General features: G+C 41.3%; 1 protein-coding gene across 1 annotated transcript; it reads right to left on the reverse strand.

The window, feature by feature from the left end:
• Nucleotides 1-5,049: 5,049 nt before the first annotated feature.
• On the reverse strand, nt 5,050-40,415 carry rad50 (RAD50 homolog, double strand break repair protein). Its single transcript, XM_072445718.1, has 28 exons — nt 40,363-40,415; nt 38,803-38,943; nt 38,578-38,661; nt 35,612-35,763; nt 35,326-35,511; nt 33,810-34,014; nt 32,920-33,048; nt 30,856-31,021; nt 30,165-30,223; nt 29,946-30,080; nt 29,081-29,287; nt 27,827-28,009; nt 22,040-22,197; nt 20,418-20,593; nt 19,273-19,510; nt 18,160-18,349; nt 17,770-17,896; nt 16,752-16,945; nt 16,549-16,659; nt 16,341-16,433; nt 16,094-16,207; nt 15,885-16,012; nt 15,710-15,811; nt 13,304-13,426; nt 10,441-10,526; nt 7,728-7,870; nt 6,984-7,117; nt 5,050-5,256 (listed from the first exon to the last, which is right to left on the reverse strand). Exons 2-28 carry the CDS (start codon nt 38,929-38,931, stop codon nt 5,070-5,072), a joined length of 3,939 nt encoding a protein of 1,312 aa, XP_072301819.1. The 5' UTR covers nt 38,932-38,943; nt 40,363-40,415; the 3' UTR covers nt 5,050-5,069.
• Between the last annotated feature and the right edge of the window lie 31,674 nt (nt 40,416-72,089).

Here is a 72,089-nt window from a genome sequence, read left to right on the forward strand (position 1 = left end):
AGCTCGAGGCAAAAAAACAAACCGACACGTACATTTCAACGGTTTTATAATGTACAATGCGGCTACGAGAACGCGCCAAACGTTTAGGTTAAGAGAGGGATGGAAAAGGCAAGTGTCAAGCCTTAAATTGAGTCTTCCACTGTTGTAGTCTTTGTATTATCTGGCACTTTAGTTCATCAGACACAAATCGATACTAAAATGATCAAAACTAGATACTCATCTGGGCAAATGTCAATACACAAACAATAATCACATTAACAGGACAAAATGTGACCTTTCTTGAACAGTTTGAGCTTCATCAGAACTTGAACAGAACCACAAGAGAAAAAAAGAAAGTCTATTATCTTGACCTAAAATAGAGCATTTTTCAATCATCAAAAATGCCAAGAATTGAATATATTCTTTACTATCAAGTTTGAAATGTTAGTATTGCAACTACACTATAGTTAAGATATATTATTTGCAAATACATTGCAGTTTTTTGGGTCACATATAATAACATACATTTTTAATAAAGTGAATGTGAAAGGTTTAAGAATGATTCAGCCTTAGTAACACAAACAAAGCCTGAATTATAACAAACTATTTGTTCATTATTAATTAAGTCTTTGTTGATGCTTTATTGAGGATACTTAAGGTATTGCTTTTCACATTTAGAATAGATAAAGGATGATGATGAGAACAAAAGGTAAAAAAAACAGGACTATTCCGTCTCATACTCACACAACCTTTTGCTTTTTGTGCCAAGTAATTGAGCAAACTTTCATCCAATATCAAACTGGAAGCTGCATATTTAATTCATGCAGGAGACACCGGCGTGAGGCGCGTGCACCGCATCGAGAAAACCGTAAGAGTTCTATAAAAAGCACCGGTGAAAAGTCGAGTGACTCATGATTTAGTCATGAGGCTCTCACGGTTCAGTTGCGCGCGTTCACACCGCTGCTCCGCGTGCCCCGCCGCCGCCCCGCGCCGCACCCGCCGCCGCCGCTCTCACATCGCATCACGTCACCGCATGACAGCTACATTGTCCGGGGCTGGCGGGAAAAGAGTGGTGAAACGTGTAACCGGGGGAGACGGTGGACTGCGCCGCGCCTAAAGCCGCACCAGTGGCTCTTTTCATGGGACGTCCCGTTAATGCACTTTGTGAGAACAGGGCCATGGCCGCTCGCCCTGGACTGAATGATTTACACGGGATTAATATTTAAAAGTCCGATTGAACTTCTAAACGCTTCCATTTGGATTTAGATGGAGATACTGTACAATGCTGCACTGACCGACTTAAAGAAACGGAAAAACAGATGTGGTGATCGTTTGGCTTTGAGTTTCAGCATGATGAGAAATGTGTACGGTTGCCATAGTGATTAACAACTTCAATAAAATATAGCCTTTTGAATTGGAAAAATGACTCAAAGCGTTGCATGTAACAGGAAGCTGAATCCATTAATATGTGTGTGTTAAAATATCAACGATCTCTTCACTAAAAACGCCACAGGTTAAAGGTGCACGGTGTCACTTTTCTGCCACTTGCTCGTCTCCCTGGAGATGACAGAATTAGGCCAATCTAATGCCATAGGGTGAAAGTTATAGGCAAAGCGATCACATCCCCATGGAGACAAGCAGGCGGTGGACGTACCCACAAACCATTAGTACAAGAAACCTTCAGTGATTACTTTTAATTATTTAACCGACCATTTTAATATTGTTGAGAATCCCTTTTTGTTTTGAAGATAAATGGGAAAAACAAACCAAATAAAAGCATAATTATTGATGCAAAAATATTTATTATCTTCTGCCAAGAATAAAATATAAAATAAATAAAATATGGAATAATTAAAGTAAATAATTGGAATAAATAACAGGCGGGTAAATTAAACAATGCACAAAAGTAAACATTTCTGCTGCTGCTGCTGGTGGTTCTTAACAGCTCGTCGAGGTGCTATTTAGGGTGCGGCACTGGATACACGTCTTGAGATCGGACAGAAACCGGTCCATCGGGAGCCACACTGTAGTATTTAGAGGAGTCTTGTTGATCTCGGAGCAGGTCAGCTAAACAAACGATACAAAACAAGAGTTAATTTGGTCATTGTCTGCCACGAATGTGCTTAAACTGCGAAGGGAAGAGTGCGTTTCTTACTTTTGGCTTGATGAAGTTTTTCAGGTTTCCCACGAGCTCCTGCTTCAGTTTGTGTTGTGTGATGTTGTGTTTGTTAAGAATGTCATACACCACACAAAAGAACTTCACCTGGAGTCGAAAAGGAGCACGCGGTCAGTTTCAATAGTTAAATACACTTTCTTTACTTTATTCACGAGGAGGAGGAACGTGAACAGAAATGGCACTCCATTTTGACTCTACTGAATATGGTTAGGTTCATAGCAAAAGTTAATAGATTTACTTTGCTTTCGTTATACTAAGGAATATACTCCACGCAATTTCAATACAGTGATCATTGGTGTAACTAATTATACTCATTATAATCACATTTCTGCCAAAAATATAGGCCATTTAAGCTATTGTTTTCATTTCATGTCATCTTTATGAAATGCTGACACATGAAATATAGAAAGAGTAACAATTATCAAAAACTAAACGAACCCTGTGGTCTTATACTACTGTAGTTCTGATTAAGCTTAAAAACATTCTAAAAGTGTTCTGGGAAGGTCACATTTCGTCCTGTTAATGTGACTTCTTTAATTGTGTTGTACTTGATACTTGTAAATGCAAATGAGTATCTAGTTTCGGCTACATTTGCATCTGATTTTGACATCTCTACGTGAGCTTTAGTTTAATGAGAGTCCAAAGTTCCTGGAATATCAAGCAGCCACTACAGTAATAGCAATTGTTGTGCACAAAGAACACTTGACTGACACTGTACTTGATTAAAAATACAAGCTTCCTCAGGCATTGATTGTAACATTCACTTTTATTCTCCAGGTTTTAACTTTTTAAAATATTTTATTCCTTTAATTTTAGTTATTATTATACATTTTTATATCTATTTTGTTTACCATTTTTATGAATTAGAACGTATTTATCTATTTTATTGCTTTGATTTATTTGTATTGCTAAGCCTAGATCAAATTGAATGTGTCTTTTTTCCTGACTTTTAAAGCTAAAATTTGTTGACTACAAGTCGCACCTTTTTTCATAGTTTTGGTCAGGGTGCCACTTACTCTTGTATTTATACTTATATACTTATACTCCGGAGCGACTTATGTGATATTATTTGTTATTTTTACACTTGCAACCGCATTTCATACTCCAGTGCGTCATATGTTTTTTCTTCTCTATTATGCATTTTTTGGCTACTTATACTCCGGTGCGACTTATAGTCCGGAAAATACGGTAATATTGCTGTTTTTTGCATCACTTTGGCAACCATCACTTTAATACAGTTCACCATACAAACAATGTGGTCCAAATCCACTTGCATTTGGCTTTAAATAAAGTAAACCCACAACTTATATACTCCTCGTAATCGTACTATATAGCCGACTTTAAAATAGCATAACGAAATAAACAATTCACCAACTAAATAAATAAAGTACTCACCCCACATCGACCAGGTCCTTGAGAGAAATTCTGGGCACTATCCAGATACACATTGGTCTGGCAACACAACACAAGACACATAAAAAGACCATTCCAAAAACAAAATCTAGTGCCGCAAACAGAATCGTTGATTGAACTTACCTTATTGGGCGTTTGGGTGTAATTCAACATCAATTTATCAACGCTTTCACTCAGCTTGGCGAGGGCCATGAGGCGAAGCGCTGCGGCGGAGGGTGCGAGGTGAAGCGCGTCGAGGACCTTGCCATGAGGCGCGGCCACGGCCACGGCGGCCCAACAGGCGACCGCCACGCAAACCGTCAAACACGCAGACTTGTTCATTTTCGAGCTGATCGTTCGAACTGTTGCTGAGAGACTTGTACCGAATCGACAGAAAGGCAAGACTTTTATAGCAGAATCTCACCCCCAGGTTTTTTCCCGCTCTTCAAACGAGACTGATCATTGCGACTGATAAAATGTGGTCGCGAAAAAACCAAGACTGACAAATGCCTCTGTGACTCAAGATGCCTAGAAGTAACATGCGTGATAAAAAGGGATGGAAAAAAAAGAGATAACCGGGAGAACAAGCCATTTATTTATTGGATTATTAAACGTATGAAAGCGACGTAAATGACAAAAACTGTGAAAACATTTGAACATTTGAACTTCAAATATGGCTGAATTATCTTGCATTTTCCTTTTGGCGCTGCACGGTTCATTCAGTCTTTAAGCAACACATATAAAGTTATTTTTCTGAGTCAAGGCACAGTGGAGGCATTGCCAAAAACATTCAAACGTTGAAGTGAGATTGGAATGACAAAAGTACATAAAACTTAACAATTTCTCTTTTCGTAACGGGAATTTGAGGAAGGTTTGGTGGATTCTTGTAAAGTGAAGACGTTACAAGGACCAGGCCAGTCCAGAACGGAAAACTAGCAGTATTTCTTGCATTTCTCTGTAAGTTAAACTAGTTCTTGCAAATCTCTGCGAATAACATCTCCTCTATAGCACAGAAATGGCACTGGTAGAGGGTAGAAATAGCGTGGCGACCGGGATACAGGGAATAAAAGTAGTTTATCGCCTTCTTAGTGCTGTCAATCAATGAACACATTTATCGGATGCATTGCACTTTTGAAACGCGGTCAACCCCGATTAACATTTGGCCTACATTATCGTTTTAGAGTTTTATTTTCACCACGGATTGCATGTTCAAGCTGATGCGCGCTCGCAAACATCAGCTGGATCTGCGCTCGACTGTGAGAACTGATGCCTGATTCTACACGTGAAATTAACCGCAAAAAATCGGTTATTATTTCCTTATAACCAAAGGAAATAATAACGTGTTTCCTTGTATTTTACAGTCGTCGTACCGGGTCAGAGTTAAACTTGCTTCAATCAAATGTACCAGTTTGAAAGTGGCGTCCTGCTTCTATGAGTAATTACACAGCATGTATATTAATTACAACGTAACGACCTTTCTTCCTCGTTCCCATGTGCGATCACGGCGCTGCACAGGTTTTTTTCAGTGCAGATACGACGACAGGGAGGAGATGCTGCACTTGGTGATCTCGGAGTTCTGATCCTGGTTCTTGCGGATGCGGTAAAAGTGTTCGATGTAGCTGGAGCGTCCCAGGAGCTCCACGAAGTCCTCGTCGTGAGTGATGATCAGCAGCTGGAAGTTTCGCTGGCGAGAGCGGCTCTTGATGATTCTGCGGGGACACAAAGGCAACACGGTTCAAACGAGAACTGAGGCGGTGAAACTTTCCACGTTTGGTCTAATGCCTCACTTTGCTCATTTCTTGTAAGTTAGTTGATAGAAATGCGCTAAAAAGTCCTTTATATGTTTGTCACTAGAGTATAAAACGACCTGAGATTTTCCTATAAAAAACCCGGACAGAATTTAAAAAGGGACGTTATGGAAGATGTTGATTTGAAATTCATCTAATGAATCATTTAATTTCCATCTGTGTCTCCGGATCCCCAGAGGAAGTAAACGTATTCCAATCAAATATAGCTTTTACCAACAGCAGTTGTAAAGATAATTTATTCTTAGTTAGGCCACAGTTATTTTATCACTTGGTTTACGGATCCGCCGCACTTAGATTTTTGATTTCTAACGCATAAATAAAATCAATTATCTTTTTTTTTTTTAATAAAGTACCGCCGTCAACGCAAAATAGCTTTAAATGAAATATAAATAGCGGTATTCAGTCAAAAGATAAGAGCGCATGAAGCAATTTTTCGTCAAAATCCTGCGGGAGTGAGAGACGGAGCGGGTCCGTCCCTGCGCGCGCCCGGGAGAGCATGAGAAGGCGCGCGCGCGCGTTTCCGTGCCTTTATATCGCAAATGCACATTTTAAACCCGTTTACCACATCTTTCTCCAGCGCGTTTTGCCGTGACTAAGGCTGCACACTTAGAAGCATCAATTCTACCGATGTAAAACACACTAAATCTACTGTTACACGCTCCTGCGCCGTGTCTCCCCCCCTCCTCCCGTGGTGCCTTTTGGGAAAACCCGGAAGAAAAAATATTTTGAAATTGAAATTATATTTATATTTCGCCCGTCTGTTCAATATATTATAATAAATTAAATAAAAATAAAGAAGCTAAAAATCTAAAAAGGCCTCTCTCTGTTCTGAATCCTCACTGCCTAAATCTGTCTGAGGAGAAACACACTTGACCCTTGACTCTGACCCTTGACACAATTTTATTTATAAGTCATGGTAAATCCTGAAAGTGGCCACCATTTGACGTTTTGGAAATGGTCCATCTTTCTGCTGTGCATACAAGCTTTGGTATTTATTTGCCTCAATTCTGGATGATTCTATTACAAAACAGCTTGTGTTAATTACCATTTTGTTCAAATTCATATCAAAATAAACTTGTTAAAATGATCATGGAAAAAAACTCCACTCCAGAAATGTGCCGCTCTGAACGTTCCTCTCATTCCTCATGTACACAGGGAGAGGTCAGTATCCAGGTTTATTCGAACACATAAAGGTCAAATTCTCCTTGAAAACCTTTTAGCTTTAGCTTTGCATTTTGTATTCTTTTATCCCACAAGTTAAAAAAGGAAAACAGAAGGAGATAAAGAGTTTGACTGAAGTGTTTGTATGTCGTCGTCAGCAAACTTCGCCTGAAACACTGTTAAACCTCTGCTCAACTCTCATGTTGTCTTAACCTGACCTGAATCTTTCAATATACCATATTTCAACACTATAAGGCGCACTTAAAAGCCTTAATTTTCCTCAAAAAAACGACCTTGTGCCCCTTATAATCCAGTGCGCTTTATATATGAAAAATGATCGAAAATAGACCATCAATTGACAGTGCGCCTTATAATCCAGTGCACCTAATAGTGTGGAAACTACGGTAGTGACATTAAAAACAATGTGCAGGAAAAACAGTATATAAAAGTGTAAAAGGTGTACAGACTCTACGAGCGCGTGGGCCAGGGACTCGATGTTTTCCCGGTCCAGGTTCGTGGTGGGTTCGTCCAGAGCCAGAATGCCACAGTTCAGACAGAAGGTCTCGGCCAGAGCCAAACGGATGATCAGCGACGCCAGAACCTGCAGGATTTAAGTCAAGGAAAAGCACAGTTTGCCTTTGTCTTAAAATATAAATAAACTGCATCAAAACTTCCATCTTATAGCGCGTTTCCAGCCTTACGCACAAACTAATACTTATACACATACTAAGGACCAAGATGATTCAGGTCACTATATAATCATGACAATGTTAGAAACAAAATTATGTCTTTTTAACTCAATCTATGGTCCAAAAAAAAATACATCTAAATATAAAGAACATTTTCAATCTGGCTGTTTTTTGTCACGTTAACTTCCGACGACAAATCAATGTGGAAAATGTGTCTGACTTGAGTGATTTGAGTCATTCAGGAAGTTTGATTTGGTGAAGCTGCAGTTCACACACTTAGTGGATAGACTTAGTGGAAGAATAGTGTTCGACGATGGGAAAGAAAGAAAATGAAAGATTTCACCGTTTCATCATGGACTCGGTAATTGTGAATAATCATAATCATTTTAAACGTTAAAATTTGATATTGTGACCGCCCAAGAGAAAATCAAAGAAACTCGAGCTGAAACTGCACATCAGTGATAGACCCAAAACAAAACCTGGCTTGCATCTCCATGACGACTGGGAGGTCAGTGACTGTACCTTCTGACCAGCGCTGCAGCGCCCCCTCATGTCCAGAGCCGTGTCTCCTTTCACCATCACCACTCGGTAATTGTAAACCCTGCGCTTGACTCCAGCAGAGGCGTTCTCATCCACGTCAGACCGAATCTCCACGTACTCGATGTCTACGTGAGCACAAAAGAAGCATTTACAGTCTATATACTACACAAAAGAAACATTTACAGTCTATATACTACACAAAAGAAACATTTACAGTCTATATACTACACAAAAGAAACATTTACAGTCTATATACTACACAAAAGAAGCATTTACAGTCTATATACTACACAAAAGAAGCATTTACAGTCTATATACTACACAAAAGAAACATTTACAGTCTATATACTACACAAAAGAAACATTTACAGTCTATATACTATACAAAAGAAGGATTTACAGTCTATATACTACACAAAAGAATTTACAGTCTATATACTACACAAAAGAATTTACAGTCTATATACTACACAAAAGAAACATTTACAGTCTATATACTACACAAAAGAAGCATTTACAGTCTATATACTACACAAAAGAAACATTTACAGTCTATATACTACACAAAAGAAACATTTACAGTCTATATACTATACAAAAGAAGGATTTACAGTCTATATACTGCACAAAAGAATTTACAGTCTATATACTACACAAAAGAAACATTTACAGTCTATATACTACACAAAAGAAGCATTTACAGTCTATATACTACACAAAAGAATTTACAGTCTATATACTACACAAAAGAAACATTTACAGTCTATATACTACACAAAAGAAGCATTTACAGTCTATATACTACACAAAAGAAGCATTTACAGTCTATATACTACACAAAAGAAACATTTACAGTCTATATACTACACAAAAGAAACATTTACAGTCTATATACTATACAAAAGAAGGATTTACAGTCTATATACTACACAAAAGAATTTACAGTCTATATACTACACAAAAGAATTTACAGTCTATATACTACACAAAAGAAACATTTACAGTCTATATACTACACAAAAGAAGCATTTACAGTCTATATACTACACAAAAGAAACATTTACAGTCTATATACTACACAAAAGAAACATTTACAGTCTATATACTATACAAAAGAAGGATTTACAGTCTATATACTGCACAAAAGAATTTACAGTCTATATACTACACAAAAGAAACATTTACAGTCTATATACTACACAAAAGAAGCATTTACAGTCTATATACTACACAAAAGAATTTACAGTCTATATACTACACAAAAGAAACATTTACAGTCTATATACTACACAAAAGAAGCATTTACAGTCTATATACTACACAAAAGAAGCATTTACAGTCTATATACTACACAAAAGAAACATTTACAGTCTATATCCTACACAAAAGAAACATTTACAGTCTATATACTACACAAAAGAAACATTTACAGTCTATATACTATACAAAAGAAGGATTTACAGTCTATATACTACACAAAAGAATTTACAGTCTATATACTACACAAAAGAAACATTTACAGTCTATATACTACACAAAAGAAGCATTTACAGTCTATATACTACACAAAAGAAGCATTTACAGTCTATATACTACACAAAAGAAACATTTACAGTCTATATACTACACAAAAGAAACATTTACAGTCTATATACTACACAAAAGAAACATTTACAGTCTATATACTATACAAAAGAAGGATTTACAGTCTATATACTACACAAAAGAATTTACAGTCTATATACTACACAAAAGAAACATTTACAGTCTATATACTACACAAAAGAAGCATTTACAGTCTATATACTACACAAAAGAAGCATTTACAGTCTATATACTACACAAAAGAAACATTTACAGTCTATATACTACACAAAAGAAACATTTACAGTCTATATACTATACAAAAGAAGGATTTACAGTCTATATACTACACAAAAGAATTTACAGTCTATATACTACACAAAAGAATTTACAGTCTATATACTACACAAAAGAAGGATTTACAGTCTATATACTACACAAAAGAAGCATTTACAGTCTATATAGTACATAAAAGAAACCTTTACATTTTATATACTATACAAAAGAAACTTTCAGTTTGCCGTATTTTTCGAACTATAAAGTCTCCCTTTTTTCATAGTTTTAGCGATTTATACTCCATAGCAACTTATACGTGTTATTATTTGATTATTTTCACACTGACAACCACAAGAAGGCGCTCTAGGCTCTAAGCGACGCAGAAGAAGAATCTGCACTTCCTCTTCCTCTGGAGTTTGTGGAGTTGTTTAGAAGTGACTCAGAGGAAGAAGAATTCAGTGGATTTAGTGATTTGGGGTAAAACTGATGCTTTGGTAAACTTGTTAGCATGTTCTTTATGCTATAGTTATCTGAATAACTGTTCATATGTTACGTTAACATACCAGAGTTACCACAGTTCTGTCTGTGCCTCATGTAGCTGAAGGTGTTAGCGTTAGCATACGTACACCTATTCACCATGTTCTCTCATCTGTTATTATTTTAAACTGCATTTCAAGATGAAATGTCTGTTCTTGGTCTTGGAGTTTATAAAATAAATTGTGACTTGTATATGTTTTTTTCTTCTTTATTATGCATTTTTTGGCTGGTGCCACTTATAGTCCATAAAATACGGTATATACTTTCATTTGATAATACATAACAGACAAAGGTGCACCTTGGCCCCTGTACGTGCTGCGCCACAGGTCCCGGATGATCTTATTGATCTCGTCCATCTTCATGCTGTGAAACTTCATAATTGTTCTGAGAAATGACCAAAGAAAGAAGTTAAATACCAATATTTATAACCGTAAAACACCCGCACGGCCAAACAATCTGGATCACGGAGCTTTAACTTTTGCAAATGCTCAAATCAGTCATTAGCAGAAGCATTAACATCCTTCATGCAGAACTTATAATCATTCGTTTTTTAGTAGTTGCACATGACCTCTAATAATGTAACAAAATATAAGAGTTGAAAATCACACCCCAAAAACATCTGTTTATTAAAAAGTCACAACTAGGATTTTAGACTGATGTGAAACCGTACCATGTATTGATGACTTTGGAATCTTAATTTGGTGAATAATTAAAACAAATGTGCTGACTAATCTGTGTCTGCGCTTGCTGATCCTTCAGATTAAGTGGCGTTCATGGTGTCGTCTGGCAATACCAAGAAACGGTCCAGTTATCACGGAGGAAATTAGACAGAAACAGAGTGTGGTTAAGATAAGAGCATCACCAAAGGCTTCGCCGGAGCTGTTCGAGGTTCACATACTGCACTGCGAGATCAACGGCCAATAAACACTGAAAGAAATTATTAAAAGAAACTATTTCATCAAAAATCATGAAAAATATTGTGAATAAGTGAATATTCTGTTTTGCCATACATATTGCCCAACTCCATATGTCATACATGCTATATATACACCATCAATGCACTTTTCTAGATACTCAAGTGCATTATAATGTTATTGGTGTGCAGTTTTTCTTAAGACATGAGGCAAAATATCACTCATTAACGATGATCATTTATTATTCTGACTTTTGTATTGGTTATATTAAAAGGAAAAGAAAAGAGAGTAAGACTGTTGGAGGTGTCAACAGCAAAGCACCTACAGTGAAAGACCTCCTGAGAATAAACCACGACGCTTCCTGCTGCAAACATGACACTCTAAAGTTTGACACAATAACCTAAATATGACGGCTGCACGCGTGACACGATTGAGAAACAACAGAGATGAGTTTGTGCAGGAAGAATGAGGGTGAAATGGTGAGGCAGAAACAGAGTTGGCAAGACTATTTAGACCGAGGGTTCTGGAGGGTCTCTGGAGGTCTCTCTGGAGTTCTCTGGAGGTCACTGGGGGGTCTCTGGAGGTCACTGGGGGGTCTCTGGAGGGTCTCTGGAGGGCACTGGGGGGTCACTGGAGGGCTCTGGGGGGTCACTGGAGGGCTCAGGAGGGCACTGGAGGGTCTCTGGAGGGCACTGGGGGGTCTCTGGAGGGCTCTGGGGGGTCTCTGGAGGGCTCTGAGGGGTCTCTGGAGGGCTCTGGGGGGTCTCTGGAGGGCACTGGAGGGCTCTGGGGGGTCTCTGGAGGGCACTGAGGGCTCTGGGGGGTCTCTGGAGGGCACTGGGGGGTCTCTGGAGGGCACTGGGGGGTCTCTGGAGGGCACTGGGGGGTCTCTGGAGGGCACTGGGGGGTCTCTGGAGGGCACTGGGGGCACTGGGGGGTCTCTGGAGGGCACTGGGGGGTCTCTGGAGGGCACTGGGGGGTCTCTGGCGGGCACTGGAGGGCTCTGGGGGGGGTCTCTGGAGGGCTCTTCCTTTTCACAAACATTCAGTTCATCTCAGCAGAGGGATTAGATACGTTTATTTTATCAGGGGCAAGGAATGTAAATGAATACCATTTATGTTAAGATATAATTTCAAGCATACAATAATACACTTTTTGAACGGCGACGTATTTGAGATAGAAATTGTGTAGGAGACAGAAGAACGTTCGAATCGAGCCGTTTCCTTTAGTAAATTTAAACCCAGAAGTATTTGCTTTCTAGTGTTGTGACGTGAAGCCGCCGACAGTGACGCCATTTACCACTCTGCCACCACAAAAGAAAGATCTCTCCTTCAACAGGAACTCAACCAGCGCTCAATCACGCACTGGCATCTCACCCAATTACTGTGTATTTTGTCACTAACAAAAAGACGCAACTTGCAATAATAGGAAGCAGAATCTATGACTGTACAAACAATAAGTTTAAATATCTGACACGAGGGCTGTCAGGCTGAAACTCTACTTTACTTACGTATAAATGTGAGACAAAAAATGCATTAACACTTTTTCCTTGTAGGATGTTTTCACACATAATTACCAAATTGGCACATTTTTGGGGCAAATAAATCTGAAAAATGTCCTTAGTTTTGTTGACATACAGAATTAAGAGACAAAAAAATGTGCGGAACAGATTTTAGATATTTTATTTAGTATTTGTTGCAACTAATTCAGCTGAAATTGGTGTAAAACATAATAAATAAATCACATGGAGTTTAAACGTAAATAAATCAGGCTCTGAATTAAATATCAACAAATCTTTAAGTTCAGCATGCACAGGTGCCACTTCAAGACTCGATCTTCATGTCTATGTGGCAGAAAACAGCTTCACAATGTCCCTCAAATCTACGGACGCATAAGGACCAAATTAAATGTGAACATCTTTTAGGTCCAGTAGTGACAGGAGCAGTTCACCCGTTTTGACGTTTGAACTTGTGACCTTCTGGTAGGCGGAAGCGCGCTAAATTCCTGCCCCTCCACGAACCCCTAATAATGATTTGGACGTGCGTAATGCAGAGACCATGACGCGCGCACATGAAGTCCACGTCACCTCTCTGTGGTTCAGCTCCAGAGCCTTTCATCTTTCTCATTTTGTGTCACCAAAGAAGAGCATGATGGTATCTTTGGTATCTTTCCATCAGTATTTGACTAATAAAGCAGAAGGCATTATTTGGACGGATTATTGATGTCAATTGGGGGGAAGATACTCACTGATCCAGGGCCTTGTAGTACAGGTCCAGGTCTTTGATGACGAGCTCGGTGGTTCTCATCACGATCATCTTGTTTTTGTAGCACTCTTCAGCTTTGTCGTACTGGTCCTCGCGCAGCTCTTTCCTAAGACACAAAGTTTATATGTAGATTACGCACATTTTTAAATGATCAATCCCCCGTTCTGGAACATTATTCTCATGCTCTCCTTGCGCAATTCCCGTAAAATGACTCTTAAAACATGAAAAACAGAAGTCTTTTTTCATAGTTTTGGCCGGGGTGCGACTTATATTTATACTTATACTCGGAGCGACTTATGTGATATTATTTGTTATTTTCACACTTGCAACTGCATTTCATACTCCAGTGCAGCTTATATATGTTTTTTCTTCTCTATTATGCATTTTTTTGGCTGATGCGACTTATACTCCGGAAAATACGGTAGTTCGTTTTAATGAGTTTGCAGTAATTCCTACTTATTCCTCACCTTCATAAAACATTCTTAGCATCATAATTATTGCCATCATGCCATTACCTCGTCACTCAAAACATTACACGCATACATCGTCTCAACATGTGTATCATTTCTGCTTGCTGGGAAAACTGCTGAACAAATCTACGGGTCATAATTCGCAATACTTAAGAAAATACTAAAGTTAAGTGCAAGACTTAAATAAGAAACGTAAATATTAATGCGTTACCATTTCTACCGCCCAAATCTCAGTGTTTAAATCTACACCAATAGGTCGTTTCCTCTAAAGCTTTGAGCAAAGATAGGTGGTCTTTTCTTTCAATCATTCCCATTGCTACATTGAGAAGCTTCTGACGTTATTCATTAAAGTTATTCATTTGTGAGAGTTGGATCTGCAGTCAAAGCGCAGAAAAATAACCACATTGTACTTAACCCATAGGTTCTAGAGTTATGAAAAATTAGAGCCATTGCTGCAGCAATAACGATTCTAAATGAAATATTGAATTATTTTTTAAACTGTATTTTTTAACAAGATTGTTTTTCCCCGTCGACTTTATTAGACAGGAGTGAAATGGGGAGGAGAGAAGGGAGGACATGTAGTAAACTGTCAGCCGGCTGCACTTGGAGCCAGCACAGTCCTCAAAACTCTGTCTATTAACAGTAAAAAAGCAAGTGGCTGAATCTTTGTAGATGAATTGCAAACAGAGAATCAATAGTAGGATTTGAGTGAAAACTAAAGTGATATAGACCAGTGGTTCTAAAACTTTTCACACCAAGTTCCACCTACGACAATATGTGACCTTTGGATTACCACCAGATCTAAACCGGGACTATATCAGGTCCAGTGACGTGCTTTCAGAGTCAGATATACAAATGAACCCGAAAGAACACCTTAAACATAATTTAACTGACAACAGATAATGAGTTAGGCCAGACCTGGGCATTTGTGGCCCCAGGGGCAAGATGTGGCTAGAAAGATTTTAGTTTCTATTTTTTAACGGTCTGTAACATCTGTCTGCACTTGTATCCTTAATGAAGATGACATGAAATGAATGAAATAATAGATTCAATAGCCTATGTTTGAAAGAAAAGTAATATTTATATTCCGGGCCGGCCCACAAACATGTGACACATATTATAGAAGGTCAAAATGAATTCCAATTGAGCCTATTTTAAGCCAAAATAAATACAAGTTTCTGGTCTTACCGTTACATTTTGGAAACCCAGATTTTAAATAAGAAATAAATTAGTTAAAAAACGAAGACGATTCAACAGTCCACGGGAGTATTGTTTGCCTCACCGAGTGAACTTTTACTGCGGTTTTATAATGAATCTGAGGCTAAAACACATTTCAGAAATACATTTCATACGTTATCCATAATATGGAAGTACAGAGCACATCATCAGAGTGTTTTATTTTGTATGTACCGAGGGGACAGTAAGACACATTATCAGCATCGCAACAGCAGTTTGTGAGGCATAGTGTGCTCCGAGAGGCAGAGCGAGGTGCAGGACATGCGGAAATTCTGACAAATTGAATATTATTGTTCCATTTTGGATCAAAAAGGGAAAGGGGCTTAAAATATATACCAGATGACAAATATTAACACTTATTATATCTTATAAGAATATTTTTTTTCTCTCCCAAGATTGACAGGTGAGGTCTACCCTGACTGTACGTCACTGATCAGGTCTAAGTTAGAGCTAAACCAGGTCTAAACCATTGATAAGGTAGAATTCTAAATAAAGATTAACCAAAAAGAGGACACAACATTAATACATTTGTCTCTACTCAATCTGAAGAGGGCTCTGCGTACTACAGTTTGAGAAACACTGATACAGGTTAGAAAAAACAGAAAATGTCTGAAACTACAATTATTGCTGTACAATTCTATGGAGGTTGAGAAGATGTGAATTTTATGTATTTGGATATTAACCTGTAGTGAAGTATTTCCTCCTCAAATCCTTTCTGACGCCCCAGAGCGATACTGCGGTCCTTCTTCATGTCCTCCAGCTTTCGCTCTAGATCACGGCGCTCTCTAAAAACAGAAACACAGACTTTATATTCGTACGCTCCGAATAAAAACGCGAGGCTCCGTGAGTGTCTCTTACTGTCGGAGCTGCAGAACCTGCATGCTGCCCATGTCTTTGAGCAGAGTCTCTCGTTTGGCCTCGACCTCCTTCAGCTCCTCGACCCGTTTCCTCAGGGTGAGATTGTCCTGCAGCCAGCGCTCCTGCACCTGATCACGTCCAGGAACAGCCTCAGGTAATACCTCCTAAATCTAAACGATACGCTCTCAAACGGGTCAATGCACGGTTACCTTTTGGGTGTCTATGTCCTGGCGGATGTTGCCGATGTCTTTGTTGATCTTCTCCTTCTGTTTGTCGGCTTCATGAAGCTGTTGGCTGGTTTCTCGAAGCTCTGATTCTTTTTGCTGCAATCAACGATTTTCAGATAAAATACATGCTTGTAACAAAAGATCTCTACACAACAAAAAACACATTTTTGATCAAACTTGAATCATGAACATGAATTTCCAACATAAATGTGTTTAAATGAGAGCAAACCTCTTTGTATTCATCTTTTCTCTCTTCGGTATATTTTCCAATCTCCCGCTCCAACGAGCTGACCACCTTCATTCTCTCTTTAATGGCGTTCAGCTAAAGGCAAGAAGAAGTCCAACCATTTTATCAAAAGTAATTGTCTAAAATGTACAAAGGTAATATCTGTACAAATGTAATATCTGTAAACAACACATAAGTGTATTTCTTCCACCTTCTCTTGGCCCTCCTCTTGTTTCTGCCTCTTTCGCTCCAAAATCTCCTGTTTTTCCTGCTGCAGTTTGTCCAGTGCAGTCGACAGAGGAGACAGCTGCTCTTTGGCATCCTGTGGGTCAGAGGTTAGAGGTCACAGATTTCATACATACAAATGCATATGTATTTATATTTGGAATGGTTTTGACGTCCAGATATTCTCACCGTGATGTCTCTGCTGAGAGCCTTGATGTCGGAGGAGAACTCGCCACACTGCTCCTCCAGCTGCTGCTGCCGCTGCATGTCGCTACTGAGCTGGAGCTTCTCGGCTCTGGTCTCGTTCACAGAACTCTTCAGTCTCTGGATCTCCTCCTGCTGGTCCTGGATCAGTTTACGCTTCAGTTCCATTTTACTGGAGGCTGCAGGAATAAAGGGTTAAACTTAAAGTAAAAGGACTGTGGACGAAGACAAACGCACACCGAGACGCTCTGCTTCTGCTATGACCACTGACAGATCTGTGGTCTGTGACCAACACAATGACCACTGACAGCTCTGTGGTCTGTGACCAACACAGCTCTGTGGTCATTATCCAACATAATGACCACTGACAGCTCAATGACCACTGACAGGTCTGTGACTAACATAATGACCACAGACAGCTCTGTGGTCTGTGACTAACATAATGATCACTGACAGATCTGTGGTCTGTGACTAACATAATGATCACTGACAGATCTGTGGTCTGTGACTAACATAATGATCACTGACAGATCTGCGGTCTGTGACCAACATAATAACCACATACAGCTCTGCGGTCTGTGACCAACATAATGACCACAGACAGCTCTGCGGTCTGTGACTAACATAAAGAACCTCAGACAGCTCTGCGGTCTGTGACTAACATAATGATCACTGACAGATCTGTGGTCTGTGACTAACATAATGATCACTGACAGCTCTGCGGTCTGTGACTAACATAATGACCACTGACAGATCTGCGGTCTGTGACCAACATAATGACCACTGACAGATCTGCGGTCTGTGACCAACATAATATAAATGGTTGTCTCTGACCTAACTCAGAATACTGACACTCCTGATACTTTGTTGTGCGACAAGTCTCATTTTGTCACTGATCTGCAAATAAAAGGCCAGTGTAAAGTATAAAGTGTAAAAGCCTCATGTGTTGGACCAGTGTGTGACGTTCTGCTGAGCGATGGCCTTTAATGTAAAATGGTCTTACTGGTGTCCAGTTTGTGCTGCGTCTCCTGTTTCTCTTGACTGACTTGCTGAATGGTCCTGGTCAGATCCACTCCCAGCAGTTTAGCTGCCTGTTGAGCAATTTTCCTCTCCACTTCTTTAAGATCCATCTGGGATAAAACACCACACACACAAAACACTCTTTAATATACAAATATCCAACACCTTGAATTTAATTTTATTCGCAGAATAAACTTTATATTTTACTGTGCATACCTTTGACTTGCACTAGAGAAACTTATAAATACTAACAAACATATGTTTCACTCTTATCTACTGTAGGATTATCATAGTTGTGTCCTATAGTAGTCTTCAATATGATCATACTAGCTGCAAGTTCTTCAAGGAGCTTGTTCAGAGCAGGGGTCAGTACCAGGTATCGGTCCATGAGAGAGATGTCCTGCAGACAGGCCTTGGCCGTCTCCTCCTCGGACATGAGCGTTCCGAGCAGCGTCTCCTGAGTCTCCACTTCGCCCTTCAGCCTCTCGATGTCGCGGTTCACCGTCTGCAGCCGGTTCCTCAGCTCCGGCAGCTCCTTCTCCTGCAGACGAGCTATGGACTCTCTGGAGGAGTCGAGAAGGGAATCGAAAACATGACATTTCTCCATTAAGAACATGGTTTTAATAACTTTCTATAATAATATCAATAACATCATACATTCAGATGGAGATCTACTGGTTTTGAAAGAAATATACAAACTAATGATCCAAATAAGTTGAACCTCATCATTATTTGTTTAGGAATTGCCTCCACAAACTTGCCATTTTAATCTAAATTTTTAACAACAAGCACATCTAGGCCCAGTAGTTACAGAGATATGACTCATAAACAAGGTCAACAAATCTACAGTCTGAGTCAAACAGAAATCTATCTCCAGCTTGAAACTGTCGATGTCAAACGCTGTGAACGCAAGGTCGAGCAGAAAATACTTATGGAGATTTAGCACCATCTACTGGACAAGCCTTACAGCATGTAAAAGTTAAAACATTAGCCTTGTTTTAGGTTATTGCAATATTCCCAAAACTGAAGTACTTATAACCGCTATAGTTAAAAAGGTATTGAACATAGCAGGAGAAGAAGTTGAAAAACATTAAAGATGAAAAGATTAAACATACTATGCATTTTCCAGGTATTTCTACTCTAACTTAAGTGGATAAGTTTACATTTTGTTCACAGTGAGCCGCAACAATGCTCAAAAATGGCTTTAGAAACTTATACTTTAGAAAGCTAATGAAGGAAAGCACTATTATGACGAGCTCATACAAGTTTATTCTACATAAAATGTCCTCACCTTTAAGCTTATCATTAATTTCAAATAGCATTATCGTCCACTAACTTGAACTTGAATATAATCACCATAAAATGTCCAAGCATAGTCATTTCAGATTAGTTTGACGTTCAATCACAAATACAATACTTGTTTTGAAATCCACACTGTTGTACATTGTAAAAACTTAAATTCTCCATTGTCTGTTGTGTCATGTACCTGACTGGTCGCAGCGACATCATCTCCTCCTTCTTCTTCTCCTTCCTCTTCAGATCCTGCTCCGTGTTCTTCAGTTTGTCGGGCACCAGCCGGAGCTTGGACTGCATGTCGCTGATCACCTCCTGCAGGTCGGACTCGGAGGGAAACGTGCGCTGGCACACGGGGCAGCACGGCTCTCGCTCCTCGCTCAGCTGACTGATGAACTGCGTGTACACAGCGGTCGCTCCGGCCAACATGGCTGCACAAGGGGGGGAACACGCGAGGGACGATAAACGGTGTTAAAAGTATGAAACTACGGCTGCACGAGGAATACGCCAGGGACGATAAACCGTGTTAAAAGTATGAAACTACGGCTGCATGAGGAACACGCGAGGGACGATAAACGGTGTTAAAAGTATGAAACTACGGCTGCACGAGGAATACGCCAGGGACGATAAACCGTGTTAAAAGTATGAAACTACGGCTGCATGAGGAACATGCCAGGGACGATAAACGGTGTTAAAAGTATGAAACTACGGCTCAACCAAGAGGGAACACGCGAGAACGATAAACGGTGTAAAAAAAGCACGAAACTACAGCGAAGAGTTATTTTAGCAGTCAACTAGTCAGCAATTACTTTTTTCACTAAACTGACGAGTCAAACAATTATTTCTATTTAGATTTACATACATTTTTAACCAAAACAATGCTGAAATTTGGGAGCTGAAGTCTTCTAGATGGATTAATCGCAAATGAAGCGTAAAATTGAAAAAAAAAAAAAGATTAAATATCGCCGCAAAAGGTATTTTTTCATGTTTTAGAGTTTGAAAAGTCCAGATAAAGATTACAATGATCAAATCACAATTACAATGATGTATAAAAGCCGACTAGTCACAAATAGTCACTTAATTGCTGTAGCCCTACATTGAATTGATGATGAGGTAAAGGTTTGTTAGAACGTTACACAGAAAGTTAACAGATTTGGTAAGGGTTAGGGTTAAACTCACCAAAACTAATAATAAAAGTAATTATTTTGTACCTGTGCATTATGGCAAACAGATATATTTCTATTCCACATGCACCTTATACAAAACTTTAAAACGGTTATGTGGGAGTTCCCCGGATCCCTGGCGGATGTAGGTTTAGTTTAATACATCTTCTCGCACCTCTTTGTTTTGAGACCTTCTCCAAATCGTCCTGCACTTTGCTCAGGTCCGACTCCAGGTCCTGGCTCCCGCAGACGTTGAAAAACTTCTCCTCATCGCCGCTCAACTGCTGCTCCTTTTTACGCAGCTCGGCTCCGACGTGGCTCTTGTTCTGCTCATTCGAGGCCAAGTCCTTACTGCAAATAACCACGCAGCGTTAAGCTCCAGTACACAATATCTCCCTGTTTTATAGGAGGAGGTGGTGCGTGTGACATGGTTTGAGTTATGTTTTTTTAATTATGTGAAGACGCTAAGGAGAACCACTTGGCCTTTCTCCATTGTTCCACCATCAGCGGACAGGGCGGGAAGTTGTGTTGAATTCTTTAAAAGAAATTGTTCGATTTATGTCATTAAAACACTACATTTAATTTAAAAATGCAGAGGCAATTTATTTTCCTGAGAGTAAGAACATTATTAAACAAAAAGAAAGTCAAATAAAAAGTACCGTATTTTCCGGACTATAAGGCTACCCCAAATAAATTGTCTGTTTGCTGTAACCCGAGTCAACATTTTTCAAGTGGCTCGGTCCGTATGCAAATTCTTATTTTTTTTTACTTTGAAGGCAAAAAAAAAAGATCCAAAGTTTGTCATTTTTTGAGTTGGAGTGACCACCAGGGGTCAGGCATCAACAGTCAATGACGGAAAACGTCTCTATCAACCCAATCGGGAGACTAAATCTCACGATTTTATGATATTTCAATCGACCTTTTGTACGCAGTTATCCTTTATTTTGGTAGCAAAGGCGAGCGGGGGAAACATGCGGGGGACACGGGCGCCGCCATGTTTGTTGTGATGATGCTACTGGGCGTGTTTCAATCCCAGAATGCATTTGCGTAAGTCAAATTTCACACCCTGACAGAGGGTGACATTACTATATGGACATGTCAGTGGCGCCGACACGGGCAAACTAACTTGCTAAAAGCGATATGACGTCTCCTACACGCATTCTGTTTTGTTACAGACGCATGTGGAGGACTGAAAATGAAGACGCGCATGCAGAGCGTTATCAGTTCTTTGAGATGGTGTCAGGAGATGATGTCAGGTTTACGAGCGTGATAAAAAATATTCAACACTGCGTTTCAGAAAAGACCGGTCGATGAGTCGGCGAAATAATTGAAAAATAAAAGATTTTGACGTTTTTTCAACAAAATGCTGATATTTTTTTTTCAGTCGGCTAGTTTCATAGCGGGTCAGTCGGGTTACAGACATATTATTTTGCCTAGCCTAAGTTGCACCTTTTTTCATAGTTTTGGCCGGGGTCCGACTTATACTAATATTTATATACTGGTGCGACTTATACTCCAGTGCAACTTCAAAGTCCAGAAAATATGGTATTGTGTAGTAGCTTTAGCCCTCGTTTACTGTACGGTTGCTATAGGTGACCGTTATGGAATTACCAGGGAGTCAAAATAAACATCAGCTCAAACGTCCATGTCTGCGAGGAGTGAGAACACTTTATAATGTGAGACAAACTGTGCATTTGTTTAAGCTATTGCACTTCAAACATGTTTATCGTAGTGTAAAGAGGCTAAACTAATGCGCTGCAACAGAAGATGAGGTAAAGAGCAAACTGGCTGACTGACTTGAGCTTAGCCAGCCGGTCCCTGGTGGCGTTGATGTCTTTGGACTTGCTGTAGATCCAGTCCTCCAGCTCCCGCTTGTTGGGGAAATGACCGAGCAGCGACACCAAATCCTCACTGTGACGAGACTTGATCTTTCGGACCTGCTCATCTTTCTCCGTCTGACCAAACAAGGAGGCAACGAAGGCAGTCAAATTAAAAAGGTGGTGTTGGTGTTAGCTAAGACAACCGGAACGTTTTAATTCTAAATATGGAAGAAGGTCGTTGATCTTCATCCCTTTTACAATCAAAGGAAATTACTCACACTAAACCGAATAAATAGTGAATGCAAATAAGTTGTTTTGCGCTCCTGAATGGTTTTCCATCATCTTATAGTTGTCTATGCAAAAACATAAAAAAAAATAGATTTGTTCTGCCCCTGGAAATTGGAAACAGACTGAAATAAATGTTTTTGTTGTTGGTGGATGTTTTATTATTATTATTATTAGGCCCGAGCGCCACAAGCTGGCGAGAGGCCTATTAATCTCGTAAGGCCGTGCGAAGCACGGCTGCGAAAGTGCGCACGTAGTGCGCACGAAATCGAGCGCGATACGCTCGCCCACTTCCAAACACTCACTAACGCACTCCTTCACTCACGCACGCCCCGTGCATACTAATTAATAGTAGGAAAATGGAACATTACCGTTGTAAACGGGCGAAGCCCGTGCAAAAGTGCGCACTAAACGAGCACTTTACATATAAAGCACTCATTTGCCCTAAGTAGCTCACGAATACGTTCCCCATCTCTTGCATGTTCCGTGCATATAAGCATGTAATGCAAAAATTGAACATTATTACTGTATAGAGGGCCAAAAACACAAAGTGGGCGGAGCCCACTCAAAATTAACGAAAGTACCCGTCAGTGACCAGGGACCCACACCATGAGGTAGGAAAGCGCGAGCGCTTTCCGAAAATGTATAGTTTATGATATTTGAAAAATGGGAAACATTGTTTTCGCATCGGAATATTATTATTAGGCCCGAGCCCCAGCAGGGCGGAGGGCCTATTGCTCCCGCAACGCTGCCTTCGGCAGCGTTGCAACTGTTATACCCCGTTATACCCCAACTGTTATACCCCGTCGCCCCTGGCAAGTACAGTGAACTAGCCCATGCCGAAGGCATGGATCATGCATACTTACTCCTGCTATGACAGAAATAGAAATTGACAACAGCAGCGCAAAGCGCTGCATTCCTCCAAAAACCCTCCTGGCATCGTCCCGTACGCGAGAAACTATGCCGCAGGCATGGGCCATGCTTGTATCTGCTCAAATCAATGGAAGTCTATGGGGAGTGGGCGGGGCATCCCGACGGAATAGGGAGTGACGAGCGCGTAAGCGCTCGTAATGATGATTCCACCCCATGGCGGCATGGGGAAGGCTTAGAGCTTTCAAACGATGTATAATTTGTTGTTATAGTGGAAACGGCTATATTGTTTTTGCTAAAAATATTATTATTTTTATTATTTTTCTTGTTCTTCTGCTTTTTGAGCTCTAATTTGACCCCCTGAACATGCTCAAAAACTCAAACTTTACCCAAAATTCAAAATCGGCGAAAAATTTTGTTTTTTCTGGGCCATTTTTTTTTTTCGTTAAAAAATGGCGCGACAGCGCCACCGACAAAAGTCAAAATACATTGCGCCTATGGGAGACGCCCCGAGGTCAACTTTGTCGTAGAGCTACGAAATTCGGAACACGCATTCCTCTTGTGAGGACAAAAAACAAATATTATTGTGGCCACGCCCCCAGAATTACCCTATGCCCGCCATCTTCCTTTGAAAATGAAAACACGCTGTGTTAGCCATTTTGTTCACGTCAAACTTTGACGAACTCCTCCTAGGGCGTTTTGCCCACCAACTTCAAAATCGGCGGACGTCCTCTGGACAAGTGGGGCATCTAAAGTTATCCAATTTTTGGAGATACCTTTTACGGTCTGTGTGCGGCGCAGCCGCAAAGTTGGACAACTTATTTTGGGATATTGCAGATCTAAAAATTGTTCCCATTTGATCAAAACAAGTCCGATTAGGACCAAATTTGAATCAGTTGTTCAACTTTCTAGTTTGGACCAGTTTATGATGACAAAATTTAAATGGGCGCGATAGCGCCCCCTACAGAGTGACCTTTAAATTAACATTGAAGGTCAAAAATTAGTTTTACCAAAATTTTCTAAACTTTACCCAAAATTCTATTTTGGCGTCGCGATCAAAAAAGCCAATCAGACAAATGCCTTAATTTTTACGGCGTAGTCGTAGCGATGACATAAACCTCCCATGCTATCCCTATGGGAAAACCGCTAAATCTCTCGAATATCCACATTTTTATGTTTTACACTTTAACGAAGTCCTCCTTGTGCGTTTTGCCCACCGACCTCAAAATCGGTGTACGTCCTCTAGACAAGTGGGGCATCTAAAGTTATCCAAATTTTAAGGATAGCTTTTACGGTCTCTGTGCGACGGAGCCGCAAACGTTTCCCAGAATTCTGACTATTTGGCCTTCAGAGTGGCCTATAAACAATAGAGTTTTTCCAAATGACATGATATTTTGAACAAAATTCTAATTTGCCATCCTGATCACAAAAGTATGAGAGCCAAAGTCATATTTTGTACAGCGTAACCGTAGCGATGACAGAAACATCCCATGTTATCCTTATGGGAAAATCATAGAATTGCTCAAATCACCACATTTTTACGCTTCACACTTTAACGAACTCCTCCTAGGGCGATTGTCCGATCAAGTTCATATTTGGAGAATATCATCTACACAAGCGGGGCATCAAAACATATCCATATTTTGATTCTAAGTGCTACGGTCTCTGTGTGGCGGACCCGCAAATATATGTCAGAAATGGGAAAACAGCGAAATCTCTGAAATGTTCACATTTACGCTTCACACTTTAATGAACTCCTCTGTGGGCAATAGCTCGATCAAGCTCATATTTGGGGAAAATCATCTACACAAGCGCGGCATCAAAAGTTATCCATATTTTTATTCCAAGTGCTACGGTCTCTGTGCGGCGGCGCAGCAAATTTGACTGACACTTGTGTTCATTTGCACTGGATTGGCCATGTCCAATGTGTCGCCGTCTGTCAAGTTCTTTTTTTATTCAACACACAATAAGGGCGCCATCTTTATCAAGTCGAAAGCGCAGAGTCGGAAGGCCGGCGGCCCGCGAGGGCCGTTGGATGCCGCTTGCGGCTTTAATTAGGCCCGAGCGCCACAAGCTGGCGAGAGGCCTATTAATCTCGTAAGGCCGTGCGAAGCACGGCTGCGAAAGTGCGCACGAAATCGAGCGCGAAGCGCTCGCCCACTTCCAGACACTCACTAACGCACTCCTTCACTCATGCACGCCCCGTGCATACTAATTAGTAGTAGGAAAATGGAACATTACCGTTGTAAACGGGCGAAGCCCGTGCAAAAGTGCGCACTAAACGAGCACTTTACATTGAGATGACGACCGCGAAGTAGCTCACGAATACGTTCCCCATCTCTTGCATGTTCCGTGCATATAAGCATGTAATGCAAAAATTGAACACTATTACTGTATAGAGGGCCAAAAACACAAAGTGGGCGGAGCCCACTCAAAATTAACGAAAGTACCCGTCAGTGACCAGGGACCCACACCATGAGGTAGGAAAGCGCGAGCGCTTTTCGAAAATTATATTTGAAAAATGGGAAACATTGTTTTTGCATCGGAATTCTTCTCCTCCTCCTCCTCCTCCTCCTCCTCCTCCTCCTCCTCCTCCTCCTCCTCCTCCTCCTCCTCCTCCTCCTCCTCCTCCTCCTCCTCCGGACCAACCCCCCTATTTTTCACCCAGTGAACATTGACGAAAAGTCACAAAAATTTGCACACCTCTAAAAATCGTGCCTCTCTACATTCTGGCTATTTCCCTTTTCTAAAATAAAAAATTGGCGCGTCAGCGCCCCCAAATGTACCAAAAATGCATTGAGAGATGGGAAATGACCCAAAAAGAAATCTGATCGTAGAATCATGAAATTTGGCGCAGAGGTAGATGGTGACAAGAGAAGTAAAAAATATTATTACGGCAACGCCGTCCGCCCAACCAAATGTCGGCCATATTGCTTTAAAAATGGCTAAACATGATTTTGGAGTTTTTCCAAACGTCGTACTTTTACGAACTCCTCCCAGGGCGTTGGCCCTAAAAAGCTGAAATTTGGTGAAAATGCTACTGAGGAGTGGGACATCAAAAGTTATCCAAATTACATTGATACCTCTCACGGTCTCTGTGCGGCGAAGCCGCAAACTGTAGCTAGAATTTCAGAAATCTCCCATATTTAAAATTTCTACCGTTTGCGCAGATAAAGTCCGAATTGCGTCAAATTAGAATCAGTTGTTAAACTCTTTGCCCTAAACCCACTTGAAGTGAAATAAATTCATTTGGCGCCACAGCGCCCCCTACAGATTTTATATGGAGGTTAAATGTTTAGTTTTGCGAAATTATATGAAATTTGACACACAACTCAATTTTAGCATCCCCATCAAAAAAGTCAATGAGAGCCATGTCATAATTGTTATGGCGTTGCCGTAACGATGACCGAAACCTTCCATGTTATTCCAATGGGGAAATCGCCAGAACATGTTTACACTTTATACTTTCACAAACTCCTCTTAGGGCGTTAGCCCTATTAACCTGAAATTTGGTGAGACTCATCTTCAGGGGTGGACCATCAAAAGTGATCCACATTTTTATTCAAAGAGTCACGGTGTCTGTGCGGCAAAGCCGCACATTGTCCCAAGAATTCAAAATAAAATTGCTTTTTGATGGTAAAACAAAGGGGAGAAGATGTGACAGCGTCACAGATTCAGCAGTAGGCGCAATAAAAGGACAATTGGGGCGCGTTAGCGCCCCCTCCTCTTGCGGCGTGGCGAGGGCCGATCATTGCCGCTATATTATTATTATTATTATTATTATTCTTATTATTCTTATTATTATTATTATTATCTTAAAGCCTATTTTTATCCTATAGCAGATTTAAATTGTTTTATTTTTAACTTATACATATTGTTTTTATCATTGTTCATTGTTTTATGTTGCACCAAATCACCAAAACAAGTTCCTATTGTAAATTATGTTCATTGACAAAAACCTTTTCTGATTATTGCACTAAAACCTGTGTCGTTTCCGTGAGTGGGCTTGCATCGCCACAAACCTGACTCGTGTGTGCCCTTGAGGAGACGCCTCCTGCTTGTTTCCATGGAAAAGTTGTTCCTTTGGCTAAAATATTTCACAGTACAACACAAAATGTTTCCATCTTCATGAAGTTTTTACTATAAGTGTTTTTACTTTCCGTTTCCATGGAATCGTGCAGGTGACGTGGAAGAAATCAGCGCATCAGGAATGTGCTAAAATGTGCATTAAATGTGCTGGTTGAGGTTTAAGTCTAGCACACAACGTGAATTGACCATACAATTATAAAATAACTACAACAGGGTAGAAATATAAATTTTTTGTCCTTGTTTGGAAGATTAAACTCGACATTTCAGGCCATTTTTACGAAAATTAAAAAAAAAAAAAAAAAACACTCAATTATTACTATTTTGTATTATTCTTTGTCCTTATTATTATTATTATTCTCATTATAATAATATATTTTTTACAATATATCTCCCACTTCTAGTCTGTTGTGATTAAATGTGAGTGGCTGCCAACTATGATAAAGGGAAGAAGGTTAAGATTGCTGATACAAACGCCATGCTTCTGCCCTCTAGTGTCCGTAGAGCGTATGACACACGTTACCTTGTCCTTGTTGAGCATTTCCATCTGCGTGCGGGCCGTGGTGTGCGTGTTCAGCGTCTCCATCTCCTGATCCAGGCGCCTCTGAGTCTGATCCAGCGTCGCCTTTTCCCTCTGCAGATCCAGAACCTCCGCCTTCAACTTGTCCACGTTGGAGTTCTGCAGCACGCCCTGTAACTCGCGCTCCTACGCACAAAAACACTGTTCAATTCACTTCATTCTCGTTTCAACACAACTTAAAATCCCGATAAGTATTGCCGATTTACATTACGGATAAATAATAAATTATTCTGGCTGGTGTTCTGCTCCATAAAATCATGAAAAAAACTCTAAATTGTGTTTAGTTTCATAAATGTGGAAACTGAATCATTTCAAAATCAAATAATCTATTACTCCCCTGAAATTACATTTTTCAACTAACGCTAAATATCAACTGACATACCTTTACAGACACGTATGATGTGATAAAACGGATCTAATTTTAAAAATGCAATATATTTTTAATTTGAATATGTAAAATGCTAATTTGTTTACATTGTACAGGATAATCTTATTGCTTTTTTAATCTACAGCAGAGTTAGTGGGAGGAATTAAACTGTACTTAACTCTAACTAAACCTTGTTTAATCAGCGGTCCTATAACGTAAAGACATCCCCATGGTCTTTATGTTATGTCAATGTTGTTGGTGGTCAGTTTTCACCCGTGTAACTCACCGCTTTGGTCAGTTTTCACCCGTGTAACTCACCGCTTTGGTTAGTATTTGCCCGTGTAACTCACCGCTTTGGTCAGTATTCACCCGTGTAACTCACCGCTTTGGTCAGTATTCACCCGTGTAACTCACCGCTTTGGTCAGTATTCGCCCGTGTAACTCACCGCTTTGGTCAGTATTCGCCCGTGTAACTCACCGCTTTGGTCAGTATTCACCCGTGTAACTCACCGCTTTGGTCAGTATTCACCCGTGTAACTCACCGCTTTGGTCAGTATTCGCCCGTGTAACTCACCGCTTTGGTCAGTATTCACCCGTGTAACTCACCGATTTGGTCAGTATTCGCCCGTGTAACTCACCGCTTTGGTCAGTATTCGCCCGTGTAACTCACCGCTTTGGTCAGTATTCGCCCGTGTAACTCACCGCTTTGGTCAGTATTCGCCCGTGTAACTCACCGCTTTGGTCAGTATTCGCCCGTGTAACTCACCGCTTTGGTCAGTATTCGCCCGTGTAACTCACCGCTTTGGTCAGTATTCCCCTGTGTAACTCACCGCTTTGGTCAGTTCGCTCTCCAGCTCCTGCAGGCGTCCGGACGAGCCCTCGAGGCGCTGCAGGTCGGCTTTGATGTTCTTGAGCTCCTGTTGCTTCTTGGTCTGCAGGTCCTGCTTCAGCTCCACGGTTCCCTCCAGGCGCGTCTTCTTGTCGCGCATGTCGTCCATGGAGCGCTGCTTCTGGAGCTCCTTCTCCTGCAGATCGGCCTGAATGGACATTCAACAAACACGTAATAGAATGGATACTTTTAGCGATTAGTTTGTCGTCTTGTCGTTTTGAGCTTTGCTGTTCCAGACTGTAGATAAAATGGTGAAAAAGTTTGTTAAATTGAGATAAAAAAAATAATAAAATTGAACAGAGCCTTAATATTTTAAATTTAATTTAAAATTAATTATTAATTAACTTAATATCTTAGCACCTCTGATATTTTTATTCTTGACATATGGATATTAGATTAAATAATAATAATGGGAAAAGTATTATAATTATAGCATGCTGCCCATTCTATTTATTAAATTGAAAGGATCCAATTAAAATCATACTTAATATAGAACATTTTACATACATACAGTCTTATCCAATTTATGTGATTACATAAATTTATCAAACTAAAACACAAATAAGATAAGAAAAAAAAAAAATGGGACATGCACAGATAAACAGATTAGGCACAGAAGTATAATTAAAAAAAAACAGATAACTTATTATATATATAAAAACTTTTATAAAAACAACTGATATATATATATATAAATCAACAACTCTTACAAAAAAAAAAAAAAACTCGGTAAAAAACTTCTTATTTACAGCTGTTATATGGACAGAAAATATTGCACCAAACAAACTACATTTAGTGGCTCTCACCAGGATCTGACTAAGCGTCTGTTTCTCCTGCTCCAGTCTTTGAGAAACCTGACGGTGAAAACTCTCCAGCTGAAGTTTGGTGAATGGAGTTCGGTCGTATCCCTCCAGCTCCAGGAAAGATGAGACCGAGCGCACCTGCACCAACAAACCACAGGTCGGACGTCACTGACCGGCTCTGTGCGACGTTACATCTGTCCGTGTAACCGTCCCGTTTCTCACCTGAGAGTCACGGCTTTTTATGTTCTGAGAATGACGATCGGCCTCGAGCTGGAGACGACCTGGAAAATAACGATCAAGTTTTGTGTTTTTATTGTTGAAAATTGGCTAAATGACATTAGATTTGCAGGTAAATACATAGCAGTGGGTGGAGATAGGGGGTAGGGGAACATTTTCTGATCACTCGAGCCACAAATGCAGGACAATACAGGATTTCTCAGCCATGATTCAGTCACAGTACAACTCAGGAAGATACAGTTTGTCCCCTTTAACCTAAATCTATAAATCAGTCCCTCCCAATAACAATTACATGATTTTATTTGTACAATATCTTTGGATTTAATCAGTCTGAAAGTTTGAAAGAAAAATGATTAATTCCAACTGTATTCAATTTTATTTGTTTGATATGTACTTTTAATATTTATGTAAGACTTTTGAGTCTTTGACATGGATTTTCTCTATTTATTTATTTTTTATATTTTTTACCCATAAACCTTTTAGAAAATAGTAAAGGTTTATAGAGTTTGAGGTAAAGGTCACGATCTGAGGCCAACACAGCCTAGAATACTCCCAAGACAAAACCTGGCCATAGTTCAGAACTGTGTGTGCTCAAATATGAATAGTTATGCCTTGTTTTCTTCCATATTTGACCACAGTTGTTAAGTGGAGGTTGTATAAACACATTAGTCCGTACCTTGCTCCACCAGCAGATCGGATTTGACCCGGTTGAGCCTCTCACACTCGCGGCCCGCTCGCTCCAGGTCTCTCTGGCCCTCGGTCAGTCTGCGCTCCTTCTCCCTCACCGTCTTCTGGTGGTTCTGGTACAGGTCCTGCAGCTGTTCAGCCGAGCCCTGGAAAACCTGCAAGTGCACAAAGGTCACAGAGGTCAAGTGCAGCTCCAAACGCATTGTCAGTGAGGTGGTCCATGTGACTTGTATGAGACGCATTAGACTGGTCACGTTACTGAGGCAACAGCGCACCATGTAACTTTTCTAATATGGCCTTAAACCAGTGTATCTTGCATTTGGGTGTACCTCTTCACAGATTTGAACTGAACTGCTGGTCTCCATGGAGATGCAACAATTTCAAGCCATAGTTTGGGAAATTTCAGACAAAGCAATAAAACTACATGGAGACAAGCAGGTCTCAACCAGAAAAGTTACAACGTGCACAGTAGATTTCCTAAAATAAATGTAAACTATTTCATACAAGAGCAAGACAATTTGACAGGTTCTGATAAAAAGAAAAAAAACAATGAAACTTGAGGTATGTCGGTGTAATCCCTCATTCGTCCAGGCGTATTCCATTGTAGAAAAAGCTTCAGTTGTAGTCATCTGGACTCAGTTAGAAAAAAATAGACGTTTCGACTCTCATCCAAGAGTCATTGTCAATAAAAGAATTTAGGTCGAGAACTTCGATATTTATACTATTCTGTGGTAAGTCTGTGGTAACTCAAAGACAAAGGGGAGACTAATAGCCCATTAATGGGTTGAATAGGCTCGGTAGATAAGAGGGTAAGTTTCTGTTGAAACAAACAACTCTTTCCTCTTCAGGAAGGCTCCTCCCAATGGGCTGGACTTACCACAGAATAGTACAAATATCGGAGTTCTCGACCTAAATTCTTTTATTGACAATGACTCTTGGATGAGAGTCGAAACGTCTATTTTTTCTAACCGAGTCCAGATGACTACAACTGAAGCTTTTTCTATTATTAGTATTTTTGTCATGAATTACCAACATGAACAGACCTTTTATGAAATCCTTAGCAGTGATGAGGCAGAATGAGGCAGAATGAGGCAGAATGTGATTGTTTCACTGATGGATATACACATAAGGAATTAAAAGTAAACACATTTCTGTGATAAGTTTCACAGTTGTGTTTCTACTCATGGCCAGAAACGATGTACTGACGAGTTCATTTCAATCACTCGGACAAATAAACTACTACACTTCAAACACGGCTGGCGTTACGTGTGCAGATGGAGCGGAGGTTTCGCGGGTCGTCTGAAGCGGCACAAACATCCGGCTCTCCAAAGACAAACTGATCTGAGAACAGCCGCGTGATGAACAGGCTTGTCATCCCCACGTTACTGCACTCGTTCACCATCTGTGGATTCCACCACTCCATCACGGAGGGCAGAGGGGAGTCTGCAGCCCATACAGCTGCTCAGACACAGACACTAAACACATGAGGAGTTTCCTTCATGTCAACACATCGTCAGCAGATGGAGTGGTTGGAAGTTAAACTCTTTCTCATTTAAGAGGTGCATTACCCAACTTCAGCACCTGTTTGTCTCCATGGAGTCGCTCTGTGTAGTTTGACTTGTACTTGATGAATGACGGGCTATTTAAGATTTCACAAACTTGACCCGTCTGTATAAACACGTTCAAATGATTTTTTTTTCGAATGTTGATTTATTCTAAATGACAAAAACATTGGCTATGATGGACAAGTTTTGCCTCTCAAGCCAATCATCCAAACACAAAGCAGATTCAGGTTGCAGGTTGAAACATAAAAGGACCAGATCTGAATCCTCACTGCTAAAACCAAACATTTCCCATTCAACATTGGAATAATATCCTTTAAATGTGTTCCCTACCCTCTAATAAGTCAAACGCTCGACGATCTACCAATTATATCACTACTTTTGTTCTGACTTCTAATCAGATTTTGTACAAAGATGAGTCTTTCAATTAAAAAAAAACTATTATGAGTGGTTTGCTGGTATAAATTATGGATGAGTTGTTGCCCTGGCACCTGCTCCATTGTCTCCTCCAGCTCTCTGTTGTCGCTCTCCATCTGCTTCTTTCTGCTTTCCAAGGCCTTGATGTCATTGTCCAGCTTCATCACTTTGCCCAGTTTCATATCGATGTCCATCAGGCGGTTCTGGGACAAAACAGTGACTTATTATACAAATGCTAAGTGTCGTTCAGCTAATTAGGAGCCAAACGTCTCGTCCTAGCGCAGAATATCGTGCGGAATAATTCGTTGTTTTTTTAAGGCTCATCCAGACGCCGGGTTTGAAACGACGTGCCGATTGGTCAGTGCCAACTTCATTAGTGTTTGTCGAGTGTAGATTTTATTTCTATCTTTTCTGTACCACAGTGTAGAGCGAAAAGTTGCCATGAAAAGTTATTTTCTGCAAAAGGCAACAAATGCAGTCTCTTAAACACAATATATAAGATCAGCACAACAATTGGGACTTATTAACTACCGGTACTGCCATATTGATCGTTTCAGGTATTAAAACAAATATGTTCCTTCGTCAAAACTAGTTTAGACTGAAAAAGATATGAATAAAATCAGTTGTGTTGTGTTGGTGATATATTTATATACATTGTGATATATTGTGCAGCTCTACACTATATCATTTTTACATTAAAATAAATCATTACTACTCATAAACAGCATTGTCAGATTTGTTATTCTTTACTTTTTTATTACAGCGACCAGAGCTACAAAGTTGTTAACCTAATTTGTCATGTCTTGGGACGCTTGCAACAACAGTTAACTAAAAAGTGTGTATGTTTTGTTATTATCAGTTTACTTTACAGCCTCTGAGGGTAAAAGTTGCACTACTCTCACTTTGACCCCAAAAGAAATATAAACTAGTGTAAAACGGTTGTACTCAGACTGTGTTATTGAACCTCCAGAGGGTCGATCTGGCCCTCGATCTTCTCCACGCGGTCTTTGGAGGCCATGAGCTGCGCCTCTTTGGTGGAAACTGTCTCGCGGATCTGCTGAGCCTTCTCTTTGTTCTGCTTCAGGTAGCGCATCTCCACCTGGCATTCCTTCACCGTCTGGTTTTGTTTCAGACGCTGCTGACGCATGGTGTCCAGAGCCTTTATGTACCTGAGCCACAGAGGAACAACTCAAGGCCAGTTCAGCACTTTTACAGGAGGAACACGGGTCTGACACTTAAAAAGATGAGAACGACCATTTGTGGTTAGTTTGGTAAGAGAGAAAATAATCAATTCAATCTTTTTGATCCTTCTATTTATATCACATTAACTTTACATTCTCTTTGATTTCATAAAGCTGGTTACATTCGGTAATCTATTAGATAAAGTGAATGAAGGGTTTTAGTGTTGTTTGGTCATTGTGTCAAGAGTTCTGGGCATATTGAAGCAGACATTTTGACACTGTTACAAAGCCCCGAAGCACAAGCAGTGCTCAGAAACAGAGAAACAAAACATGGACCGGATCAGTGAATCACTGACTGGATTAAGCAGGTGAGAAATGAGGGCTGGATTTCTCTGAAAACAGTAGTTTCTTATAGAGCAGCAGGTTCATTAAAGACACTAGTTTTGACGCTGTGATGAATTAGTGCTGCATAATTAGATTGGCAGAGGGCGCTGTTGGCAGCGCTGGGCCCTTTGTTCAATTGTATGCAAAACACTAACCATAGTTGAACCACTGGGGTTGTTGCAGTACTATAACATTACCACTAGATGTCATTGTAGAGTAAGTATTTGAACTGCGTTTTGAAGCCTCGGCACATTTGGTTCAATTGCTCTGTTGTTTCATAAAGTCTCACTTTGCCCATCACTGTGTCAGTGATCGAGAATATCTGAAATTGTGCAGTTTCAAATAATGTATCACGAAAATGTCCAATTTGTTAGTTTGTCACGCTTTTTATTAATATTGGAGAATGAGAGTTTGTGGTGAAAAACTAGTTCACACAAAATGTCCAGAAATGCAGCTTGAATAGTGCCATAGGCCACTAGACCGGTCAATATAGACCTCAAGGTTTTACGAAAGTCTGGAAAAACAACAGTGACTGGTTTTAACTGGACACGATGAGAATATGAACAAAGTACTCAAACCTTAGCTTGAGATCGCCATCACAGGCAAAATGTTGATTAATCCAATTAGTTTGTGATTTAACGTGAGATCCATGACTTGTGTGCTGATTATTAGTCCATAAATATGTACGCATCAGACAGATTCAACCAATATTTATGACAGAAATCCATTTTTATAGAGTTTTTTTCACTCGCTCTGTAATTGAGTGCACTATGAAGTCTGCTTAATAGTGCTGGACTACGTAGTGAATGAGGTTAGGGACTAGGGCAGGACATCCAGTGACTCTTTGCACGGTCCTTTTGGTTCAGTAAGAAACCCAAAACGGTGTCACGTCTTACAATCTCAAAGACGACTTACTTAGTTGCAGCAAAGATGGAGTCAAACTTGTCCTTCAGCGCCTTGCCCTCGCTCAGGGGCCAGTTGGAGTCTTCTTGATGGCAGAAGATCACATGGTTCAACACGGGCTTGGCCACGCCCAGAGCTGAAATCATCTCTCTGTCCAGTTCGCCGCATTTGGACGACAAGCTCACCTTCTCGCCGTCCCTGCAGAAGACCAAAGGAATCACAGACGTCCGAGGACACTTTGACTAATTACAGACATGGCTGAACTGATATTTCACGTTAATTGGGTTGAACGTCGTACTTCATGCGGGTGATGACCTGTTCCAAGCTTTTAAACGAGTAGTTCTTGGCCTTCTGCGTGCAGGACATGGAGCGGTGGATTGTGACTTTCTCCCCGTTGACGTCGGTGAATAAAAGGCGGATCTGCGCCCTCACGTCGGTCTCGTGGGCGTCCTGCAACACGCCACCTCAGTTTAGTTTAGACACTTGGCAAAGATGTGTTGCATGATATTTCATTGAATTATAAATACATTTATTAAACTGTTGACAAGGGCATTAAAGCTTGAGGTGCAGGGCTGAAAACGTGACTTGTTTTCTGATATTAAAGACATTATTAGGCCCGAGCGCCACAAGCTGGCGAGAGGCCTATTAATCTCGTAAGGCCGTGCAAAGCATGGCTGCGAAAGTGCGCACGTAGTGCGCACGAAATCGAGCGCGAAGCGCTCGCCCACTTCCAAACACTCACTAACGCACTCCTTCACTCATGCACGCCCCGTGCATACTAATTAGTAGTAGGAAAATGGAACATTACCGTTGTAAACGGGCGAAGCCCGTGCAAAAGTGCGCACTAAACGAGCACTTTACATTGAGATGACGACCGCGAAGCGGTCGTCATCCCCATATAAAGCACTCATTTGCGCTAAGTAGCTCACGAATACGTTCCCCATCTCTTGCATGTTCCGTGCATATAAGCATGTAATGCAAAAATTGAACATTATTACTGTATAGAGGGCCAAAAACACAAAGTGGGCGGAGCCCACTCAAAATTAACGAAAGTACCCGTCAGTGACCAGGGACCCACACCATGAGGTAGGAAAGCGCGAGCGCTTTCCGAAAATGTATAGTTTATGACATTTGAAAAATGGGAAACATTGTTTTCGCATCGGAATATTATTCTTTCTTCTTCTTCTTCTCGGGACCAACCCCCCTATTTTTCACCCAGTGAACATTGACGAAAAGTCACAAAAATGTTCACACCTCTAAAAATCGTGCCTCTCTACATTCTGGCTATTTCCCTTTTCTAAAATAAAAAAAATTGGCGCGTCAGCGCCCCCAAATGTACCAAAAATGCATTGAGAGATGGGAAATGACCCAAAAAAAATCTGATCGTAGAATCATGAAATTTGGCGCAGAGGTAGATGGTGACAAGAGAAGTAAAAAATATTATTACGGCAACGCCGTCCGCCCAACCAAATGTCGGCCATATTGCTTCAAAAATGGCTAAACATGACTTCGGAGTTTTTCCAAACGTCGTACTTTTACGAACTCCTCCCAGGGCGTTGGCCCTAAAAAGCTGAAATTTGGTGAAAATGCTACTGAGGAGTGGGACATCAAAAGTTATCCAAATTACATTGATACCTCTCACGGTCTCGGTGCGGCGAAGCCGCAAACTGTAGCTAGAATTTCAGAAATCTCCCATATTTAAAATTTCTGCCGTTTGCGCAGATAAAGTCCGAATTGCGTCAAATTAGAATCAGTTGTTAAACTCTTTGCCCTAAACCTACTTGAAGTGAAATAAATTCATTTGGCGCCACAGCGCCCCCTACAGATTTTATATGGAGGTTAAATGTTTATCCATCCATCCATCCATTTTCTACCGCTTGTTCCCTTTCGGGGTCGCGGGTGACTGGAGCCTATCCCAGTGACTTCGGGCCTTAGGCGGGGTACACCCTGGACAGTGGCCAACTTGTCGCAGGGCCAACACAGAGACACAGACATTACAGACAGTTCACGCTCACATTCATTCACTAGGGCCAATTTTAGAGTCACCAATTTTACCTAACACATGCATGTCTTTGGACGGTGGGAGGAAGCCGGAGAACCCGGAGAGAACCCACGGTAACACGGGGAGAACATGCAGACTCCACCCAGAGAGATCATGTGATGTTGGTCTGGTCCGGGAATCGAAACCATGATCTCCTTCTTGGGAGGCAAGAGCGCTAACCGCCTTTGCCACCGTGCACCCCTGTTAAATGTTTAGTTTTGCGAAATTATATGAAATTTGACACACAACTAAATTTTAGCATCCCCATCAAAAAAGTCAATGAGACCCATGTCATAATTGTTATGGCGTTGCCGTAACGATGACCGAAACCTTTCATGTTATTCCAATGGGGAAATCACCAGAACATGTTTACACTTTAGACTTTCACAAACTCCTCCCAGGGCGTCAGCCCTATTAACCTGAAATTTGGTGAGACTCATCTTCAGGGGTGGACCATCAAAAGTTATCCACATTTTCATTCAAAGAGTCACGGTGTCTGTGCGGCAAAGCTGCACATTTTGCCAAGAATTCAAAATAAAATAGCTTTTTGATGGTAAAACAAAGGGGAGAAGATGTGACAGCGTCACAGATTCAGCAGTAGGCGTAATAAAAGGACAATTGGGGCGCGTTAGCGCCCCCTCCTCTTGCGCGTGGCGGCGGTGGCGTGGCGAGGGCCGATCATTGCCGCTTGCGGCTATATTTATTATTATTTTCCACAATAAAAACCTCAATTTGCTAGGGATATTATTATATGGACCCTGCATCAGTAAATTGTATTGACTAGTTATGTTTGATTTTAATGCATCTTTTACATTTTATTTCGTAAAGCACTTTGAATGACTTGGTGTACAAGTTGTTCTCTACAAACTTGCCTTAGCTTACTTATTGTATCATACACTTGGTTTAGCAAATATAAGATCTCAAATAGGTGTTTTAAAGTTATATTTTGTTCATGTTGAATGGAGTTTGTGAATTTTAAATGCTTTAAGTTAAAGCTGTACGGAAAATATCCATAATATATTGTGATTTTTGGCAATTTAAAATCAGAATATACCGTAATACTTTTTAAATGAATCCTCCTCTCCTACTCTGTCCTGGTTTGGTTTGTCTTTTCGACTCTTTTCTCAGCTGTATTTTAACTGTTACCGTTGTTTTGCTTGAGAAACTATAAACCTAACTATTGGACATGATTAACACAATGTTGAGAAGTCTGTCAAACGCACCTTTGGATCGTGGACGAAAGCGCCTCCTTTCGACCCTGGAGGAAGTTCTCCTGCTGTTGCATATCTTAGACATTCGATAATTGTCTGAAAACAAAGGGATGTAGAAGTGTAAAATACATTTACTGTTCTCACCGTCTCAAATCTAGATCACAAGAGCAATACTCTTCAGTAAGTGACCGTTATGCCGCAGATTTAACCTTTAAATGTTTCCCAAAAGGGCAATACCGTTTTCCCCGCTCCGTTGGGTCCGACCAGCACAGTCAGGGGACTAAAGAAAGAGATGACTTGTTTGTCTTTGTCCTCGATCCCGAAGCTGCGCACCCCGAGGATGCTCATCTTGTCTATTTTTGACATGTTTGCAGCTCACTGAAGGGGAAACGGAGAGAAAACCATTTTCAGAAAACATCCTGTTGTAAGAACTTACATTTCTAAGGTTTAAAGTCTATGGTTTAACTTTATACAATATAAAAGGATTTAGTTTAAGTCAGTTAGCAAAGTTTTACAATATGCCTGTTTCACAAACTCAAACAATTAAAATTAAATGCAGATTAAGCCAATAGAAATGGTTATTCAGGACTTCTATGACTGCAGTAAAACGGCACCATTTTCACAGTAAGTGTTCGAATAAATGTTATGAATGTAACATTGGAAGCTTAATTCAATGTTTATGGGAATATTTTGAGCTTAACAGGAAGTACTAGGACATATCGCATATATATATATATATATCCATGTATCGCAAGATCCCTGTGGATCCAAAACTGTGTTTGCTTCACGTAAAACCTTTAAATTCAAGAACGACCCCACCTTAAATATCAGCCTCGTTCATGCAAAACGGGTAATGGCCCCGAAATGGAAACTGAAAGAAAGAGCTGAGAGCAAATGCTACCACATTAGCATTTGTAAAAATAACTTTTATTGTAAAATAAATAAATGAAAAATAAATATGGCAAAACTTATTATTTAAGTATGCTATTTGTGGCTTGCCTTTTTAATTACTATTGTTACTCATTATTACTTGCGTTTATATTGCATTTAATCACTATAAAAGTGTATAAATAGGTATTTATGTATAATATTTAAATGTGTGTGTATAGTATGTATCTATATGAATATGTACACATGTGTTGGTGCGTATGTATATATATGCATGTATGTGCATACTCTGTTCTTTCTTTCCTTCTTTCTTTCTTTTTTTTTTCCTTTGTTGAGATCCCCAGAGGTAAATGTTTGTCTGCCAATCATTTGAAAATTATAATTTTAAAAACCATATAGTTTCATTGTTCACAACTAGATAAAAAACGATGACTGGATAATGTTAAACGTACATACTATTATTGTTCTTAACCTGCAATTTAAACAGGGCAAAAATCTAAACAATGATAAGGCAGCAATAATCTTAATAATTATCTAAAACAGTTATTAGATGTAAAAACAAGCACAAACTTTCAATTTAATAAATTGTGGGGACAAACTGCAAAGTTGCTCAAATGAACAGTTCTGGTGCTTTGCTAAAACTGCAATACAGCAGAGAACTGCAGAGTTGTACACGATCTAATACTGTGTCTGTTACAGATAATAATAATAAATAATAATAATTCTAACAGTCCTACTGTCGGCTACAAGCAGCGCAAAGTGCTTAAGCTAGGCCATTTGGCCTTATTGTAACTAATGTTATAAGTTTATTCCGCAATGTTTGCACAGTAGTGCAACACAGCTCTTTGCTGGAGACATAAAATGTATTTAAACAGAGAGTAAGCGAACAAATAATAGGTTTAAGCTCACCGGACAGTGTTGACATGTGCAGCTCCTTTGCCCTGACAAGCCCACTCTTTTCGCGCTGTGCGTACGTGACGTCATGACGCCAAGATCACACTTCCGGCTCAGCTGGGGTCCACAAAAGTAAATAAATAATTCTTCCTTTATCCTCTTGTTTCCTTGTTCCCGTTAGGAGATGACGGGAGGAGATTATAACTTAATAAACAAGTGCTAAAGTTCAACATGCCTCTTTCTTTTCGTAATTAAACACGTGCCACAGTTTGTATGTTCAACCACTAGATGGCAGTGTTTCCCTTTGGGACATAGGACTCAATTCAGACGACTCACTTTCTCCGGCCACTTTGCCTCAAAACAAATGACTAGATTCACATGCATTCACATGCATTCACATGCATTCACATGCAAGCTGGTTCAGGTCAGGCCAGTTTATAATTATAATGCTATTATCAATAATCATAATTATGGGAGAAGTTGCAAGGAGGAGCTTCTCGCCAGCTTGTGGCATTAGTAAGTTATATTATGTATTAGAAGAGCCCTGTTTTTTTACATTTTGTGGATTAGAAGCTAAGTGAGATGAAAGAACAACAGTCTGTTAAAGAACTATTTGAGGAGACATGGTGCTACAAACTACTTCACCTGTGCTCTCTCTTTCTTTCTCTGTCTCTCTATGTCTCTCCCTCTCTCCTGTCTGTCTGTCTCTCTGTCTGTCTGTCTGTCTCTCTGTCTCTCTCTCTCTCTCTCTCTCTGTGTCTCTCTATCTATGTCTGTCTGTTTCTCTGTCTGTCTCTATCTATGTCTGTCTGTCTCTCTCTCTGTCTCTCTCTGTCTCTTTGTATCACACACACTTCCGCCGTATACAATATATATGGTACACTGCAGGCACACCCTCTCACTCGATCTCTCTCTTTCACACTTGTCTTTCTCTCCATATTTAGTTCTCTCATTCTCTAGTCTTTCCTCCCCTCCTCACTCCCCCTTGCCTTCCGCCACTTCCTCTCTTTCTGTGTCCGTCTCTTCACCTCTCTCCCTCTTCTCTCCCTCTTCTCTCCCTCTTCTCTCCCTCTCAGCCCACCGGTCCAGCAGCCTGTCTGTGTCTCTTCACCTCTCTCCTCTTCTCTCCCTCTCTCTCATCAGCTCTGTGACTCACTGCTGGCTCTGCTCATCTCGTGGCTCTTCTATTTCAGGCTCGGGACCCAACATGAAGGAGGCCTGCCCTTGTGTGTTTCCCTGGACCACAGCACTTATATGGAGATGCATATCAGTGCTATTATGAGGCCAACATAAAGATAGTCACACAGTCATGGTCACCTTCTGTAAGTGAAAGAACAAGCTGAGAAAGGCAAAAACGATGAGCCTAAAATAATGTTTTATCCGGGGACATTTTTACGCCTGGAAAGGTAGAGGACCAGGACCAGGACATTTAGATGCTAATCAGGTACTCAGGGTGGTTGAGCCAGGGTCTCACAAAGACAAAGAGGATTCTAATAGGCCATTAAAATTCTGAATAGGCTAGCTCGGTAGATACAAGGGGGGAGTTTCTGTTGAAACAAACAACTAAATTGTCCCCGGAATTGAAACCATGAGGTCAGATGGACCCATGGACCCATGGACCCATGGACCCAGATGACCTCATGGTTTCATATGATGTTGTGTCCCTGTTCACCTGCATCCCGACCTCTGATGCAGTAGCAGCGGTGAGGATCAGACTGCAGGAAGACACCACCCTACAGGAAAGGACCAAACTGACACCTGAACACATATGCAAACTGTTGGACATCTGTCTGAACACCACTTACTTTCAATTCCGGGGACAATTTTACAGACAGATTCATGGCTGTGCCATGGGCTCGCCCGTCTCTCCCATAGTGGCCAACCTGTACATGGAGCACTTTGAGAAGAAGGCACTGTCCTCATTCTCAGGCATAGCCCCAAAACTGTGGCTTCGCTATGTCGATGATACGTTTGTAACAATCAAGAAACATGAGCTGGAAACCTTCTCTGAGCACATCAATGCTGTGGACCCACATATCAGGTTTACAAGAGAAGACGCTAAGGAGAATCGCTTGGCCTTTCTTGATTGTTCCACGATCAGAGGAGAGGACGGGAAACTCCAAATAGAAGTATATAGGAAACCTACACACACGGACCAGTATCTGCTCTTTGGTTCCAACCACCCACTACAGCACAAGCTGGGGGTGATCAGAACCTTACAACACAGAGCTCAAGGTGTGCCCACCAGCTCAGAGGGCAAGAAGAAAGAGGAAAAACATGTCCGAAATGCCCTCTCAGCCTGTGGTTACCCCGCTTGGGCCCTCAACAGAGTGAAGAGAACCAAGAAGCAGGACAAAAGGGAAACTGAACAGAGAAGGAAGGGTGTTTCTATCCCTTATGTGTCTGGCCTGTCGGAAAAACTGCAGAGAATTTTTAGACAACACGAAGTCCCTGTTTATTTTAAACCAGGAAACACTTTAAGACAAAAACTGGTTCACCCTAAGGACAAGTTGCAGACTCAAAAACAGAGCAATGTAGTTTATTCGATCCAATGCAGTGAAGAAAGTTGTAAAGAACGGTACATAGGTGAGACGAAACAGCCTCTACACAAGAGGCTTTATCAGCACAGAAGAAATACAAGTTCAGGACCTCAGAGTGCCGTGCATCTCCATCTTGAAGCCTCTAATCACTCGTTTGAAGACGGTGAGGTGAAGGTTTTAAGCAGGGAGAAAAGATGGTTTGAAAGAGGAGTCAAGGAAGCTATTTTTGTTAAAAAAGAAAGACCGAAAGACAGAAATGAAGGGCTAAGATTCAATCTTCCTGGTATCTATAATGGAATACTGAACCCCTGGAAAGGTAGAGGACCAGGACCAGGACATTCAGATGCTAATCAGGTACTCAGGGTGGTTGAGCCAGGGTCTCACAAAGACAAAGAGGATTCTAATAGGCCATTAAGATTCTGAATAGGCTAGCTCGGTAGATACAAGGGGGGAGTTTCTGTTGAAACAAACAACTCTTTCTACTTCAGGAAGGCTCCTCCCAATGGGCGGGTCTTACCACAGAACAGTATTAATATCGGAGTTCTCGATCTAAATTCTTTTATTGACAATGACTCTTGGATGAGAGTCGAAACGTCTATTTTTTCAAACTGAGTCCAGATGACTACAACTGAAGCTTTTTCTACTATGGAACACGCCTGGACGAATGAGGGATTACACCGACACAATCAATCACATTTATTTATAGAGCACAATTTGTACAAAGCACAATTCAAAGTGCTTTACAATGTTAAAAACACATTAAAAAAACACAATATAGTTTATAAAAACATAAAACAGTGTATGTCATAACCACCACCTTTTTTGTTTCTACGTATTTCATGTTTCTGTTAAAAACATAAAATTAAGATTATGAGAAGAAATAAAATGATTGATTAGAATCTCCCAAGAAGGAGATCATGGGTTCGATTCCCGGACCAGACCAACATCACATGATCTGTTACTGTGGGTTTTCTCCGGCTCCTCCCACCGTCCAAAGACCATGCATGTGTTAGGTAAAATTGGTGACTCTAAATTGGCCCTAGTGAATGAATGTGAGCGTGAACTGTCTGTAATGTCTATGTCTCTGTGTTGGCCCTGCGACAAGTTGGCCACTGTCCAGGGTGTACCCCGCCTAAGGCCCAAAGTCACTGGGATAGGCTCCAGTCACCCGCAACCCTGTAAGGTAGAAGATGGATGGATGGATTTGTTACATAAAGACATCACAGCAAGTTTCACTTTGGTTCCCTCATGGTACATGAATTAAATGTCTCTGATTTACGGTTTCACAGAGTGTTTCTATCTTACAATCTTACCGTGCTTTTGCATGTATAAAAGTGCTTTGAAAGGCTCAGTAATACAGTGTTTTCTCTCTTAAAAACACACAAACAACAACAGAAATGGTAAAGGCAAAGGTCTTCTGTTTACTACTAATACTATTACTATTACTATTACTACTATTACTATTTTATTTTTTTAATTATAGGTGTACAACAGCTTTTCGGGTGCTTTTCTGGTGTCATTTTATCTGGAAAGTTCCACAGCATAACATTAAAATGTTAAAAAGACCAGACCAGTAGATAAATTGTGTCGTTTTCTATGACAATAAGATGCAGAATAAAGTTGTGCTATAATGCCATGGAGACGAGCAGGTGCCAGACATCCCACCACAAAAGCTGCAATAAAATAGTAGCAAGCAGAATTCACAAACCAAAGTTTATTCCAAATGGTATGTTATTTATTTAATTTTGCTGGGTAAAAATAAAGAAAAACTAGTTACAAAGCAGAACTTGAAGCTGCAGTGCTCATTCCCAACTGCCTTGGCTGGGCTCTCATTTATCTAAAAGTATTATTTCAATAGTTATAGCCGTATAACTTTGTTTTTTTTTGGAAGTTAAAATCTTAAATGCAGATATGCCCTTTATTTCTGTGAGCTATAATGAGTTTCACAGCTTGCGGCTCAACAAAAAGACTGACAATTCAAAAGTGGTTCGGCAAAATAAGCTTTTCACACTTTTGAATGGGAAAAAAAATAAACTTTATTCAAAACATTGGCAACACATGACAGAAACTCAGTGACTGTTGATGAATGCAGTCGTCTCTTAGAGTAATATTCGTAAGCTTGGAATCTCCCCAAATGTTTTTTAAAAATGATAAGTTATGGTCTGACAGTCTTACCTTTTACTGAACCTGTTTTCTGACATGTATAACTTTCTTTCATAAGTCGATGTTTGATTTATGCCAAGTTTTGTGGACGAACGAGCATCAGTCAGTCAGTGCTGCTCGCGAGAATAAAAGAGTGAAATCTCCATTGACTGAAAGTGAAGCGTTTGCCTCGAGGATTGAAATGATCCTCTTGGTTGTAAATTATATAGATTTGCATTGCATAAGTGAAAATAGGTTCCTGGCTGGACTGGTGGTGTTTGCGACAGAGATTGGTTCAATTTGGGAAAGAGGCTCAACTGGAGCCAAAGAAAAAAGGCGAATAATTGAGTTGGCCACCTTTCTACTGACACTTGGATAGACAAACTTTATTGATTCACCTAGGAAACGACCTCACACGTAGCTCAAAAAATACAATTCAAAATAACGTCCTAACAAAATAGATATAATAACTTCAGTACCAGTGAATAATTGTCATTTTATGAAACTATGGGGCGGTTACACTGTGGGGAATGAAATAAATGCATGAAATTGTACAGAAACTTGAGCGTACGAGCACTAAATAAAACTGAATTTGTGTCAAACATTGGCCACTTTCTCCAACAACATTTGGGCAAACTACATGCTGTCAATATACGCTTTAAACATGTATATTTTAAGTTAAATAAAAGCCCAACGTTTGTGACAACACTAGATTGAACTGGTAATAAACTTGTGAAAACAGATCAGTGCAGAGAAACATCAGAAACTTTAGTATAATATTTAATGTGTTTGGTGTGAGGATGATGATTATTGTGTTAAGAAATATCACAATTGTATGATTATTCACGGTTGTTGGCACAAATTTGTTACTTTATTAAATCAAACTTTCTGAATGAAAGTAATGATATTGGCACATGAACAGACAAATAGATATAAAGGATTTTACATGTAGTTTATTTTTTAGGAATATATATATAGATTTATCTGAAATTAGTCTTTGCTTCTGACAACAATACAACACGATTATGTTATTATGTTTTAGTTTTTACATTTCCTGAATAATCACAATTGTCAAATAGCCAAATAATCTTGACAACAATAAACTTTCTTTTAAAACTGCGATTAACGCAAATTTGGTAAATGACTCAGATTGGGGAATGACGTGTTAGCACTCTTTAAAGCAGAAATAAGTAACCTCAGCGATAGAGCTCCCCCTGCAGCTCCCTCGTGAAAATACAATGTCAGAGAACCAACCCAAAAGCGTTTCTTCTCCAGGATAGTGGTCTTCAGGGCTGGTTTTCCACCAAGAGATAGCAGGGAGAAACGACGGACACACAAACACCCTGAAAATACACATTCGACCATCACAGGGACTTGACAAAGACGTTGAATGAGCTAAAAGTGTGTTTTAGTTCTCCTTTAAGTTCTATAATAGGAGCACAGTGTAGTTTTCTGGTGCAGTGTCTGAAACCTTCTGTGATGTTGCTGTTTGGACTGGAAAGTTCCACAAAATGGTACAAACACTCCACCAAACCCAGGATTAAAAAAAACAAAAAAATAGTGGTAAAAAAGTCTGCAATTGAATGAATAAAAGTTAAGCTTAAACAATACAGTGGAACATTCCAGACGCAACATTTTAATGAGACGATTAGGTGACAGACCCTCCACAAGAAAATCTTAAATCTTTAATCAAGATTGTTTAATGTAAAATTTCTCTTTTAATATTTCTATATGACAAAATATTAATAACGTTATTACTTTTAAGGCTGCTTTTGGGCTTTAGAAATGGCAGAAAATGCTGCGGCTCAGTCGGGGGTAGTCAGTTTGGTGACAGGAGGCTGCTGCTTTTAGAGCCGTTCAGCATTTGAAATGATCAGAGAGTAAAGAAATATGAGATGGATGCGGCGCAAAGGGATGAAAAGGCTGAAAAAGAAAAATCTCTTATTCTCGCCTGAAATGTTCCCAAAATTAAAAAGGGTCGGTTTGCCGCTGGTGGAAAGCCCTGATCCGTGCGCGGATCTGTTTCACTTTCCTCTGTGATGCCTGCTTTTCATCACCTGCAACATTCTTTTATGACTTGTATAATGCAGGGGATATTCAAATGTACTGTTATGAAAGTGAAAACATAACCAGAAGACGTTATATTAGAAGTATTTTATCATTTCAGCGTGTTGCCTCGATGGGCGACGGTGAAATAGAGAAACTGATTAAACAATATTCACAGAGATTTAGCAAACGGATCACTGTCCCAGCATCCCCTGACCTTAGACCCCCAACAAAAACCCTGTGAGAAGAACCACAGTGAAAGAGAGATCGTTCTCCCACAGACGACAGATCTAACCTGCTGTAGCTGCTGGTCTTCACGGGCACAGATGGTTTAATGCCATAATGCTCAGAGGCAAAGCGTTAACATCTCCACGGACACATCTGAACTGTGCTTCAGTGGGCTGTTGATTTGGAATGAGTCAAAGTCGGGTGCAAGCTGACTTCAACCTTTCTCTCGTGACCGTTCCCTTTTCTTGAGCTTGATCTTGGTCAGGACTTGGTTGGAGGATTGACCTTATCTTGTGCATGGATCATCCACCGCCCCAACACAGAGAGGCCATGTAACATCTAACCTTAACCCAAATGAGCCGTATGTGGCGAAGAGGTAGAGTAATAGCTTAGACTACTAAATTCCCCACTAACTCCCAAATAAGTTTCCCACAATCCCAAATTCTATGCAAAGTCACCTGATTAAGGGTCCAGGAAACCCAATGAAAATTTAACCCACTATAATTGGGGCACCAAAGTAAAAGGACTGACTGGTCTGAGACAGGAAGTATGAAAATGACTATCTTTGTTTTGACAGATATTAAATTAGACACATTTTAATTACCAATATTCTAAAAGCAGACCAGATTCACACATAAAACCTGGCCGTTAATAGAGAAATATTGAGGAACTAGTAATTGATGCACAGGTGAAAGGACAGTCCAATATCACGTTACTTAGTGCGCGCTAGCCGTACCGATTCAGACCCAACTAGTTCGCAGGGCGCGGTGTAAAGCGCCTTGTGGCCCTTAAACTGCGCCAACAACGTGGAGGAGCGTGGTGAGCGGAGAGGTGCTCCTTCACAAAAAGGAGGAAAAGGGGAAACAAAGGGGGGGCAAAGGGGAGCCAACACAATAAATGTGTAATTAACGTACTCACTATGGGTTTAAGCCGGCACAGACACATACCTGTAGCACTCTATGGGCAAAACATGGCGTAGCAGTGGTCCGAACGGTCCATGCGCACGAAGCAGCACTAAACAAACAATGTCCTAAAATGTACACCATATATGAATGGACAGGCGAGAACCCACAGTACTCACCAACGCGCAAACGGCGGAGCATATGTTGCTGGGCGTTTGAAACTAGATGAACATATTTTTGAACTGGTGGCTCTGCTTCGAAGCGGCCCACTTCTGTGCCAACGTCAGAGGTGAAAGCCAAGAGAGAGACGCAGGTGAGGAGACTTCCCTAAAATACCTTTGCGACAACGTGATTGGCCAGTCCGCGGATGTGCGTTCCACTACACGCGTCTCACTTGTTAGTGTGGGTAGAAATGGTGCTACAATCATAATAAGAAGGGTTCACCCCCCACAGTTGCCGTGACGGAGACTGATGCACTTAACATCTCATCCACTCCACACTAAATGATTCTCTCCCTCACTGAACTCCAGAGATGCCCTTTACATCCTCTGGAGGTGAAAACCATCATTCAACGACAGTAAATGCTTCAGCTTAAGCATCATCGTCCAAGCACGTGAATGACAATGTGGTCCATATTAATGCCCTGTTCATTAGCATGGAGGGCGCCCTTGGGTGCTTTCTACTCACGGTGACTTTGTAATGGCAAAGACGAGTGGGCGCTATTGATTTTGTCACTGGCAATTATATGAGAGACGAGAAGGGGCACAAAGCACACAGATCTTTAGACGGTAATGGAAGCTGTTAGCTGTGGGCCTAATCATGAGCTCCTTTGTCCTCCCTGTGTCACCACCTTCTATTGTCATGTCGTTAAATATGTACAAATATAATTGAACCGCTTTATTGGATCGATGGTCCTTTGTTTAATGAGCTTGGAGTAATGTGTGTTTGGAAAGTGTTCGGTCCGAAACTGTGCTCCAGCACCTTGAGTGATTAGAAAAATTTGAAAAAATACTTTTAACTTATGTATGAGTATTGTAGTACCGTATTTTGCGCACGAAAAGGCTCACCGGATTATTAAGTGCACCATCAGCTATCTGTGTACCATGTGTACTGGTCCATACATAAAGCGCACCGGACGATAAAGCGCATAAGATAAACAAAACAGACGGATAAGTCAGAGTCAGTTGAGCTTTATGAAACGCGTTCAACTCATCCAGATCAACATTGTTCAACATCAAATCAAATCAATTTATTTTTGTAAGGCCCAAAATCACAACAACAGTTGCCTCTGAGGGCCACAGGGAGAAATGAATCAACAATGTCTGTGGTGGCGATGGAGTCAGACAATGTCTGTGGTGGCGAGGGAGTCAGACAATGTCTGTGGTGGCGAGGGACGATGTCCCAGGGTCCTCTGTCCTTAGACTCTCCTTCTCGGCCAGGAAAAACTACAAAAAAAACCTCTTTGGGAAAAAAGCGTAGAAACCTGGAGGAGTTCCAGTGAAGGAGAGATCCGACTCTCACAGACGGACAGACGGACACAAGGAGACTGGAGCTGGACCCACTCTTCAGGCAGAAGAGGGACCGTCTGAGTCGAGCTGGACCCACTCTTCAGGCAGATGAGGGACCGTCGGAGGCGAGCTGGACCCACTCTTCAGGCAGATGAGGGACCGTCGGAGGCGAGCTGGACCCACTCTTCAGGCAGATGAGGGACCGTCGGAGGCGAGCTGGACCCACTCTTCAGGCAGATGAGGGACCGTCCACACAGGGCAGGGACCACTTCACCAGGGGAGGGGCATCTGGGTCCACAGGTCCTCAGGAGTGAGAGAAAGAAAAGAAGGCGGTGAACAGTTTGCAAGTGGAATCAAAAAATAAATATTGTTTGATAGCATAAGTAGTCAGAAGAAGAAGAGGATAGTGCTCAAGCTGTCATACTTCCCCCAGCACAGTTGCTCCTAGGGCAGCGTAGCTGAAGCTGTGGGTTTATGTTTCTGTTCCTAACTAGTCTGACCATAAGCGATTTCGAAGAGGAACGTTTTAAGCCTGGACTTAAATGAAGAGACTGTGTCAGCATATTTAACATGGGTCGGGAGCTGATTCCATAACACAGGAGCTTGGTAGCTAAACGCTCTACCTCCTACAGTACTTTTAGAGACTCTTGGCACCACCAGAAGGCCAGCATTCTGAGAGCGAAGAGCTCTGTTTGGATGATATGGTTCTATAGCATCTTTGAGGTAGGATGGGGCCATGTCATTTATGGCTTTGTAGGTCAAGAGTAGAATTTTGAATTTGATTCTAGACTCGACGGGGAGCCAGTGAAGAGACTTCAGCACCGGCGTAATGTGCTCTCTTCTTTTTGTTCCTGTTAGTAATCTTGCTGCTGCATTTTGAACCAGTTGAAAGCTTTTTATGGAGCTTTTAGGACACGCTGCAAGCAGGGAGTTACAGTAGTCTAATCTAGTCGTTACAAATGCATGGATAAGTTTTTCGCCATCACTTTTAGGCAGGATTCTTCTGATTTTGGCGATGTTGCGCAAATGGAAATAGGCTGTTTTACAAGCTTGATTTATATGAGCTTTAAATGAGAGCTCCTGGTCAAATAAGACTCCAAGGTTTCTTACAGTAGAACTGGAGGCTACACTGACATTGTCCAGTGTGACTATCTGCTCAGATAGAGCGTCTCGTAGATGCTTAGGGCCAAGCACAATGACCTCGGTTTTTTCAGGGTTAAGAAGCAGGTAGTTTAGTGTCATCCAGGTTTTTATCTCCTTCACACAAGTACTAAGTCTGTCTACTTGATCGCTCTGATCAGGTTTCATTGATAAATACAGCTGAGTGTCGTCTGCATAGCAGTGGAAGTTAATGTCATGCTTTCTGATAATGTTGCCTAATGGCAGCATATAAAGAGTAAACAGAATTGGACCGAGTACCGAACCCTGTGGCACACCGTAAATTACTTTAGAGCATGGTGAGGAGCTCTGGTTTACATTAACAAATTGGTACCTATCAGATAGATAGGATTTAAACCAGCTGAGGGCTGTTCCTCCAACACCTACATCACATTCTAACCTCTGCAGTAGAATGTTGTGGTCGATGGTGTCAAACGCTGCGCTGAGGTCCAACAGGACCAGGATTGAGACCAGTCCATCGTCAGCGGCTAAAAACAAATCATTTGTGACTTTAACTAGTGCAGTTTCAGTGCCGTGGTGGGCTCTGAACCCTGACTGGAAAACTTCAAATAAGTTATTGTCCTGCAGGTGGCGACAAAGCTGTTTTACTACAACTTTTTCAAGGATTTTAGAGACGAAGGGAAGATTTGAAATAGGTCTGTAGTTTACCAATAGGTCGGGATCTAACATCAAAACACACTCTGCTATCGCTAACAGACACGTTAGCATATCCAAATCAATTCTCAGTCAAGATCACTTGCAAACACGTAAAATACAAACACAGAACACACTCTTGTGTCCCAAATCTTCTTTATACACTGTATGTGTGTGTGTCTGTGTGTGTGTGTGTGTCTGTGTGTGTGTGTGTGTGTCTGTGTGTGTGTGTGTGTCTGTCTGTGTGTCTGTGTGTGTGTGTCTGTGTGTGTGTGTCTGTGTGTGTGTGTGTGTCTGTGTGTGTGTGTGTGTCTGTGTGTGTGTGTCTGTGTGTGTGTGTGTGTCTGTCTGTGTGTCTGTGTGTGTGTGTCTGTGTGTGTGTGTCTGTGTGTGTGTGTGTGTCTGTGTATGTGTGTGTGTCTGTGTGTGTGTGTGTGTCTGTGTGTGTGTGTGTGTCTGTGTGTGTGTGTGTGTCTGTCTGTGTGTCTGTGTGTGTGTGTCTGTGTGTGTGTGTCTGTGTGTGTGTGTGTGTGTGTGTCTGTCTGTGTGTCTGTGTGTGTGTGTCTGTGTGTGTGTGTCTGTGTGTGTGTCTGTCTGTGTGTGTGTGTGTGTGTGTGTGTGTCTGTGTGTGTGTGTCTGTGTGTGTGTGTCTGTGTGTGTCTGTCTGTGTGTGTGTCTGTGTGTGTGTGTGTGTCTGTGTGTCTGTGTGTGTGTCTGTGTGTCTGTGTGTGTGTGTGTGTGTCTGTGTGTGTGTGTCTGTGTGTGTGTGTCTGTGTGTGTGTGTCTGTCTGTGTGTGTGTCTGTGTGTGTGTGTGTGTCTGTGTGTCTGTGTGTGTGTCTGTGTGTCTGTGTGTGTGTGTGTGTGCGTGTGTCTGTGTGTGTGTGTGTGTCTGTGTGTCTGTGTGTGTGTCTGTGTGTCTGTCTGTGTGTGTCTGTGTGTGTGTGTCTGTGTGTGTGTGTCTGTCTGTGTGTGTGTCTGTGTGTGTCTGTGTGTCTGTGTGTGTGTCTGTCTGTGTGTGTGTGTCTGTGTGTGTGTGTCTGTCTGTGTGTGTGTGTGTGTGTGTGTGTCTGTGTGTCTGTGTGTGTGTCTGTGTGTCTGTGTGTGTGTGTGTGTGTGTGTGTGTGTGTCTGTGTGTGTGTGTATTATCTGTCTTACTTGAAAAATTAGAGTTCTGTTGCCTGTTGTCATGATTCAAAGATGCAACTTTTAATAGCAGCCTTTCATTTGTGATGCTGAAATTGAAATATTTGATGTATAGAGGGAACAAACAACATCACCATATCCTTTTTACTGGGGCATGTTTCATCTGTCTTATTAGAAGAAAAACTCATGTAAACATATAAAAAATGACTAGACCGCAGGCAAATCCACTAGGTTCACATGCCATTAAAAACATCTGTGCTAAAGGTCGCAGCCTCACGTCTTACATGAGCCATAACTTGTAATCGCTCTTGTTTTAATGACCAAACCGTTCTCTGCTTATGAATCTAGTTTTCAGCATGATACAGTGCTTCCTGAACATACAAATGCTTCTTGCAAAAGGCTCTCCCACTCAATTTGCTCAGTGCCCTTTAATTTAACCTAAGCAGAGGCTCGTCGCGATAGTGTTCATGTGCAATTTAAAACGCTAAATGCTAAAATGAAAATCTGGTTGCGATCTTAACTTTAAATTGAAAAAGCGGATTTGGCATTTGGCAGTGGTCACAAGATACACCCAAGAGGGAGAAACAGAGCTGAAACGGACTGCAGTATATTATGCCCTTAAAATCACAGGCAGTTTGTTACTTTTGTAAGTCAATGGCAAAGCTGCTGGTGTCATGCTCCTAATTTAATTTATTCGTTGGCGTTTTCCTCTTTCAAACAACATTTTATAAGTATTTATATATTGTTTTAGGTGTTTTAGGTGTCTGATGGAGGGTTTTATACCTGCTCAGAGATGTTACTGATTTTCCTAGAGGTGAGGCCGCTCACACATGTTTAAGATGTATTTTCTTTGCAATAGAAACACTACCGGTAATGTAAGTCCATACACTGTGGAACATTCCAGGTAAAGCAATAACGTTTCTGTGGAGATGAGCACTTGACAGAGCCTCCACAGGAAAAGTCACATTACTATTATTTATTTCATTTTAACATGCTCAAAACATGGGCTCATTTTCATCCATTGTGCCACACCCACTCTCACAAACACTCTCTCTTTCATACACCAGTGTACTTGGACACTGGAGGCAAGGTGGGTGAAGTGTCTTGCCCAAGGACACAACAGTTGGACTACCGCCCCCCTCGTGGCATGGCATTCCACACATAGTGCACCTTTAAGCCAAGCATCCCACTGAAGAAATCATACTTTATCCCTATTTGAATGTACAAAGGTCACGGCTCTTGATAAAGTACCTGTACAAATAATGAATTGATGAGGCCTGATACAGAGCAGAACGCCTAAAGGCTGCTACCGCTTCCAAATGTTAGCTCCAGGGCATTTTCAATCGGAGAGTTAATGACAACCACATGAGTGTGTTTAGCGGTAGTGTTTAGCTTTGTTTATCGACGTGGCGATCCGTGTCTACATTAGCATAAAGCAAACAGCCATTATACATTTCTCAACATTGGGATGCATCAGTGGAGGCGACCAGAGCGAGTACCGGACTGTCGTGGACAACTTTGTCACCTGCAGCGAGACGAACCACTCTCCACTTAATGAGGCTGAGGTCTGGAAATGCTCAGGATGTTCTGCGGGTCTGCGGTGCCATCATGGGCTGCAGTCTGAATACTAATAGACTTGAGATGATCATAAAGAAGGCTGAACGTGTTGTGGAGAGGAGCTGGACTCTCTGAGTGTTACAGAGGAGCAGGTTGTCCAAAATCATGACATGAAGTATGAAGGATGTCTTAAATGTGCTCTCATTCCTGCTGTCGTCAAACTGCTGAACTCTGTGTGGCAAAATGCTCTTTGTAAACTTCTTCAGCTGACTTGGAACAGAGACATGTAATATGTTGTCAGAGTACTAGATTTTATATAAGTTAAGGCAAATGTAAAAGCATTTTGTGTCTACTGGGGGTTTAGCTGGTAGTTTGACAATGACATTTGAGTTTTATTTCATCAAGCACTATAAATGCTGAACTTTAGCAAATGGTGCTGTTCAATTGTTTTACTTCTTGACAAGGGTAATAAACAAACAATAACTCTTTGTTTGTGCTGTCTACAAGTGTTAAAATGTTTAATATTAGAACATTCATACAGTATCAGCATCAGACCGTTTGCGTAACTATTCTAAACACGTCGCTCCTGGAAGAGTCTATTATTATAACCAAGCCTGCGACTGCCATGAACTTTTCTTGTATGTTTTGTCGTTAATTACAAATTCTGGCAATGGATGAGAAAATAGATCATTGGTGGCAGAGTGGTTAGAATGCAGGGAGTAGTATATCGATGAACTGGTGAATCTGAATTAGAGTAATTGAGAGTCTTTAGGTGTTCCCATGGTAATAACAGTCCTCTGCATGTGAAACAGGGAAGAGCTGGAAACACTTGCACTTTGCATTCCTGGGCTGTGTCCATGTGAGTTTGGCGTGAGTCAGTTTAGCCTAAAACTGTTACAAGGTTCAATTACTTCACCGTCGGCATAAATAAACAGCTTCAGTAAGTAGTGCCATGATTCATTTTTAAATATGTGACAGTTGAAAGGACTTTGAGCCGTAAGATTGATATAGTAAGTTGTTGTCAAATTCGTGGATTGTGATAATTGAAAGAATTTGCAACATCAACTTTTTTTCAACCATCTGCTCTTATTTGTTATAGTTTATGGACTTGAATAAACTATAAATGAATAATAAATACTACGGTATAATAATTTAAAGGAAACATACGCTTTTTTCCAAGGTTACTACTTATTATTGAACTATATGCAAGTAGTAGAAAAAGGTTCAGTTGTTTCATCTGGACGTTTCGACTTATCCAAGAGTCATTGTCAATCTGCGAATTTAGACCGGGAACTCATATTTATCCTATTCTGTGGTAAGCCCTGCCCACCGGGCGGGCCCTTCTGATGAAAAAAGAAAAAGCTGTTTGTTTCAACTGAAACTTACACCTCTTTGTTTTCTATCAAGCTAGCCTCTTGTTTACTATCAGTCCTTTGATGGGCTATTAGTTTCCCTTTTGTCCCTGGCTCACTCTCTCTACTCCCTGTGAAACTGATTAGCATCCGAATGTCCTGGGTGTCTACCTCTCCAGGGATTCAAAATTCCATTCTAAACAACGGAAGGAAGGTTGAATCTTAAACCTTCACTCCTATTTAATGATAAAAAAAAAATTGCCTCATCAACGCCTCTTTCAAACCATCTTTTTTCCCTCCTTAGAATCTTCACCTCACCGTCTTCAAAAGAGTGATTAGAGGCTTCAAGATGAAGATGCACGGCGCTCTGTGGACCTGAGCTTGTATTTCTTCTGTGCTCTTGTGCAGTGGCTGTTTAGTCTCACCTATTGAACGCTTTTCACAATTTTCTTCACTGTATTCTATCACTTTTTCTACAATGGAACACTCCTGAACGAAGGAGGGATTACACTGACATGCAAGTAGATCATCATTTTACATTTTGCTCATTATAAACTGCAAAACTGATCTAAAACAGCTTAGCAGAAGAAACAGGTTCATTGACATCCTGTTCAAAACTGAATGAATGCTGAAGCGGATTTACATTTTCTGAGCACTCGAGCCTCAGTTGCATGAATACACCGGGTTACTCAAAAATGCATGGATCAATCAAAATGCAACCTTTTTTTAATGCGCTTTCAACATGGTTTAACGCGCATTAAAATAGATAGCATAATATGTTCCCTTTTAAAGGAAACCTACCATATTTACTTTGGCAGTCGGTAAATGTACCAGCCCCGCAGCAGTGTGTGCTGTTCGCTCAGAGGCGGGCCGGGGTAAACCACTGGAGACAGGAGATAGCTGCAGATTCAACAGCCCCACACCGAAGCTGAACACTGGCTTAGGAAAATGAGCAAACCTGGCAACTACAGATAAATGATCCTCAGCTTTCTTCTACACGGTGGTCTCAGCAGGTTCAGAGGAGATGGCAACGGTCACACATCCGATACACTCAAGAAGAGAAGAAGGGAATCAAGAAGAGAGGGAAAAATAGAACTGAACAGGTACAAAGAGAGAGGACTCAGTGAGTTTACTGCACAGCTTCACGGCCGTTACGTTTGTCAGCGGCAAAGCTAAGTATGTGTCATGCTCCTGATGTAATATATCCATTTGCCTAATCATTTCAAGTTTGTATTTATTTTTGTCACATTTTGAGTTTGCCTGTCCCTCAAACAAGGCAAAAGTAATCCAATCAAAGACATGAACAAAGCGAAAAGCATAAATAAGTCATTCGAATTAATCATATTCTCAAAAAAACTAACAAAAAAACGACATGTAAAGTTATTTTCATCCCACTTTATCGAGTCACATTGACATAACTTTGATTTCATAAAGATGGTCAAAAGGTACAGCAAGGTTGCGGTTTAATTTATGGTACCTTGAAGATTTTGCCTATTGGAATCTTTTTGGAGAACATTGTGTCTAATTTAACAGGTTATTAAATGACAAATCAAAAATCAAATATTCACCATACACATGTATTGTTTGTTTCACAGGCTCCGAGAGAAACAACACGCTCAGGCAAACACGGACAGATTATAAAGCAGTTGTTGTTCGACTCTCTCTGCTTTTCCTTCCATCTTATCGGTGTCACGAGCCTGACTCCAGAATTTTTTTTTTGATGGAGAGTGTAGCGGGGCGTGAAATCTGCAGAGGTAAAAGTTTCCAAATGTGCTCATCCACAAGAGCCAACTGGAGAGGCAGCCATTTCTCTGAGCAGGAGCGAGGCTGTGCTGTGTCTGTCTCTCAGAGTGAGCATCAGTCTACTCCGTGTTTGGGTTCACCGCCTCTTCAGATTAATGCTAATGTATCTTTTGGTCCGTAGCATATGCCTGAGTGTCTCTGTTCGGTGATTGAGGATGACAATCTTCAGAATTGCAGGGTCGTAATCAGCAAATGGCTTTTTATCTATTACAAATGTCAAAAGAACTAATGTTGCTACAAAATGGCTGAGTAACGTGTTTTTGCAGATGCATAAGAGGAGGGAGTGTACACGGCATATGGATTTAAACTGTGCAGATTTTTACCCCTACTTTCCGACGAAATGTATGTCTGATTGCTCCGAGTTCTTCCTACTTTCCAAGAATGCGTTCATAAAAATGATAGAAGTGAATTTTGGTCCCTCAACATGCTTCCTGGTCAGCCAAGAATAAAATGCAAGACTTGTTTATTCTGATTTGTCTTAAGTTATAACATCTTGGGCCACAACTTATTCACCCATTATTTAGATAAACTGTCATTCTATATAAACAAATGCATCCAAAATATGTTAATGATAAAATGAACTTGAATTGGGGGGTGGCATTTGTTCAACAGGAAGAGGCATTTTAGTAATACTCACACTTACACTTGAGTACTTGTACTTTTCAGTGTGGATTTCTCATTCTGTTCATTTGACTCAAGTGTATTTTGTTTGACGTTACAATTGGCTCCGTGCACAGCCCTGCGGCGCCACTTCCGTTTGACTAGCTGTCCGTGAATTCCCTTCTGCCTTGGATCTATCCTTATGGGGCTTTCTTCGGAGCCATGCTAAAATAATCAATATTTAAAGATTGCACAATGGACTTCGGGTCGCAGGCGGATCACATTCAGCATATTAAAGTCTAACAGGAAGTAACTGCTTCAGCAAACAGTACCTCAGTATCTCAGTAAACACAGTACTGTATGTGTGTCTTAATGATGGTCTAGTGGACCAATCACAGCTCAGTTTGTGATTTGGGCAGAAGCCAAAACAAACATGACTGGTGTACTTTGCCTCTTTTGGCATAAATACTTTTTTGTTTTTAATAAATTAGCGCTTTGTGCATTTGTGGATGGGGAATATGTCTGTGCTTTTCTCTTAACTGGATTAAACACACTTTTTTTTGCTTCTTCCTATGTTTTTTTTCCGTCTATGGATTTTTAGCAAGGGCCTCTCTAGATTGATTGATGTGTAGAACTCAAGTCAGAGTGCTGGCGCTTGTCAGGTCGGGGAACGAGTATCAATATGAAAAGCTTGATGTATGTAAATGTTGAGATGCGTGTGAGGAAACAGAAGAGCAGTGGCTACGACGAGGCCGGAGGAACGAGAGAGAGGCCACGACAGAACACACACTGGGCCCTCGTGGTCACTGGAACTCCCAGACGCTGCACCGTGGTCAAAGAAATACCAGATGTTAGGTCACATCAGGGGCCCGTGACACAACTTTCCAGATAGATAATGTTATATCACACGCATTCTTTGAACAAAACGGTGATATTTTCATTCATTATTGACAGACCGCCTTCTACCGAGTTCACACGCTGACAAAAAAAGTCAATCCCCTTGTGTACTTGGCTGACGCTCTCAGATCTAGTGCACGGAATGACAGCCGAGATGAAAGGCGCTGTGAACGGGACAGTCTTTGTGAATGATGTTTTGATTTGATGTGCACCGTCGACAGCGTTTGTGAACTTTAGATACAACAAAAACAATGCAGAGCCAAAGCAGAAGCAGAAGCTGATATCTACGATGGATGTCAGGAAGCTGGATGATGCGCTTTGCATATTTATGTGCAATGTAACACGGACAGCAAGTTAAGGAGGGCATATATTTAACGTTAAGGTATTCAAGTATAGAGAGATCATCCGTCCTTCAGTGTCGCTGGGGCAACCTGTCAGGAGCAATGGGTGACCTCGGTGCAGCACCCAGGGGACCCAGCTACAGTTTGGCTATGGAGTAATGGGGATGGGTAAGAAAGCCTTGATTTGTCCCTCAATGGGGAAATATAAGGTGTAGGATCCACCACCTGCTTGTCCTTGTCTTCATAGAAATGCTTTTGCCTTGCCCGGAATGTTCCAGAGTACATTAAGAGCCAACTTTTTAATGACTCAATTGGTCACTGAGTAGGATAGGCAAACATCCGACCATTCTGTGTGGTCACTGTCGGGTGCCAGAGACTGTCGAGCACGTGCTGATTCGCTGTGCGGCTTATGAAAGAGAAAGGACCGGGAATAATTTGTTGTTGTTGTTTTATGGCGGCTGGCATCCAAGTGTTGCATTACCGCCAGACTTTATTCCTCAGACTTTGTCGTATTCTTTAGAAGTTCTTCTTCCATTACTTTGGTGTTTCAAAGCCCATGAGTTCATGAGATGTTGTTGTTGTTGTTGTTGTTGTATCTTTTAGAAGTTCTTCTTCCATTACTTGAGGCTGTAGCTGCTTACTTAAATAGCACAGGGTTGGGTAAACGTTTATAGAGTTGGGGTGTGTTAGAGACTGTGCCGAGGATGAGGAGCAAGAGGATGTTCTGACGTGCTTTGAACTCGTGGGCTTTGAAACACCAAAGTAGCGGTAATGCAACGCTTGGATGCCAGCCGCCATAAAACAACAACAACAACAACATGATGATGCCAAGGTTTACTCATGGTTTCTGGTCTGGCCTGTTTTGTATGTTGGATGTTGTTAAGATTATGTGTCATCCATGTGGAAAGTTCTGTCAATTTGTTAAATGTGTTTTTTTGACACCTTCAAAACTATTTCATAACGAGGACAGTGTCATGACCCCAGGAGGTGCCGTGGATCTTTTTAATTGTTTGGTGACGCCCCTTTAAAGCTTGTGCCCACTGAGGGTTCTCTCCGTTCGCCTGCTACCAGTGGGCACCAACTCTACATTTTCTTTTCTTTTGTTCTCAACCCACGCTTACATTTGATCATATCACCATAAACCCCCTAAAATACAGACACACAATCATTCGTCCTGTTCATTATGTACTTCCCTCCATTCTTCTAACACCAGAAATGTTTTACTGTGCAACTTTAAACTGGAGGGTTCTTATCTTTTGTGCACATTTTGGATTGAATGAAATGAAACACTAATGCACATGAATACTTATAGAGGTGCAAATGCAAGGATGAGCAACTTCAATTTTATATAACAGTATATATATATGCCACCTGATGTTGCAATGCATTTTCCCCTCTTTTGAAACCTGGTGTAAACCCGCCTCAGGAATCAAACCTTGGATCTCTGTAAAGGCATAAATGAAACTCCAGATTTAAAGCATCAGGAGGCTGACGTCTTGAGAAGATGCTGTGCTTGGATACTTTTAATAATATGCTTCAGTTCCCCAGTAAAAGCTATAAGTGTATTAATAATATATAATAGAAAACTTTACACCGTAATGCCCAAAGCAATTGTAAAAATAAACTTTTTACAAGCTTTAAAAATCACCCAAGGTTTAATTCTTTTTACTTTATATACTTACCATTTTACTTTAAATTGGTTTATTCCAAAAATGAATTCTTCATTGTTTTCTAGTTTGAAATTCAATATTTCTTAGTAGTTTAATTATAGCTGGTTGTTTAAAGAAAACATGTAATGCTTTTGACTGACATAATTGATCTATAAATGACACTTTTCATGACAGTTTTATATTTTGGACACTGGTAATATTGATCCAAACACATAACAAACGTGACTCACTCTAAATACAACTTTAAGTGGATGAATTAGAAGGGGAAACAAGTACAATATGGTGAAAAGCCTTAAAAAAAACTTTCTCCTTAAATTAAAAGTGAAATGTGTCTGAATGAGTGCTGATAGTGTCCTGTCCTCACATTTCTGCTGTTGTTTCCTCTAAAGCGCCCTCTGCTTCCTACGCTTTGGTCCTGTTCCTGCCCACGGTGATGCCAGCCGAGTGGAGGAATCTAATTCAGAAATATCAAAATCACATTGGACTTTGCTATGAGAATTGTCCACATCGATGTCGTAAAGTTTTTCTGAGTCACAGTTTGATCCCGAAATCAATTTTCCGCCTTATCACCCTTCTCTACTTAGACAAAGCAATTACTGTGTCTCTGGTCATCTTCCAACTCCACTTGGCAAACGTGGAGTTGCAATCAAAGCTATCCATTCGCTGTCCAGCATCGCCAAACCCGATGACCGCTGTGTTTCTGTAATTGCCTGTCGATTGCACTCAGAAACTGTTGCTTCATTCTTTTGCAGACGCCACTCTGCAAAGACTGATATTAGAAAGAAATGATCAGTAGATGTGGATATTTTGTTCATCACGGTTCCTGTGACAAGTCTTGTTGCTTTAACTATTGACAGAACAGAGCAAATCTGTGGATAAACCTTGTTGTGTTGACTCATTTCTGTTGACATAATCAAGCAGAAAAATCAAGTAGAAAATGCATACAGAGTAAGTAGGATGTAGAAAGATGTGGGGAGTAGAAAAAGTCATTACGCTAGCTTGTACTGGCACTACTTTTACTGATATTCAGAGGTGATTCTACATTATACTGTATCACGTGACCCCACATCCACCATGCGTCCCTGAGCTGAATGTGTCGCTACCAAAATTGCTGATATCAAACTTTTCAAACATCAACTGATTGAATATTTGTCTTTCCGAGTACACTCAGATCTAACCCAGAAATATAGGACTATTCCGGCTCACATGATGTCAAGTGATTGTCAGTCGCTCAAATAGCCCTGGATTTCCATAGTTTGTGATGTTTGGAGGCGCATTAAGTCTCTAAAAAGAGTGTAATGTTTGTGAGAACCAAAGAGCGCCTTAAAAGTCAGACTTTTCTGTGTTTTATCTATCTGGAGAGGAGCTTGCTGAAATTCCACATGTGTACAAACAAATTAAATCTGCTCAAAGCTTACGGCACAGTGCACATCACTCTATACTGCCCCCTTGTGGTGCAGGTACAGTAAAGGTAAATGTACAAAGCTGCAGGACAAGTGTGACCGACCATGGGAAAAGCAGAAACAAGTCACCTCGGAAACACTTTGAGTTATTCACAGATTCCGAAAGTGTGAATTCAAAGCTATCCAATGATGTCTCACTCATGCACATCATATTTGAGTAAGTTGTGGTCATTTGAATGTAAACAACTCTCAAACCCATTCACTGAGAAAACGGCCTCTAAAGTTTCTCACCTGAGAGAGCCCAGAGTCACAGGGGGGCTCATTTGCATCTCATTGAGATAAGCCCTCCCCCCTGTCACACTGACACCACCTTCTCCCTACAGCTGTCACTATTGACTCAAGAGGAGTGTTGTTATTGAAATGGCAAATACTTGGATTAAAGAATCAGAATAGGGTTTATTGCTATTTGTCGATAAACCGAATTCACAGGTGATTCAGTGCAACACAAACACACATGGGGAAAGGACGGATAACTTATAGTAAGTTTAAAAAACACTCTTAATAGAGGAACTCTTATAAACAGATGCCAGGGCCAGGTGTCCAGGTGGGACCAGGACATGGAGATTGTCAACCGGAGGCAGAACAGCTGAATTGCGTAGTAGCTGAAATTCCACTGGTTCTGCTCCACAGTGACTTTTTGCAAGCACCACACCTGGTCTCTTGGCATCAAAGCTGTAAGCAAATAACAGGGCATTTAAGAAATGGCTAACTATTTCACATGAAACACTCTTTTTTTGTTTGAATATAAATACCTGAAGTGCTGATAGCTCTTGATCTTTGGAAGCCGTCTGAAGAAGGGACTCAGATGCTTCTGCCAGTCGAAGTTCTTGACGAACACTCTGCCATCCGCCGTTCCAACAAGCTGTGGGATATTGAGGTGACTCTCAGGAGAGCTGTTTTCCACTACCTGATGACAAGGGCGACAATGTAAAAAAAAATGAGAACAGAAGAAACATATCAGCACTGAAGTTTTGCCAGGCTAATGTTTACACATTACAGTAGTCAAATAATATAAACTAACCTCAGCGATGTCTTCCAAAGTGTCAACCCTGGTCTTCATGTATGCTCGCTTGATAAGTCCAAAGCCACAATCAGGGGAGAATTTGGTGTGGCCAGCAATGAGGAAGTGGATGTCCATTGTGTGGTGAAGCTTGTGTCCAACACACCAGGCAGCATACCACAACATGAAATTGTTTTTGTTTTGGCCACTGCAGTTGTCACAATGAAGATCCACGTATTTTTCTCCAACCCCGAAGTTGTTGAAGAAATGATGCATGTAGCTTATGACTTCATTGCTTCCCTTACTTGACGACATGCCTTCGTCAATCAAGAAATTGACCTGCTTCTGCATCCCTTCACAGGAGACACCAAAAGGGCCACATTTTTGTGGAGTCAGGAAATACAGAGGGTTTGAGGGAAAGTGTACCTGTAGTAGACAGAGAGAGAGAAAGGAGATTAGATTAATACATATGACATTTGATTAAGACGTATATGTCTCTATAATTGCTATTCTGCATTTGCACTATTAGTAGTACCTGCTGTGCAAAGTCGAAGCTGTAATGCATCCTGATGTCTTTGCTTGCTGGCGGTGAGGGTCCGAAAGACAGCACATTAGATTCTGTTGTCAGTCTGCAGGCAGCAATCAAAGTGTTGTAAAAAGTCCTCTCATTTTGCACAAGGGCAAGATGATGCACTTGCTTCTGGACAACTTCAGATTTTCTTTCATCTGGGACATTTGCACTTCGTATCAGCTGCTCGTTGTTGCTCTGACACTGCCAACAGAGATCTGTGCGTGGCCTGCAGCTTCTGATGTGTGGGAGAAGCTGTTTCCACAGTGATCTGAAGCTTGATGTACAAACTGCAGGCTCACCTAAAAAACAGATGTTGCTTATGGTTAATTATACTCTAATCATTAAAACATGAAAATCACCAAAATAATGTTTTACACTTACCAAGCTCCTTAGCAGACTTCACGTAGAGACGCCAAACTGAGGCCTTAGTCACATGGGTTGGGAGCAACTTCACATGCCAGTCCTTATGGCCAGGATGTCGACCAGGTAGCATTATGGAATGGACTTCTGCATAGTTTTTGATAAACTCTACAACGGTGTGGATGACTTCATGGCTGATGAACCTGCGTGAATGTGGCTGTGGCTGTGCACACTTCTCCCTCAACTGTGGTGTGGTGTCGTCATAGTGTTTAATTATGTCAGTCAGGGTGTCTTTGCCAATTCTGAAAAGGGGGGAAAAAGGATTAGGGTTGACAGTAATTGTTCCTTCACTAAATGCAGTGATTTGAAACGTCGTGCATACATTTATGAAGCGCCTTGAGGACCAATGCTTTAACAATGTCTGAGCAGAGCACGGTCAGATTTTTCTGTTTCGTCTTTTCTGTTTTTAAACACAAACATCATCCATATGGACCTCTTTGAGCATGAAATGAAGTTTAAGTGATTGATTCTCCCGTTGAAAATGCATTAGCGCTAACTTATGGAATGGCACCAGCTAATAGAATGCAGACTGGAAGGGTCTTTAGAGCATCATTGCATTAGGATTTTGTCATTGCAATTTGGCAAACACAGCTCCAAAACTGTAGTAGAAATTATTATATATTTTACTACAATAGTGAACAAGCAAACAAACAAAACCACCCCAAAATAAGTGCAAAGAATATCGCTATCGGCATTAGCATAAGGCTTTCAAAATAAAATTGCGTCCTTCCTACAACTATAATTACTACAACAATCTTTTTCCCAAAACCATAACATAATTCAAATCTAACTGCCTGTTTTGTGAGTGTTTGGAGTCTAATCGATCAACTTTATGCTTCCCGCACGCCCAAAAGCCAACCTGACACGAAGGATATGAAACACCCATTACAACAAGTCCTTCTGCGGTACTTACAGGCGTTCACGTCAGCTCCCTTTAGAAATTCCTCTCGCGGTGAAGGCCACGAGGTTTGATAAAAACATCTGTCTCTGAGATCAAGAGATGCGAGGCTGGTGTGCTCCTCTGATCCTCTGTGTAATCCAAAGCATAATGCTGCGCGTCCGGAAGCCCGCGGCGCCACACATAACACCATATTACTAATACTATAATGCAATCAGCACAGTGCAATAACCACGGCCAGTCAACAATAAGAACAATATTTCCGACATCTCGAACCAATTGCCGAAGGTGTGTAAAGAAAACACTTGAAATGGCTCAGAAATGTGTCTCGGCAATTTGTTCCCGAGATTAACCCTTCTTTTGCGTGACCCCTGGTTTCATTTCATTATAAAACTACTCTGTCAAATGGAGGAAGCAGCAGATGGTGGAATCAGTTGTCTATCGGATGTAATTGGTGCAAAACAGATCAAACCCAGTGAGTGAAATGAAGGTTAGTTTAAACGCCGTGTCTGTTGTTTGATGCGGGTGATTTCACTTAATAGATATTTACAGCGTGTTGAACAGAGAGAGCTGCGTGTGGCAATTGATAATTTAAGGCACACCGTTTGAGCCTTCATCTGTAGATTACAAAAGAGTTTGCAGAGAAGATTAATGTGAACATGTAGTGTAAAGGCAATTTTAGCCTTTTTTTCATCAGTTCACAATCTTCTGGTTGATTCAAACATCACGTCTTTGACCAAATAAATCTGCCTCTGTCTTTTATACGAAACAATATAATCTGATTAAAAGCACAAAAAGACTAATTTGAAATATGTTAGATCTTGCAACTCTGATCTTCTTAACAAAAAAACAGTCAAATAACATTCTTACGCTTTACATTTTTCTTTTATTCTGCGCTTTGACTCACTTGTCATCGTGGTATTTCGTTGCCTCCAAAGATCAGATCCTATCATGTGGCGTTACTCAGCGAGATCAGAATCACATTCAGATTATGTGTGGATACATTATCGTACTCAGAACACTTTTATTCTGAAAATCCTAAGGCAAAAAGTCTTACAAGAAGGTTGATCGTTTGATTTCCTGGCACGGGGCATGTCAATCAATCAAACTTCATTTATAAAGCAATTTTCCTGCTTTACAGTGCATTTAAAACTGACTGATCCTCACAGAAAACCATCCCGTCCACAGAGACACAGAGACACAGAGACACAGACACATGGAGACACACAGAGACACAGACACACAGTGACACAGACACACAGTGACACAGAGAAACAGAGATACACAGACACAGACACAGAGACACAGAGACACAGTGACACAGAGACACAGAGACACAGAGAAACAGACACACAGAGACACGTGGAGAAACACGGAGAGTCACACATAAGGCTGTAAACAGATAAACTAGTTGAGGAAGCACCATCAGAGGAGTCGTCTGCACCAGGGAGTTGTCCACAGCCACAGCACATCGACACGGGGCCCGGAAGAGTGTTAAGACCACAAACCTCCACCAGGGGCAAACGGACCAGGTCCCGGCAGCCACAGCCAACAACCACTCATTTTTATCCTCTTATTATGAATCTTGTCTTGTTGTTGAGACTTTCACTATAATTTCAAACCTTGTCTCAAGTTGTCAGGAGGATTTAGACTGAGCCGACAGAAACAGCATGAGTGTGTCGTGTAAGTGTATTTTTCATTTTTCTTTGAAGGACCGTCTTTGTTGTTCACACTCTCGATTTGCTCCTTCAGACAGAGACACTAATGTTACATTGAGGTCTTGAGACGTACAGAATGTTGTCATTGAGAATGTCGTTATAGAACTCTAACTTCAACTTTTGCTCTTTTACTCTGAATAAATTGTGGTAACAATAAAAATACATAATTTCCAATTTTAAATGTTACAGTGCCATTTTCTGCCACTTGCTTGTCTCTATGGAGATGCATTTACTTTGCTTTGCCTGGAATGTCCCACAGTTTGACATTAAACTTATCAATCTCATTTGCAAAAAATACTAAAAATACCTTGAAAAACATACATTCTTACTGTTAGAGGGGTTGCCATTCCATTGACTTCACCTGTAACTTGGCCTGGTGGTGTCTTTTACTTGTCTCCATTAGATACAACATACTGTGGAACAATTCACGCAATGCAATTACATCTCCATGGAAACGAGCAGGTGGCGGAACTCCCCACGATAAAAGTTACACAGTGCACCTTTTATAATGTCTTAGTATGAAATGGAAAATGTGGAAACCGCTGCACAAATAATAATAATAAAAGATTTTAAAATGAATTGCTCTAAGACAAACTTAGATAGAGAACGTGGCAAACATGTAATTGTTAAAATATTGAAATTGCAAAAATAATGCTTTTATGCCGTTTTTGCACTACACAAATAAGCAAATAAACACAGCTTTGATCATTATTTTGTGAGTGTGTTGTTTTCCATCATCAAATTGGGTTCTGTCGAAGAAAACAGCATGTGTTGTTAATTAGAATTGTCTGTTGCCTCTGGTTATCGAATCCACTGTAATTACAATCTGTTTCATTAACTGCAGAAAATGTTATATTTTTATTATCGCGCATGATGCATTTTTACACATTTAGCTTACTCGGTATTCCCTGCCGTTTATAATGCTAAGTGATGCAATGTCTCGTTGGCCCTTTATTTTTTTCAGGTCATTTCTGTATTGATTAAATGTATTTTGAGATCACTATTGAATTGTCACAGAAAATGCAACGAATGCCAGAAAGCTCATATCTGAACATTTCCCTGCAGGGATTGGCACAGCAGCATTTCCATATCTGTGTGAAAGGCTCAATCTGGGTTTATGGTTATGACATTTCTTACAGCGGAAAGTCAAGCCTCAAGAGTAAATCCTGATCTAGTTTTGAACAAGACGTTCTTAAAAAAAAAAGCAAATACAAAAACAAAACATAAGGTAACTACAGGGTCAGGAAGTTAAGTTGTTTGGGGTCGGAAAGGTTTTGAAGCAAACCAACTGAGGGACCGACGAAATACTCTAAAGTTTCTACAAAACGATGTGAAAAGAGATAAAACTTGTACTTATTGAAAGCTTTATTAATACTTAAATATAATACAGAAATTGAAGATTTTTTTACGCAGTTTTAGTAAAGTATGTCACAAAACAAGTACTACTACTACCTGCCGGCTGGCCCACTTTGATTTGATATATTTGTCAAAACAGAGAGAGAAAGGCAAAGAAATGCGCAAATTGAAAGAATGTGAAATATTACAAAAAAAAACAATGCAAAAAAAACAATTGGAAATGGACTTGGCAAAGACATTGTCATGATAACATTATACGATACATGATATTTGTCGGTGGGCACTGCATATTCAACTGCATTATCATTATTGCTGACTGTTTTCTGGTGACTCTGACAGTCTCCAGACAGACAGATGCAGCCCCCTTCCCCCCCCCCCGACACCAAAAATACTCAAAAACCCAAACATGTCAGTGAGGACGTTGACAGTTATGTAAACAAGCCCTGCCACTTCTGCGTGGACTCTGCTCTCGGCAGGAGTCCAACTTTTCCGGGAGTTATAAAACTTTATTTTAGGGCGGTCGTTTCCTTGCCTTCCTTTCCTTCCTTTCCTTCCTCTCCTTCCTTTCCATTGTTTCCTTAAACCCAGGGCAAATGCCTGTGAGGTCACCTAGAGACCGCCCGCCCTGCTCCTCCTCCGCCGCCTCTCTCTATACGTAGAGATTTACCCCGGTTGGCCTAAGCTTGCGCTCCCCACACTTTGAGAAGCTCTGGAGTGTGACATAACATAGCTTTGACAGAGCCCCACCGTAGCGTCGAAAAGGCTCAGAACATTAATGTTAGCTCTTTATTTTCACGATGCAATGTTTGTTATAGTGGTTTTAATGGTAGAATTTGTATTTTTTCTATTTTTGAGTGAATAAACAGCTTTAAATATGGGGTCTGTGTCCAGCATAATGGGTTTCTAGATAAGGTGTTTGGGCCCGGGCCTGTCCGCCACTTCGCCTCGGGGTAAGTGTGACTGACAGCTGAGTGACGTGTTATTTGTCTGTAAGAGCCGAGAAACGATGCATCAACGTGAATAAGAGTATATGAGAAAGCAACGTCGGAATAACAGGCAAAGTGAAGCAAAACTGAGGGATGCAAAGATGAGGAACCACATAAAAGAAAAACATTTTAACTCAACACACGTTTTAATCTGGTTTTGAAATGTAATGTGAGCAATGTAAGGTAAACATCTCACAGACCTACAAAAGATGCAAACTAGTGAGAAATGCTTGCCTCTAAAAAGACTTACTGACATTGCAAATCAGTTTAAAAGTCCATAAACAAGAAAAATGTGGCTATTTTCATCGTATTAAGCGCTTCACGGGCAAAATCTATAGCCACTTAAGGTAATGAACAAGCCTTATAGACACTGGATTTGGATTCATTGTTTTTCTCTTGCCGTGTCTGGCTGGACTTATCCCACATTTCTTAAAATTAAATAACTGTTCTTTGTTTCTTTATTTCTTAAAAAAATATGCAAATAATGACAAATTTGTTCCAAGTAGAGGCACAGACAATTCCTGTAACATTACAAGTACTGCTACTTGAGAAATAATAACATTTCTCTGAGTAGCTTCAAAACCCTACTTTTAATGCAACTTAACATAGTATACTGTAATAGTGTACGCGTAATACTCTTCCTAATGGACTGTTGAGTAAGTGACAAAAGCTTTAATCTGAAGTTAAATTGTTTGACTAAATGTGTTTCTTGCACTGCTCTTTAAGAGGCAAATTTACATTTCTCCTTTTGTTTTCTATCCTTTAAAAATACCAAATTCATGCATTGTTTACTTGAAATGTATTTAACATACTCCTCCTTGAACCGACACCTTAACGTGGTGGAGGGGTTTGAGCGCCCGAATGATCCCGGGAGCTATGTTGTCGGGGGCTTCAAGCCCCTGGTAGGGTCTCCCAAGGCAAACAGGTCCTAGGTGACGGGTCGGACAAAGATCGGTTCAGAAGCCCCCTATGATGAGTAAAAGAACAAGGCCATTTACGTCGCCCGGATCGGCGTCACCGGGGCCCCATCCTGGAGCCAGGCCTGGGATGGGTGCTCGATGGCGAGCGCCTGGTGGCCGGGTCTTACCCCACGGGGCCCGGCCAGGCACAGCCCGAAGGAGCGACAGTTTGGGCTCTGGAACCCATCTCCTCGAGAGGGGCTGGACGCTCCACTTCTCTGGTGTTGCCCGCAGGGAGAGGCGGCGGGCTGGTGTGGGCTTGCTTATAGCCCCTCAGTTCAGCCGCCACGTGTTGGAGTTTACCCCAGTGAACGAGAGGGTCGCGTCCCTCCGCCTTCGGGTGGGGCGGCCTACGGGCCGAACAGCAGTGCAGAGTACCCGGCCTTCTTGGAGTCCTTGGGAGGAGTACTGGACAGTCCACCGACTGGGGACTCCGTTGTTCTACTGGGGGACTTCAACGCCCACGTAGGCAATGACAGTGACACCTGGGGAGGGGTGATCGGGAAGAACGGCTTCCCCGATCTGAACCCGAGCGGTGTTCAGTTATTGGACTTCTGTGCTAGCCACGAATTGTCCATAACAAACACCATGTTCAAGCACAAGGGTGTTCATCAGTGCACATGGCACCAGGACACCCTAGGCCGGAGGTCAATGATCGACTTTGTTGTTGTGTCATCTGACCTCCGGCCGCGTGTCTTGGACCCTCGGGTGAAGAGAGGGGCAGAGTTGTCAACCGATCACCACCTGGTGGTGAGTTGGATCCGCTGGTGGAGGAGGAAGCCGGACAGACTTGGCAGACCCAAGCGCATTGTGAGGGTCTGTTGGGAACGTCTTGTGGAGCCCTCTGTCAACAGGGTATTCAACTCGCACCTCCGGGAGAGCTTCTCCCATGTCCCGGGGGAGGCTGGGGACATTGAGTCCGAGTGGACCATGTTCTCCGCCTCCATTGTTGATGCGGCTGCTCGGAGCTGTGGTCGCAAGGTCTCCGGTGCCTGTCGTGGCGGAGTAAGGGATGCCGTCAGACTGAAGAAGGAGGCCTATCAGGCCACTCTGGCTTGTGGGTCTCCGCAGGTCATCGATAGGTATCGGCAGGCCAAGCGAGCCACGGCTCGTGCTGTCGCAGAGGCAAAAACCCGGGCCTGGGAGGAGTTCGGGGAGGCCATGGAGGAGGACTATCGGTCGGCACCAAAGAAATTCTGGCAAACCGTCCGGCGCCTCAGGAGGGGGAAGCAGTGCCTCACCAACACCGTTTACGGTGCGGGTGGAGGCCTGCTGACCTCGACTGGGGATGTCGTCGGACGGTGGAAGGAATACTTTGAGGATCTCCTTAATCCCTCAGTCACGTCTTCCGAAGAGGAAGTAGAGACCGGGGACTCGGAGGCTGGCTCATCCATCACCCAAGCTGAAGTCACTGAGGTTGTTCGCAAACTCCTCGGTGGCAGGGCTCCGGGGGTGGATGAGATCCACCCTGAGTACCTAAAGTATCTGGATGTTGTAGGACTGTCTTGGTTGACACGTCTCTGCAACATTGCGTGGCGGTCGGGGACCGTGCCTCTGGACTGGCAGACCGGGGTGGTGGTCCCTCTGTTTAAGAAGGGGGACCGGAGGGTGTGTTCCAACTACAGAGGGATCACACTCCTCAGCCTCCCGGGTAAGGTCTATTCCAAGGTACTGGAGAGGAGAATCCGACCGATAGTCGAACCTCGGATTCAGGAGGAGCAGGGTGGTTTTCGTCCCGGTCGTAGAACACTGGATCAGCTCTATACCCTCCATCGGGTGCTCGAGGGTTCATGGGAGTTTGCCCAACCAGTCCACATGTGCTTTGTGGA

The sequence above is a fragment of the Eucyclogobius newberryi genome, unplaced genomic scaffold (genome assembly GCF_026437365.1).
Source record: "Eucyclogobius newberryi isolate DKJ021-1_F unplaced genomic scaffold, fEucNew1.0.hap1 SCAF_15, whole genome shotgun sequence".
Taxonomy (NCBI): Eukaryota; Metazoa; Chordata; class Actinopteri; order Gobiiformes; family Gobiidae; genus Eucyclogobius; species Eucyclogobius newberryi.

Coding starts and splice junctions, on each gene's coding strand:
- rad50 (XM_072445718.1), bottom strand. CDS start 38,931: ATGTCAAAAATAGACAAGATGAGCATCCTCGGGGTGCGCAGCTTCGGG. Junction 35,512..35,611: donor CAGGTCATCACCCGCATGAA/GTACGACGTTCA, acceptor GGTCTTCTGCAG/GGACGGCGAGAAGGTGAGCT. Junction 33,049..33,809: donor GCCAGATCGACCCTCTGGAG/GTTCAATAACAC, acceptor GTTTTGTCCCAG/AACCGCCTGATGGACATCGA.